General features: G+C 37.2%; 3 protein-coding genes and 1 pseudogene across 3 annotated transcripts in view; 2 read left to right on the top strand and 2 right to left on the bottom strand.

The window, feature by feature from the left end:
• Positions 1-11,771: 11,771 nt before the first annotated feature.
• LOC116108177 (protein MANNAN SYNTHESIS-RELATED 2-like) lies at positions 11,772-15,530 on the bottom strand. Its single transcript, XM_031394448.1, has 6 exons — positions 15,285-15,530; positions 14,842-14,977; positions 14,618-14,688; positions 13,811-13,896; positions 12,622-13,201; positions 11,772-12,427 (listed from the first exon to the last, which is right to left on the bottom strand). The coding sequence occupies exons 1-6, from the start codon at positions 15,384-15,386 to the stop codon at positions 12,149-12,151; spliced, it is 1,254 nt and encodes a 417-aa protein (XP_031250308.1). The 5' UTR covers positions 15,387-15,530; the 3' UTR covers positions 11,772-12,148.
• A 22,854-nt stretch (positions 15,531-38,384) lies between these two features.
• LOC116108169 lies at positions 38,385-40,050 on the top strand (annotated as a pseudogene).
• Positions 40,051-61,957: 21,907 nt separating this feature from the next.
• LOC116108170 (LOB domain-containing protein 23-like) lies at positions 61,958-62,435 on the top strand. The gene is made up of 2 exons (XM_031394439.1): positions 61,958-62,113; positions 62,205-62,435. The coding sequence occupies exons 1-2, from the start codon at positions 61,958-61,960 to the stop codon at positions 62,433-62,435; spliced, it is 387 nt and encodes a 128-aa protein (XP_031250299.1).
• A 4,089-nt stretch (positions 62,436-66,524) lies between these two features.
• The window catches only part of LOC116108171 (calcium-transporting ATPase 10, plasma membrane-type-like), a 17,669-nt gene continuing 12,104 nt past the window's right edge, over positions 66,525-72,089 (bottom strand). Inside the window, exons 26-33 of the mRNA XM_031394440.1 lie at positions 71,706-71,804; positions 70,895-71,032; positions 70,098-70,198; positions 68,086-68,131; positions 67,833-67,967; positions 67,483-67,590; positions 67,300-67,391; positions 66,525-67,106 (exon numbers count right to left, since the gene is read on the bottom strand). Of these exons, the coding sequence (XP_031250300.1) occupies positions 66,992-67,106; positions 67,300-67,391; positions 67,483-67,590; positions 67,833-67,967; positions 68,086-68,131; positions 70,098-70,198; positions 70,895-71,032; positions 71,706-71,804 (834 nt within the window). The 3' untranslated portion in view covers positions 66,525-66,991. The remainder of the gene's footprint in view (positions 67,107-67,299; positions 67,392-67,482; positions 67,591-67,832; positions 67,968-68,085; positions 68,132-70,097; positions 70,199-70,894; positions 71,033-71,705; positions 71,805-72,089) is intronic.

The raw sequence follows: 72,089 nt of genomic DNA on the forward strand, positions 1-72,089 counted from the left end.
TGAGGAGATGAACCTGGAAGAGACAGACCTAAAGCCTATAGCCACTCCTCTCTATGGTTTTACCAGGTACCATCTAACTCCTCGAGGAATGATAACTCTTTCAGTCACTTTGGGCAATCCCCATGAAGTGACCAAGATGATGAAATTCTTGGTAGTGGATTATCCTTCCGCATTCAACGACATCATTGGGCGACCACTACTGTGGAATTTCAAAGCTATCACTTCTATCTACCATCAAAAGATGAAGTTCCCTACTCTATTCGGATGTGGGAAAGTAAGGGGATCATAGCGTGAACCTCGCGACTACTACAATCAAGTAGTCTAGATTGCTTGCAAAGGGAAAGGAAAGCCCGAGCAATCAATGGCGATCAGCAAGATCAAGCCACAGCCTAGCCCAGTGTAGGATAACATTGATCCTCATGTTCAAGGAGAGAATTACCACAGTGGGCCCTTATAGACATCATCTAAGGTATCCATCAATGAGCATGAGCCAACTCGTGTGCTGAGAATCGGGAGTAATCTCAGCCTTCAGCTTGCAACAAATTTAACGAGCTTCCTCAAAAAAAATATCGATGTTTTTGCATGGACACATGCCAACATGATCGGGACCAGTCCCAAAGTCATATGCCATGCACTTAACATTGATTGTGAAATACGGCTAGTTTCCTAAAAAAAAAAAGAGCTATGAACCCAAAGTGCTATGCAGCTCTCAAAAATAAGATGGATAAGCTCCTCTCAATTGGGTTCATCTGAGAAGCTCATTACCCTAGTTGGGTCGCCAATCCTATTTTGGTGAAAAAAACCCAATAGTAAATGGCGAACTTGCACTGATTTCACGGATCTCAATAAGGCTTGTCCCAAGGATAGTTTCCCCTTGCCTAGAATCGATTAGCTTGTTGATTCCACTTTTTTGCATGAGCTATTAAGCTTTATGAATGCATACTCAGGATACAATCAGATCCCAATGGTCACGCTTGACCAGGAGTATATCTCATTCATCACAGATCGGGGGTTGTAGTGCTACAAAGTCATGCCCTTTGATTTGAAAAATGCTAGAGCAACTTACCAATGTTTGGTTAACTGAATGTTTTTCGAGTAGATTGAGAAAATAATAGAGGTCTATGTTGATGATATGCTAGTCAAGTCGCATGTCACTTCAGATCACATAGCTCTCCTCTTAGAAATGTTTAACATACTCTGAAAATACAAAATGAAACTTAACCCATTTAAGTGTTCATTCAGAGTAGCCTTAGGTAAATTCCTGGGGTACATGGTTAACCAGGAGTTGAAGTCAACCCTGAGAAAATCCAAGCTCTTTTAGATATGAGCAGTCCTACAAAACCCAAGCAAGTTTAGAGCTTGAATGAGAGAATAGCAGCTCTTAGTTGTTTCATATCAAGAGCTACAAATCATTGTTTGTTGTTTTTCAATGTACTCAGAGTCAACAAGAAATTTGAATGGACTCTAGAGTGTGAGCGAGCTTTCCAAAGTATCAAAGAAAATCTTAGAAAGCCACCTCTCCTATCCAAGCCACTTCCCAAGGAAGTCTTGTTTCTCTACCTCGGCTTCTCAACATGTGGTCAATGCAACTTTTATTCGGGAAGAAAACAAAATTCAATGGCTTGTATATTACACTAGCAAACAGCTACTGGATGCCAAAACAGGGTATCTAGAGATGGAGCGATTGGCCTTTGCTTTGGTAATCACCTCCAAGAAGCTGTGACTTTACTTCCATGCCCGTACCATCCATGTGTTAACCAATTACCCGTTCAGACAGGTCCTTCAGAAACCAGAGGCTTCGAGTAAATTGCTTAAATGGGCAATGAAATTAAGTCAATTTGATATGCATTTAAAGCCTAAAGCAGCTATCAAATGGCAAGTTGTCACTGACTTCATATCGGAGTTCTTCCATCAGCCTGATCGAGAACCCGATCAGCTAGCTAATGACACGATCCAAGAGATCGTCCAAAATCTGTCAACATGGAGCCTTTATGTTAATGGATCTTCCAATAGAAAAAGAGTATGTTGACGGATCTTCCAACAAAAAAAGAGTTGGAGTTGGTCTTTTACTTGTAAGCCCTGAGGGTGCTCACATATATGGGGCTCTCAGATTTGGATTTAAAGCCACCAACAATGAGGCTGAATATGAAACGCTATTTACTAGTCTACGATTAGCAAAAGTCGATATCAATAGCGATTCCCAACTGGTTTTCAATAAGATATTGGGAGAATATCAAGCCAAAAAAAAGAAAATGATTAGTTACTTGAAGAAAGCTAAAGCCACACTCAAGTCTTTCAACCAATATACGATCAGGAAAATCCCTAGAGATAGCAACTCTGTTGCGGATGCTTTGGTTAAGATAGCTTCATCATTGAATTCCAATGTTCTAGTCAGCATTCCGGTCAAATACATCAAAATTCTTAACATCAACTCACCCGACCAGACAGTGGCTGCTATAGAGTCAATAACTTGGATGACTCCTATTATTCAGTATCTCGAAGGAGTACTTCCTAACAACAAGACTGATGCAAGACTCCTACAAACTAGAGTTACTCGCTACACCCTGATTGAAGATCAATTGTATAAACGAGGATTTAGCACTCATCTTCTTTGATGTGTAATAGATGAAGAAGCGGACTACATCATGAGAGAGATAAATTAAAGGATATGTGGTAATCACACTATTACACGATCTCTCGCCAATAAAATTATCCAACAAGGATATTATTGGCCCTTACTTCATGAAGACATTTGTAACTTTGTGAAGAAGTGTGACAAATTCCAGAGATTCGCAAACATACCGCGAGCTCCTTTCCACCAATTAATAACGATGACCAGCCCTTGGCCATTTGCTATGTGGGGCATTGATCTCATCGGTCCTATGCCAACTGACAAAGGTGGTGTCAAGTATGCAGTGGTCATAGTGGATTATTTTACAAAATGAGTCGAAGCAGAACCTTTGGCCGCTATCACTACAAAGAAGCTCAAAGACTTCGTTTTCACGAATATAGTGTGCTGCTATGGGATTCCTCATATCCTTATCTCGGATAATGGAAAACAGTAAGACAATGAGGAATTCAAATAGTTTTGCAAAGATTTGGGGATTTAGAAGAAATTCACCTTAGTAGCAAGACTGTAAGCTAATGAGCAAGTTGAAGCTATTAACAAAACCATTAAGCACACTTTGAAGGCCAAACTTGGCGCAACTAAAGGCAATTGGGCTGACAATCTCCTAGAGGTTCTATGGGCATGTAAAACCACTCCGAGGACCTCTACTGTGGAAACACCATTCTCGCTAGCATATGGCTATAAAGTAATGATCCCAGTTGAGGTTAAGACCAATTCTCTTTGGAGGGAATTTTACAACGAAATAGACAATAAGGCACTCATACGTGCAAGTCTAGACTTAGTTGAAGAACATTGCAGCAAAGCTTAGTTTCAAATAGCTTCCTGTCAACAACGAGCTAAGAGGTTCTTTGACTCCAAAGTTAAAAGAAAAGACTTCCAGGTCGGCAATCTAGTGTTCAAACAAGTCTTTCTTGGTACTCGAGAACCAAGCGCAAGAGTAGTGGGATTTAACTAGAAAGGTCCTTATCGAGTCGCTAAGGTGATAAGACCTGGGACGTATCATCTAAAATGACTTAATGGTTCTGAAGTACCATGAGCTTGGAATGTTGAACATCTACGAACTTCTTATCAGTTAATTCTACGTTCTTTTTTTTTTTTTTTTTTTAACTTTTTCCGATCTCATGTACTTGTAAATTTTATCAATAAGATTCTTCTTCTTTAAGAATTACTTGTGTTATTACATCAAGTTATAATCTTGTTATTTTCAATATTGTACAAGTTATGCGATCAGAGAAATTGTATTCATTTATTGAAGTGCGATCGTAAGTGAGAAAAAGCTTGTATATATTAATTCAAAAGTATGTTCAAGAAGGAAATCCAAAGAAATACAAAATAAATAAGTAAAGCTTCTCCAAAGTGAGCAAAAGGGAGGACAATCACTTTTCCTTGTCTTTAGGTCCTTGGCTTCAATTGCTCTGACCTCAGTATCGTTAGCTCTGCTTTTAGGGTTCTCTTGTTCTTTGTGATCCCTCTCCTCGCAAGCATCTTGGTCTTCTCTTTCTTCCTCAGAATGAGCATGTGACAGCGATAATATTGCTTCTTGATATTCTCCAGGAATAGAAGAAAGGTTCATGTCTAGGTTATCTTCGTGCAGTTTATTGATAACGTGTAGCGACCACTCCACGGCCTTCTTCTTCACTGCAAGGTTGACTTACTGTAGCTACTTTGTCAATAAGGAGACTTGCTCGCGAGCGACCTTGAGCTCTCAGTCCTTTTCTCTAGTGGCTTTCTCCGTGGCAGCCCACATTTTGGCCCGAGAAGATTTTGTCTCCTTCTCGCGACTTCTACTATGTTGAAGTTCTTTGTTTCTCTCTTGAAGCTCTATTTCTTTCGAGCTCAGTTCTCTGGTAAGCCTTGTCACTATCAGCTGAAGCTCTTTGACCAAGTCCTCCTTCTTTTGAAGCTCTTGCTTATAAAACTCTACTATTTTTATAGCAACTTCTCTTTGCTCCAGGCGTTTGTCTGCCAAGAGTTGAGTCTCCCTTGCAGCTACGTTTGTCTCTGTGAGGGCCTTCCTCAACTTAACGACCTCCTCCTTCAATTCTTGAGTTTTCTCTCCAAAGGAGATTTTCGTTTTGTTGTGGGCAATGTTCAAGGCAAGACCAGCTTGCAAAGGAGAATGAATATTAGTCATTAAAAAGAGGATTTTGGTTAAGCTCAATAGAGATCGTAGAGAAAGAAATACTATACCTAATTCTGCAGCTGAAGTGTAGTAACCAAAAGTTTAGTAGGTTTGGCCTTTCGATACCTCTTGAAGGCCATGTCCAATCTATACTCTAAAATGGTGAAAAGTATTGATCGTAAGTGCCCCAAGAGCTTCTCGAGGAGGTCTAAGACAAACTCATCGTGACCCCTCAGCTCGGAAGTCTCCCTAGTCTTTTCTTGAGTGGCCTCACCATGTTTCTCTTGAGTAGCCACTACCATGTCCTTCGGTTGAGCCTTCGATGAAAAGGCGGTTGTGGCAGCCACCAGTTCTAGGTCGTTTGAAGAAGATTTAGACCTGATGCGTGCAAATGCAACACCTAATTTTACCTCACTAAATTCTAATGCAATGTCGTGTAGTAGCAAAGAGCGAGTAAGAGTCTTTCCCGCAGAGGATTTGTGAACTCAATTAATTATCTACTTCAAACAGGGTTTGTCACGAATTATAAAAACTCAACAAAAACTATCAAACTAAAATTAAACAAAATAAAACAAGCAGACAATCACGAAAGAGATAAATAAGAGAAATTGGATTGAAGGTTTATTCACCACCACTAGACATGAATTATATATAATAAAAGCACTTTTTAACTTTTTACCCTCTTAATCACATCAGCTTAGAAAATACCAAACGTTAATAAGTTATATCTCTCCTTACTGAGTCATTGGATTAGACATGGTCATAAGCCAATTACCTATTTATTAGATAACCTAGGATACGATCTCTAGATTCAAAGTAATAAAAGCATTAAGCTGCGAGAGACCTACTGAATCAAGCCTAAACTCATATGGTCAGTTTAGTTATCTTGAGTGATTATTCTTCCCCCCACCCATGTATGCAGGCATACACTTTACCACTAGTTATTTAGGTTATTAAAGCGATTCTGTACTAAACAACCTAAATTGGCATTAATAGATTAATCCTAACGATTTAATTGGCCACTTAAACAATTAGAAAAATCTAGTTAGACCCTATTTTCAGAGAAATAATCACATAACCAAGAGGGATCAAAAGATAAAAAGATACAGATTTTATTAAACACAAGACATGTCTAGGGTTTTGAAATCACCCTCAATCACAAAAGAATTAGTTCTTCATGAATAAATATGAGAACATCATTGTATTATTCATAACAAATAATAATAACAAAGAAGAAGAAAAACTTAGTGAAACTTGGTTGGCTTATTGAAGTTGATGATAATCTCCTCCAATTCTTCTTCTCCAAGCCTTCTTTAATCCCCTTTTTTCTTCAATTCTTGAATATATTTGTTCTCTCTTTTTTTATCTCTAAAAGAATTCCCCTAAAGTAATGCTAAAAGACTTCTATTTATATCCCACAAGGGTTAGGGTTTTGTTTTCCTTCATTCTAGTTAGTTTAGGACTCTTAAAACCCTATTTTCCTAGTCAAAAATGGAGGAAAACTTCCCAACTGTCGTGACTATGCCGTGGCATAGTAGCTACTGGAAAAAGTGTGCCGCGGCACAATAGCTACTAGTCTTCTTCCCGCATCATTCCACTGTTCTTCAGAGATGGTGATTTTTGAACTCGATAACGATGAAATTTGGAAAAGTAGTAAACATATGAAATGTAGACTTTGAATCAGATTTCCAACAGTACAAGAATCGTCTTAATCTGGGTTCTACAGCTCAAGATATTCTCAAAATACCGAGGCATGCTCAAGCTGGAACGTAATCTAAAATCTTCTCTTTACTTCAACTTCCATAACTTCTTCAATTCAACTCCGATTCTTGATCCGTTTGTTTCCAGTCGTCACAAATTATCTCGCCAACATCATCTCTCATCCGAATATTATTTTTGAGCCTTATTTCCTGAAAACACAACAAAAATACCCGTGATCCTGAAAAGTGCATTTATGAAACAATTAAGTTAATTCATGCGAATTAATCCTAATTTCCCACAAATGATGCCTATAAACCACTAAGTATAAGTGTAATTTCAAGCACTTATCAAGACCTCTCTGCCACTATCTTCCTCCTCTTCTTTGAAGCCGTAATCTTCTTCTTTGGGGGTTGTTCCATCCCAGGTTAAGGAGCTTCAACACGTTTCTCCTCTTTAAAGCACTTCGCAGCACTAGTCTGAGTCCATGCTACAAGGACGTTGCTCAAAGTCTCTTTAGCCCTAGACTGCCTAAGCAATCTGGGGTATGTGATCCCCGTTGTTCACTTAACTCTCTTCAGTTGCATTGCTGCATCATCAAAAGAGCAAATGCAATTAGTGAATAGCGTAAAGAAGAAAATAAAAGACTAAGTTTCTGGCAAAGAGAAAACTTACAAGCTTTAGAATCCAGGTATGCGTCGGCAAAAAAGAAATTGTGCTTCCTAAGGTTCTCAATCGTAACAAGCCGCTTCACATCACGAAAATTCTTCGAGAAGCAACCAAAAGCTTGGATGCGATTGTGATCCTCTAACAGTCACAACTTAGTCGCTTTGTTTTGTGCACAAACTTTGCAGTGGCTGAGGATGGTAAAGTTAGTCAGAAACTTTACGGCGAGAAAAAACAATGATTTTTTAGAGCAAGAATTTAGGAGCTAGAGCTATGGATGATTTTTGAATGCATAATGAGAGGCTTGACCTCTATTTATATAGGAGCTCAAGGGAGCTTGAGTCCTACTTGGTAGAGGCGTTCAAATTAGGAAGTCTTGTTACTTGCCTTTATTGGGTTAAGACTACCAATTCAAGTAAGATTCAGAATCTTGACTGAATTGGAACATAAATAGGATTTTGATTCCTATGTTGGGACGAACGTGGGGTAATGGGCTAGCGCCCGATTTAGATTAATCTATAGAAAGGCTTAACTCATGGAGTGGCTTAAGGAATAAGTTGGCCCAATTCATAGGGTGGCCTTGCTCATAAAGAGGTTTAACTTGTAAAGTAGCCCAGATCCTGGAGAGGGTTGACTCGTGGTGTGGTCCAGCTCATAGAATGGGTATGCCTATAGAATGTTCCTTCTTACAAATTAGGTCATCCTATAAGATGGTCAATCCACAAGATGGATTTAAGCGTAAGTCCAACCGGAATTGGGCTAAGGCACTGGACCATATTCAATGTGTATTTCGTTATTAGGTCTGAAGAGACCCAGTACAATTTTTGGCTCATACACATGGCAAATTGGATAAACCGGTTTTTATGGAGCACCTCCTAGATTTATTGACCAAGATAAACCACATCATGTTTGTAAACTAGATAAAGTTTTATATAGATGAACTTGGTTTGATAGATTCAACACGTTTCTTTTAGCTTTTGTAGCCCTGCTGACACTTTTTTGTTTATTTTGAAGGGAAAACATGACACTATTCTTTTAGTTGTCTGTGTAGATGATTTTATTCTTATTGGGAGTAATCCTAATCTTATTAATAAATTTATTTGTTCTCTTGGAAACGAATTTGCTATGAAAGACTTAGGATATCTCCATAGGTGTCGAAGTAGTCCTATTTTCCCATGGTCTTATTTTAAATCAAAGAAAATATGCAGCTGATTTGCTTCAAAGAGCTAAAATGCAAAATTGTAAACCTCTTTCTACTCCTATGGTCCCTCATAGTCATTCTACAGACTCAACTTTATATTCAGATCCAACCTTCTATCGAAGTATAGTTGGTGGATTAAGATATCTAACACTTACCAGGCCAGACCTTGCTTATAGTGTCAAATATGTTTGTCAATACATGCATAAACCTACAAATTTTCATTTTCATTACTGAAACGAATCCTCAGGTATGTTCAGGGAACTCTTGTCTATGGTATTCGATTGTTTTCCCTATCCTACTTCTCATTTTTATGCTTGTTCAAATTCAGATTGGGGAGGTTCTGCTTTCAAGAATATCAACTACTGAATTTTGCACCTTCTTTAGGACCAAATTGCGTCTATTGGTTTGCAGAGAAACAACCTACAATGGCTAGATCTAGTACAGAAGCAAAGTTTCGAGCTTTAGCTTCAACAACAGCCAGTTGAACTCACATGGATAACTTATTAAATGACATTAGATTCAGCGTCTCTCAAACCCCTACATTATTTAGGGACAATATTTCAGCTCTACATTTAACGATTAATCTTGTTTTTCATGCCCGTACAAAACACATCAAAATAGATTATCATTTTGTAAGAAAAAGTCGCTCAAGGACAATTAACTACTCGGTTCGTGAAATTCCAGGGATCAAATTACGGATATCCTTACAAAGCCTCTCTCAAAGACTATATTTCATGATTTGTGCCAAACTTGGCCTATGGATTCTTCCCTTGCCAAGTTTGAGGGGGGATGTTAGGGAAAATGATTCGAGGAAAAAGCAAGTTAACATAGCAAAGAAGGAAAGTCAAACCAAGACAACAAAAAGGAAATAAATCTGCTCAAATTAGAGCAGATTACAGTAGGAGATCAAGAGGAAAATATGCCCGAAACAGAGCATATTACAACAGCAGACAAAGATGAAAATCTGCCAAGATTGTAGCCATACAAGATCAGCCATGATTATTTATTTCCTTTGTTGATATTTACTAGTTAATACAAACCTTTGTATTATATAAAGCATGTAAATTCAATTTTTTTTAAATGGCACAATATAATCAATATTCAATAAAGAATACAGTTTTCTTTCACGAATATGATGAAAGGTTAACGCCCCTAAGATTTTTGGAATTTTCAGTACTCCCTAAAAATTACTAAAAGTCCTCAAAAAAGAAAAATAACAAAATGACCTATATATATATATAATATATATAATATTATATATATATAAATAAAATAAATAAAAAAAAGAACCCCTAATTAAGGCATATTGAATACTTTCTAAACTCCATTAGAGTGCTTGAGACTTAACTATCTTTTAAGAGACAATGAAATTATCCCTATAATGTAGCTAACAATGATGAGATTTGCCTTCTAATATTATTAGGGTACAATAATTATACAGTAATATTACACTGACAAACCATTTTTACTAACTTTTTCTTACAAACTTGAGGTGGCGGCTCACAATTGGTTAATTCCCAAACGGGTTCCGTCTGACAATTACAAGCTAACCAATAATGAACTATCACCTCGGGTTTGTGAGAGAAAATTAATGAAAATGATTTGTCAACCTATCTTTATTAGTAATTATGTTCAACTTTAAAGAGTGTCATTGATAAAATCCTCTAATTTAAAAAAGAAAAATTATAATTAATTGTGTTTATTTGTTTCCATGATTATTTAATCCAATTATTCTTTTGTGGCTTCAAAACAAGTCATATACTATAACAGTAGAGATGGCAATGGGTTCGATATTTCTGGGTACCCGGCTTGAAAAGGTCGGGCTTTACCCGATATTCGCGGGCTTGAGCTTGGGCTTAATTTTAAGGACCGACCTCAGGTACGGGCTAGGCCTGGGTATGTCTTTAGGCCCGGCCTGGCCCAACAATTTTAGTATTAATTATACTAAATTACCCTTATACTATATATTTAATTACAATATTATCATACATATATATACTCATTTTTCTCAAACCCTACATGGATGGATAAATGCACTTTGTGGAAAGTTATTATATATTTGGTGAGTATTCAAAAATAAATTAATATTTAAAAATTGTTTCTAGAATTAAAAATATAAAAAAAAATGAAATTTATTAATATTTAAAAATTCACATTATAAAATGGGCGGGCTGGGGTCGGGCCTAAGATTACAAAAAGCCCGACGGACCTGGCTTGGGCTTTACTTGTCATACCCGTGAAGGGCCCGAGTCGGGCTTGGGCCTTTTTCATGAGGTCGAGCTTGGTCCTGGGCCAAAAGGTATCCAATCCCGGCCTGACCCATTGTCATCACTATATAACAGCCACAATCACATTGAGATATATAATCAAGTCATATAATATTATAACAACATTCAAATATTTTAGGGAAGTGATTTTCCAACCCCACTAATTTGATTAGTAGCCCCATCTTCATAATCAAATGTGGGGAAAATTGTAATAAATAGAATTAATTTTTTTTTTTATGTATATTATGTTATTACAAACTTATCCTTCATTAGAAGCGATGATGGGAGCTAAAGATCATTTTTCAATACTTTATTTATCGAGTTTACCAAGTTCTTCTCAAATCTAATCAAGTTTTAATTAACGAAGTTTTAGTTCAAACATGTGGAAAACAAACCCACAATTTTATATTTTTTTGGGCTTTTTTTTTTTTGTTTTTTTTTGTTTTTTCCTATCTAGCATTTGTTATTATGTTAATTTTCTAGATAAAAAGTAAAAATATTAACATACTGGTTAATAAAACAATTATTTTTTTATTGAATTTTTAATTTACAAGTTATTGTTTATTATAATTATATTTTAAATAAAATACAAAGTATAAAATGAAAACAATTTTTTTAAATGTATGGAATATGAAATTAATATTTTTAATTATTAAATTAAATGGCAAATTATACTATGTTCAAACTTAATCAAACACTAAACCATATTCCAACTCAATTCATCCACAAAATAATTGAGTTAAATCAAAACTCTAATCAAGTTGAATTCATCTTGTATTATAAATTAAATCTGATAACATATTTGAAATATAGCTTTATATAAATAAACAAAAAAAAAAAAATTATAAAGGTTACATTGGAGTAAGAAACTTAACAAAGAATAAAATTAAAACTTGATTCTAACAGCTTCAATACACTTACAAATACATTTAGCTTTCATCCCTGAAAATGTGTGGCTTCTCAATTTCTGCTTTTCAAAAACACTCAAAATATTTTAGAATAATTATATAGCTTTACAAAATAAATTTCTGCTTCCCTACATGACTTCCATTTGGGAGCAATGACAGTTACATTACTCTGCAAACACCAATATTTCTCATCTAAGAATCAATCAATATTTTCTCTGTTTAGAAGCAATGTATTATAATTATTTTATAACATAAAACATCACACTACTAACATGTAAACTTGAAAAAAAGGTATCACGATACCATTACTTTACCGGTACCATAGTAAGAAACGAATACATTGCTGACCAATTTTTCACTAAACAATTTAGAGTACTAAATTGTCTGATACATATGTATGTTACAATGAAGAAATATAAGATAAAAGTTCTGCAACACATCAAACAATGCTTTGACCATAAGAACATGAAAACTTTTATGATTGAAGAAGATTTTGAAGAATCATCTTAACAACAAAACTTACGTTTGAGATACTTTCAGTTTCAGACCTAAATGAAATATGAACAATATAATGGCCAAGTCCATCAGCTTACTTGAAAAGCTTGACAGGTATGATCGAGTACAACCGTTGTGAAAACTAACTCTTTTTAGGTTGCTTTAACAAAAACATGAATGGGCGAGGTGGTTCTTCTTCATGACATAAGGGGAGATGAAATCAGTAGCAGGAGCAGAGGAACCAGAAATATCCGCTGGCACAAGGATTTGAGTCTTACCAGAGGCTATTCTTTTTCCAGCTACATTGGCATAAAACAGGCCAGAGATGGCTGGAACAAAAACATCACTTTCAGAGCATATGTAGAAGTCAATAACCTTTTCATATTCTGAATCTTCTGTTTCTAGGAACTTATCCTTCTTATCTGCAGGCATTATGCTTTCCTGTAATTGTATCCGGACGAAAAGAGGATTTCAAAATGATAGAAAATTTTTGAAGGATTCAAAGACAAAAGTCAGGGTAAAAAGAAAGTTGTAGGGACTCATTTTCACAGATAACATTGGACAGCTTTCCTAAATTGGAACAAGGAACAACTTAATTTGAAGTGTAATCTAGAGAATGAAGGAAAAAGCCTTACCTTTGTATACATTTTAGGGAAGATATCTTTCAACACCGTAAGGCTGCTATCCCATCTTGACTGAGTTAAGTAAATGGTAGTATCCTTGTCATATCCTATCTTCCTCAAAAATATAGCAATCTCGTGTGCACTGTAACAACTTTTTCTCCCAGCAGGGCTGCTTTCATGACAACCCTTGTTGTCCAGTAGATCAACCCTCAAGTCCACTGCTACGAACCGACCATCTGACTTTCGACTCAAAGCTCTTAGTCGTTCAACCATAGAGTCAACAACTTCATTAACCTCAGGTTGCAACTTTAAACTTCCAAACATTGCCAAGCATGCAATTGAATCAGTATTACTTTTCTCTGTCGCCTTTCTCATATTTACCGAAGGAAAGTAAGTTGCCAGCCTTATGTTGCCTTTTGCTTTAAAGATTGGGTGAATATTTTCTATGACATGGTCGTCTGTGACCCGATTAGGAACCTTCACAACCGCAAGATTCCGGATTGATATCTTATCAGGCAGTTTTTTTGCTACTCTGACCACTCCATCCAGGCTTCTTATGAACTTCTCAACATCGTAAATATCTTCAAATTTCCTGTAAAATTCAAATTCTATTAGTACCCACAAACTAATTTTGTTATGGTCAACGCACTACTTCTCAGCCAAGCATTACAATTCTGCATGAATAGAGATGAACTTAAAATTAATGCTTTACATGTGTTCCAGTTATTCATGATGCAACTATTTCCAAAGCTAGATAAAAAAATGTGATCTTGCCGACTAAATAAGAGGAGTTAGCTCAGTCAGCTACAAGTTGCCAGGGCAGAAACAAGTTAACATGCTTAGGTTAGTGAGATATATTTTTTATAAATAAGAAACTCAAGAAAACTTATATAAATTGAAGAAAGTAATACATAGAAGCGAACAAGTTGTGCACAGTATACCTATACATACAAGGGTCAAAAAAGCCCCAAAAACAAAAACCAAAAAATAAAGAATGAACGCATAAAAAATGAAACAATGAAGAAAACAGAGATTCCTTTCAGGTAGCAGAAAGTTCATTTTATTGCTCATTCAAAGCCAACCAATAAATTTTATTTGATGATGGTAACAGTGATAATAAATAATATGGCAGCAGAAGTAGCAGAAAATATACTTGTCAGGGAATATAGTGATGTCTAAAAGAGTCACCATGAGCACTAACCTCTCATCACCTGGTTTGCTTCCTCTAATGTCAGGGACAACAAGCGTTGCTTGCAGAACACTTGCTACAACCACAGCATCAGCAATCTGAAAAATGTAATCACCACAAATGGATATCAAAAATTGAGCAAAAACAAAAGAAATAATCTTTATTCGTTTCTCTAACCTTGATTAAAAAAATATATACATGTATAACATAAGAAAACAAACACATGTAACTAGTCAAAAGAAATTAATGTAGTTGACACAACAGAGACATGCTCAAAAGATGACAACAATGTCGAACCTGACAACAACTTTAAAAGCAAAATGTACCTTCATCTCTTCATGTATAATTATTGAGACATATCTAAAACTGGAGGTCAATAAACAGGAAAGTAGTAGAGAGGAAACTGCCTCACAATGACTATATTTTCATTACTACTTTCTACAGTCACCACGGAAGAAGGTGAGCGAAAACAGGTTATGACTGAATGAGAAGGAGCCAATACATTATTAGAACTGATAATAACAAGTATTCACAAGTATAATGCACCAAGTGTTCAAAGTACAATACGGAACAAAAGTTTTTCAGCTTTAGCCCTATACCAAAGTATGGTAGAATGTTCAGTTGTACAACCCTAAAGGATCCAAAATTATTATTACTATTCATATTCCCATCATTGGAAAACCAAGAAAAAAGACCAGTTAGCTTACTAATTCATTTGAAACCAGATATACTCCTGCTTTGAAGATACTCTCATTTCAGTTGTACGAACATAAATACAGAAGGAATAACAAGTAAAACTCAAACGGCTATTAAGGATACCTGTGAGACATGGTATTCAGGTCCATTAGTCAATGAGAATGTAACATATCCTTTCGACCGCGACAGCTCATCTATCAAACACAAAACAAATCAATCAAAGAGATGCATCTTCCAGAGAAATATGTATACAAGCATGTATGTCAGCATGTGTGTATAAATCTAAGCAGATATACAATAATCCTTAAAATTTTGTACAAGTTTTAAAGAGTTAAAAGTTAATTAACCATAATTTGACTTAGACCAACAAGGTTTTAGTTCTTGGCCATCCTCCAACCAAGGCCCTTTGCCCATATTAGCAATTGTATAAAGACCCTGCTCCGCAACCTTTGCAACATCCTGTATTTCACCTGGAAGCTTTTCCTTTTTTTCCCAAAAAAAAAAAAAAAAAAAAAAAAAAGGAAATAAGATATCTTCAAATTTTCACAATACTTATTCAGTGTCAAGTTTTAATATTTCGTTACAATTTCTCTCCATTTCCAACACAGCCCAACATAAAGTTAAGGCAACAAGTGAACAAATCCATGAAGAAGAAAAAAAATCCCACAAGCACAAAGCCATAAAACGGATCAAACAAGCAAAAAACTAAAAATTTAAACATAAACAAACAAAAGTTAGAAATGGGGAATTTTCAAATGCAAAGTAGATCAAAAAAAGAGGCAAAACTTACAGTGACGGAATCAAAGTGGTCTCTTTTAATCATGTTACCAAGCATAACAAACATGGTGAGAGTCAAGACAGCAGCCACCACTTGCCTCAAATCAACACCCATCTTGGAAAAAGCTTGGTGGTTCTAATTGTGGAGAGGATAATGAAAGAGTTATAAAGAGGAAGGAGTGATTTGAAGTGAAGTGGTTAAAGCTTGAAACTTTAAAGCATATAGGATAATAAAAGAAGGGGCAGAGAGAGAGAGAGAGAGAGAGAGACAAAGAGAGATCAACTTGTTTGAGTGTAAGGTCTCTCCTCACACCACCGACACTTGTGGTCTGCTAAGAAAATGATACACTGTCTTCTGTCTCCCCGACTCTGCTTTATTTATTACATCTTTTTTTGCCTTTTCTTTTTCCACTTAAAATGATTTATTTATTAATGTTATTTTCACAAGCTTTTTTTTTACATAAATTAGTAAGTGTATATATATTTAATTAATGGCTTTGGTGGTACCTATATATCGTATTAATTAAGGGTTGCTTAGACCATTAAAATAAATAATTTTTTTTGCATATTTTAATGTACTTTGTTTACAAGAAAAAATACATTAATATATTATAACTATGATCTCTTATGATACAAAACTTTAACTCTATTGAATTATTAAAAAGCTTCAGGTTTATTTAAGGTTAAACATTAATTAATCAATAAGTTTGAAGATAGAATAATATTTGTTTATAATTTTCACTTTTAAATAAGATATTTCAAATTTTGTTATTATTTGTTTTATTAAATAAGAATTTTGAATCCCCTCCTTATCTGGACCAGCTTACGTACACCTCGACTAATCCTTATAGGTGATTAGTACAACACCCCATCGCTATGTTCACTTACTTAAACTTTGAGAGCAAAACAAATAATAACAAATAAGAATTTTTTTTTTTTTTTTTTTTTTTTTGGACTTTCTAAAAATTTGATGTTATTAATTCTTTCGACTCAATCTATACACTTTTGTTTCCTTTGGTTTAAAGCAACTTCAACATTTACAAACACATAACATGCAAACTTTTCACCCTTTTTTTTTCTTAATATAAATTTCACATAAACTATTAACTTTTTGCTATTGACTTGCAAATGTAAAAATAAAAGTCAATGGTAAGTCTCTAACCTTTGATCCGTGTATTAAAAATTTTAAGGTTGTACTCGAAAATTATATATAAATAAACTTTTTATTTTGTGTATATATTTGGTACTTGAACTATACTTTTGTTGTACATTTTGTAATATGTTGAAATATGTACTTCTTATTTAATTTAATTTTTTTTTTTTTTTTTTTTTTTTTTTTTTGTACATTGAAAAAGCATGGATCATGATTTATTTATTTTAACTTCAAATTTGGATAGAATCATTATTTTCTCTTCAATTAGAAATATCATACTAAATACTTCCATTGTTGTAATTTTCAAAATCATGTTCTGAAAAAGAATAAAGGGCTATCAATATACTCCCAACTATACACACTAAATCTAATTATCTTTCCTTTTTAAATGATTTTTTAAAATTTTTTTTTTTTAAAAATATAAATGGCACCTAAGTTATTTTGTTCATGATAATTGATAAATAAAAATGACATAAAATCTTTTACATATAAGTTGTATTGTGGGTATATTTTACAAAATTGTTACTTCATTATATCTTAAATTCATAATATAATGTAATTAAGAGGTTAATTTATCCTTCCCATGAGAGATCATTGAATCTCAAGTACTTGTACTCAACGATTTTTTTAACTAATAACTAACTCTTGAAATTACTAAAGCCTAAAGGGAAAATGCTACACTCACAACCTCTTTTCACAATCTCGATGCGACGTAACAGTTCGTAATTAGTCAACTTGTAATGAGTTTCACTTAGGTCTCACTTGATAAATTGTGACTGATCAATTATAAGCTGTCACATCGTGATTATGAAAGAAAGTTTGTAAAAAAAGGTTATCAATGTAGCACTACTCAACATAAAATTACCTCATAATTAAGTGATGATTAGTAAGGTACTTCATAATTAATTAATAATGGTAGTTTGAAAGAAGAAAAAGTAGGTATTGAGTTTGATAAGAAAAGTTATCCAAGGTAAACATCTTACTCTACTTATATTTTAATATGATTTCTAAGCACTTCACTTTTTGACAATATATATCTAATCAAGAACTCCAATCAAGACCTTATATCAATGTGACCTCTAATTAAGTTTCTATAATATAATTTTGTTTTTTTTAACCGAAAGTGTCCAAACCAACTTATGTCATCTAAACTAATCGCCCAGAACCTTGAAACTACCAGTTGGATAAGAGTTTTAATGGTTATCCCTATTAACAATCGAGGAGAGACTCAAACTAAAGACTTCTTGAGTAATATATCCAAAAATTTCTATTGAACCACTCAGTCACCAGATAGTTCAAATATAAAGTTATTTCCTCTCCTTTGTTATTTCTTTTTTTTTTTAAAAAAAAAAAAAATCAAGTAATACCCTTTTAAGAACATTTAAAAGATGTAATTACTATATTAAATTTAATTAATTTAAAAGGGTATTCTCAGAATTTATTTATTTTTCATACAAAACAAAGAGTTATTCTCATATTTTATTATGTTATCAATTATTATATACCCATTTTTTTTTTTTATATGTTTACACTAAAAACATCAAACATCCTACTTGGAGAAAATGGTTATATTATTATAAAAATCTTATTAATGAAAGTTGTAGACTTGTAGTTAGTTACAATTAAAGTACAGCTATACTATTTCTTTTTTTTTTAATAACCGAGGCGTGTGAGCCAGTTTGCGTATACCTCAATTAATCCTTATTGAACACCCTAAAAATCAAATATTTCAAATAAGCCATAAATGTAATAGGTGACCCTAAGTTAGTTTGAACTCAGAAAATCAACAAATGAAGCAAACCTTCTTGATTACTTGGCCAACCTCTGGAGGTTTACTACTATACTCTATCAACATCCATATTATATGTATGATTAATAATAAGTTTTGAAATGTATATTTTGTATGTATTTTAACTCATAATTCTTTTTTATTAATTATCAATCATAAAATTTAGGTTTATATAAGTAAAAATTCATTCAAGAGCAAATTTTAATCTTAATTTGTGCACTTTTATATAAAGTGTCGAAAATTTTATGTTATTGTTCTTACAATTTATATTACCTATTGAATAATCTTTTTTAATGTCAAATATTTCTAGTTTAATATCATCTTTAGTATTAAATAAGACGAGGCTCCCTAATCATGGAATCATTTTATAAACGGGGTCTTTGGTGAAAGATAGGTATGTGATGACTGATTTGTGGTAATTATAGTTTTACCTCCAACGTTTCAAAAATAACAAAAATATCCTTTTTTTTTTTTTTTTTTTTTTTTTGACATTCTTAAAAATTCATTATGTCTATTGAGTAAAAATATCACTTTACCCCATAGTTAATACTTTGATATTCAAATAATTGTCACAAACTTGTTAATTTCATAAAAAGAGAATAGTAAATTGATATTTCCCTTTTAAAAAAAAATCAAAGAAAAAAAGAAAAAGGAAATCTGAGTAATGAAACTCCAGTTTCTCCTCTATATTTGTCTAAATGCAACAATTGTCGGCTTAATTATTGTGAATAAATTTCTAAAAAATGAGCGTGATTAAAGGGAAGTTAAAGTGACAAAATCTGATATTGACATGCCAATGCCCCTAATGAGTCAACCAGTTTATATAAAGGTGAGTTGAATTTGAATTGGGTGGCTTGGACGCATCACCATCATATTAATTAATTAAACTTTATTACCATATAACTAATATTCTTTGGTAACAAAATTAATTATATAAGAATAACAAGGTTGGTTTCTTAACTGGTGTTTTCCCACCTAATCTTTCTACCTTGAATCATGGATTTTTTTAAGTTTAAAAAAGAGATAATTATCTCAATTTTTTATTTATTTAAGAGGATTTATATGAACACCATCAATATCTTCAACATTGTAGAGATTTTGGTTCTTGATACTTCTAAATATTGCTTCAAAATTGTATAGAGAAAAAAAGACACTTATTTTATAACATTTTGTTGAAACGAATAAAAAAGTGTTTTTAGTAACAAAAAAGAAGTTAATTTCATATGTATTTAAGAGATCGATAACTCTCAAGAGTTTTAACTATTTTTGAAAACCTGTTAACGACAAAATTTCTTGTCAAATGGTTAATTTTGAAGATGGTGAAAGAAGGAATTTTCAACAAGTACTTAAATTTTTATTAGGAGAAGTTTCGTTAATCTAAAGAAAATAAATAATGGCTAGGTTATTTGTAATTATCTATAGAATTTTATTAATTAATTTATAAAAAGGCTTCGGTTTGAAGTAGATCTTGGGAGTTGGAAGAACAAGACTGCTCAACAACCTTTTCCTGCTAGTCAATGCTTCTAAAATCAGTACCTATTTAAATACTATACTCTGTTTATTTTTTTTAATATCAAAAGAAGGATACTGGTTTCTTTTTTAAGAGCATCCATTACCGAACCTCTGGTTACCAAGGACATAATATGCGAAGTCGGAGGAATATTTTCAAGCCAAACAAATCATAAAGTAAAAAATAAAAGACAATATAGTAATCTAATGAACCACTTGTAGATGTAAAAATCTACTTTTACGGAAAGAGAGACTGATCCCATGAGATTGAGACTACTAACGATCTGCTGCACCTGCACACGTAAAAAAACAAGCGTGAAGGGGTGGTGTTTACCGTAAGCACTCCGACGCTCAAGTCAGCAAGGCTGGGTAAGGCTAGTTTAGTGAGGGTTAGAGAGATGAAATGTTACCGGAAGTCTAGTTGAAAATTGTGACTACATCTGTAATGCGAAGTTCTCAAGAGTGGGAAATCCAGGGTCTGAAGGTGTAATGTCTCATTTCTGTGAGAGAGCTAACCTCTGCTTAAATAGTGACTGCAGGGTCTTCAAATCCTGGTGGGACTGGGAGTCCTTGCAACTGTGGTTTTTTGAAAGAGTAGAGCCTTTGGCTCCCTTATCTCAATAGGAAAGGGAGTCCCAGCGTGCCTAGGATACGGGCCTTAGATGAATCAAGATAGTGATTGACTTCTTTAGTAAAGTTTAAGTAGTACTATAGTTCGTACGCGATTGTGGGCTCCAAGTTGATCGTAAGTCCAGAAGGTGTCCTAGGATTAGAAGGTCTGGGTCCAGATGGTGAGAAACTGGGAAAGCATACTGAATGGGCCTCATCTGCAGAACTCTATTATGAGCCGTATTGGAATTGGGCCTGAGCTTCTAGCTTTGTTGAAGGTGTCTTCGTTCTTGGACCTATTTGAGTCGAGGACATTTTTTTGCCCTAACAGTTTGCCCCCCATTCTCTGAGTTAAGGAGTGCTTAGCTTAGAGAGTAGGCATTGCGTGGAGGTGTATCTAGTTGACCTTTGTGATCGACTAGCTGAACTTGTAAACGTGTTGCTTCTCTGTTCCTGAGAACGAGTAGCATAGCTTTTGTTGTCGGTGCATCGTTCAGTACGCCATACCGGGTGGATGAAGGTGAAGCATAGTCACAAACGCACTCGGTGCATCTGACTGAGTGGGGGAATGGAGCTGATCTTATTGGAATCGCGTGGTATGTCGGGTCAAAGGGGAGCATGAAGAATCTACTCGACATATCCTCACTCGGTATGTCTTCTCGAGTGGGAGAGTAAGTGAAACCTCCCTTGAATGTGTTTTCACTCAATGTATTGAGACAAATGGTCGGGCGTGTGGGTTGTCCCATGAAGGTGTCATTAGTCCATGTATCGAGCCGAGGAGTGGGTGTGCGACCAGTCTCATGAAGGTGTTTTCACTCGGTGTAACGGACAGAGCGAGTGGGTGCATGAGCTGTCTCATGAAGGTGTCTTCAGTCAGTGTAATGGACTGAGCAAGTGGATGCGTGGGATGTCTCATGAAGATGTCTTCAGTCGGTGTAACGAGTTGAGTAAGTGGATGCGCGAGCCATCCTTTGAAGGTGTGCTCGCCTTCTCGCTGAGCAAAATATGCCAGGCTCAACTTGGTGGTGGTGCCTTAGGCTAATTGGTTGAATCCAAGCGAATGGGTGTATGTGTGCTCACTTCCCAGTCATGACTGGTTCGTCCGTCCATGATGATCGAGTAGCTTGGTGCTCTAACTATTGGTGATGCTTGTCATGGGGCCCAAAGGCGGGGTTAACGGTTCCAGTCTCGCCGCTTGGTCAGGAGGGCATCCTGAATGGATGAATTGCTAGAATGCGTTGGCTCGATCGCGAACAATTGGTATGCTTGAACACGCCAGCTCGGTTGGGTCGGCCGCATGATTAAGCGTGGCACGTGCTTGGGATCACGATTTCTAAGCGTACGCGGATTCGCTCCATGTATGCGGTGGAGATTTTTCCTTCATTTGGGCTGGAAAATGAAGGGTCGCTCTGTCCCATAACCAATAAGAGGCTGCCACGTGTCTCTTTTTGTCAGGCTTCATCCATAAAACCGAGGGGACGACTGTACATCTTCATTTCACGTCCTATCTCTTCTTTCTTCACATTTTCTTCTTCTGTTCGAGTTTTTCTCAACGGCAGTGGTTTTTCTTTCGCAGATTCAGGCCATCTTCATGGTAAACACTAGCTTTTTGCACCGTTTTTTTTTTTTTTCTTTTCTTTTCTTTGTTTGTGTAGGGTTCCTGGAGGGTTTTGAGTGGGATTTGGTTAGTTTTTGAAAGGATTTGGAAAATTTTGGGGAGGTGTTGTGCTTTATTTTTGAAAGGGTTTGAATTTTGGGTCGAACAGAGAAGGTAAAAAAAATTTTGTCGGCGATCGTGGATTCTGGGTTTGGGGAGAGTAGAAGATGAAACCAACTTATACAGGTTTCTCACTCAGCTCGTCTCGGTCTGCCTGACAGAGTCGAGTGCGGTGTTCGGTTAGGGGAATTTTTGGTATTGCCTTTTTAGGTCGATCGGTCTTCTAGACCGAGTGGTCAGAAGTTTGAGCTAGGTTGGTATTCGGTCGTCCGGACCGAGCCAAAGGTCACATAGGAGTTGGAGTAGTTTGGTGTTTAAGGATCGGTCGGTTGGTGGCTCAAGACGACTAAGGCTTCAGAACAGAGTTGGGCTCTGAATTGGGAGAGGTCGGTTGCCCAGGGTGAGTGGATAGAGTGCTCGATGTTAAGGTCAGGGTCGAGCGGTTCGAATGGGGCTGAGGAAGTGGTCAGAGATGAGTATGAGAATGCTCCCACCATGGTGATGATGCCCGAAAGTGGGGGCGTTCCGATCGGTATACCGACTGGGGTAAACGTGACTTCCCCTAGACCGAGTGGCGCCACTCCGAGTGATGATGAGTCGGAGAGGCAAGGGAGGAGTGGGGAAGACTCCGATAGAGTTGGTGATTCTGAGAGTTCACCCTACACCAACAGTGGCTTTGAGGACGAGCCAAGCTGAGTCGGCCAGGTAGTGGGATATTGAGCTAGGATTACCCGCCCTTATTGAAAGACAATGATGTGTGGCGAATCCGGATAATGTATCACATTTTGGAGTCTGTCGAGATCAGGGCACCGCGGTCGTACAAGCTGGTCGATTGGGAGGCGAAAGACTGGGTAAGTGCCTATGAGAAATGGTTTAACGACGGGCTGAGGTTTCCCATCCCTCGCCTTGTCTGGGAGGTCTTGAACCATTTCATGATCGTGTCGACCCAGATTATGCTTATTGATGGCTCTAGAAGACCTTTGTGTGCGGAACCAAGTGATGTTTAGGCTGCACAAGTTGTTGTATTCGTATTTTCTAAAGGAAAATGACAAGGACAAAGGTCGATACCTGATCAACCTTAGGCATGATCGAGCTCACCTCGTGACCGACCTCTGGTCGAGTGACAAGAATTGGAAGGGATGGTACTTTTTATGAGGGGTGAGGCGGTCTTCAGGGAGAGAAGCCAAGGCGAGATTCCGTACACTTGGCGAGCGACTGGTGAGAAACTTTGTCTTTACCTTGGATTTTGATTACTAAAATCTTATTGTATTTCTTCTTTACAGATCTTGAATTCAACCGAGCCAAACAGAGTGGGGACGACTTGGACGTGCAGACACAGAAGATTCTCGCCATTCTAAAAGCTTAGAGAGATTGGCAGGTCGTGTTGGAGGAAGCTAACCTTAGGATGAGTCATCTTTGGGCTGGAATGGGTGCGATTTAACGAGGTATCCCTTCCCTTCACTGAAGTAAACCTGGAGTGTGCTGCTAACTCACTATTGTTATCATATTTTGTATGGTAAGTCGAGGCTGAACGCACTAACTGTTGAAGAGTTTGTGATTGCAGAGAAGATAATAAAGAAGCTGACCATCCCAAGCGCGAATGAGTCTATCGCGAGACGTTGTGAGAAGCGGAAGAGGGACTCCTCGGCCAGAGAGGAGATGAGGTGGAGGATGTGTGGCGACTCCACCTAGTCGTCAACCTGCAACTGGAGCTGGGTCATCCAAGACTGTGGTCTTGGATGAACTGAGATGCTTACTTTTAGCATCCCAGCTTCCGCATCGACCTATTCAGATGCGGCTTTCATGAGCCAGTTGGCCAACTCATTCCTTTTCCCGGCGGACGAGAGCTGTCTGAACCAGATGGGTGTGGTCGCGACCGCAGACTGAGGGGTTTCCCGCGCTTTCCAGGTATGAGCCGAATTTTTACCTTAGTGTTTTTATTGTGGTTATATACTGATCTAGTTGTTTTGTCATGCAAGCATTTACCAGCAGCCTACACTTGAGGAAGTCGATCGTGTCGTAGGAGAAGAGGATACGGGATGTATCCAAATCCAATGCCAATCTGCGATAGAGAGAGGCAACAACCTTAAAAGTCGAGCGAGAGGGCCAACAACGTTTGAGGGAGGTCGAGGCCGAGCTGGATCGACTGAAGAGAGAGCTGGCTGAGAAGAATGCAGAGGTCGAGTCCCTGAGGGAGTAGTGCCTCAATATCGGCGATGACACCATCATCAAGGCGCGGGGAGAGCTGATGCTGGAGTACAAACTCAGGAACACCTAATATTAGAACCTGGATGAGGACATCCAGCTTATGCGGGAGATAGAGGTAGATGAGGCTATTGGTCACGCGGAGGAGCGGGTTGATGATTAGATATTCGACCTTGCTAGCCAACCGGGACAATTGATCACAAAGGACGTAGGTGACTAGGCTGCGGGGGCAAGCGCTGGGGTTAGTGATAGGGTGATCGAGTCAAAGATGGGTGAGACAACTCGCACTGATGATGTGGGCCATGATGCCCCTTAGGTTTATTTTTACTCATGTATTTTGGGGCCTACGATGCCCTTCCATGGCATGTGTGCCTTCTTTTTGTACTTGATACTTAGCTGCTTAAGGCTCTTCTATCTTATACTTAGCTGTTAGTGGCTTTTGTGTTTCTACTTGTGTTTTTGTTTTGCTGCTCTCCTTGTGGATGGATGATTTGGTTGCTTGATTGTTTGTAGATGTACTAGGGGTTGAACCGACTACTTGTGCTGTGATTTTGATGAGGCCAAGTGGCTGAGTCGCCAGTGTTATGACGGTGTGTCTGTATGATCGGTCAAATGTGCAAGCCGTTGGGTTGCTAGGTCGGTCTGGACCGTCTAGTGAGTTAGGTCGATGACTCGTTGATTGGAGGTGTAAGTCCTTCAATCTGTCTGGGCCGACTGAAGGTGTAAATCTATAAATCGGTTTAGGCCGATTGAAAGTGCAAACTTATTAATCAGTCTGGACCAATTGAAGGTGTAAATCTATAAATCGGTCTGGGTCGATTGAAGGTGTGGATCTAAAAATCGGTCTGGGCCGATTGAAGGTGTAAATCAATGAATCAGTCTGAGCCGATTAAAGGTGTGGATCTAAAAATCGGTCTACGCCGATTGAAGATGTAAATCTATAAATCAGTTTGGACCGATTGAAGGTGTAAATCTAAAAATCGATCTGGGCCATTTGAAGGTGTAAATCAATAAATCGGTCTGGGCCAATTGATGGTGTAAACTGTTCTATTGTTGAATAGTACTTTTATTGAATTCGGGCCATGAGGCCGACTGCTGGTGAAGGAGGTGGATAGGCCCACTCATCCTTTTAAAAACAGAAACAAGAAAGCAGAAATGTCAGTGAAAGAGTTAGACTAAAAGTAGTGATGTTTGAGATGGACTGCATTCCAACTGTTGCTGATGTCTTTGCCTTCGGGGGTTTAGAGTCAGTAGGCACCCTTCCCTACTTCCTTGGCAATCTTGTAGGGACCTGTTAGTATATATTAGTGTATGCCCTAGAAATCATTTGTGTTGTCGGTTTCAAAGCATTTTGTCTTGTATCAATATATCATAAATAATAGAAGAAAGAGTTCTTCAATTCATATATATAAATTTCTTCCTTTATTCAGTCATGCATTTAAAATAAAGTATGTGTATGAATTGTCCAGATGATTCATTTAATCGATAAATGAATTATTAAAAGGGTTCCCTATGGAAACAATATAATTTGGGCAACTATATTGCATAGTAGGCATACTAGATACTTTCAAAAGATATCATGAGTTGATATAAGTACGGATGACGATGATAGTCATGTCACTGGGGCATTGGTATGGATTAGCGGTTGGTGAACTATTTTTTGAACGTAACCGAATAACGACAAATCACTTGGAAAAGCATGTAGTCAATGATTTATCGTTTGGTTATATTAGTGCACGATGTAGTCCTTTGACCTGAGACATTGTGGTCAGATCTGATACGGATGCGTATGGTTCATACGGTGTATAAGTACAAGACTAGTCATGTTTTGTATGATAAAGCCTATTTGGTCACGCAGAAGCGAACGATGGTCAGGAAGGGATCCATTGACTCGCAAATATAGGATCAGGAGTACCATTGACTCCGTCCGGATTCGAGTTCCTAGTCGAACGTCGATAAATGTCAAAAATCAGAATCTCTGGCCATAGTCTATTATTAGTCATACGAAAGCAAGTTCGTGATGACAAGTTCCGAATACATTGATCGACGATTCGGTAGAAGATCGAGTTTAGGATTTTGACGTTCCATGAATCCGTGCTCGATCAGGATATATCAATGGAGAGACTTTACCTGCATGGCACATATGATCTGAAATGGGTTCGATGAAGTATTTCTTCATCGTGGTTTAGGGAATATGGCACATTGCTAGATGTTTACCATAGTCATTGGGCCTTCAGACAGGTTTTCGAATTCATCCAGAACTGGCTCACGGCTAATCCACGGTGGACCTATATAGTCACACCAATAGCCTTGAGAAGTTAGGAAGGATAAGAGAGAGAAATGATTATCCGAAGAGGGCTAGCATCTTCCAAGGGTAATGACGGGATTTTTATGGTAATAGTTACATAGAAAATTTTGTAACATTTTAAGGGTTAAATTGGTCAAGCAATAATTAATTGTATTTAATTATTATATCTTAAAGCGTTAAGATAAATGAAATGAACAAAAATAACATTTTAATAGTTAAAGGGCAAAAGGGTAAACTTATGTGTTGTTAAAGTAAATTAGTTTAGTTTACATGGGCCTTTGAATAATATTGATTATTCAAAGGGTAAATTAATAAATACTTGGGCTCTTTTTAAAATAAGATTTTATTGGGGCATAGAAATGAAAAACAATTAATTGCAAAATGGCCCATGTATATATAAATGCAAATAGTTGCATTTTAGGGGATTCATTCACTTTGTTCACACAAAAGGAAATCAATATCTCTCTCTTAGGGTTAGGCCACTCTCTTACTCTCTCAAGGTGGTGTTAAAGTGTGGAGAACTCATCTCTTTGAGTCTTGGCTCGTAAGCAAAGGAGAAGGTGTAATGTTTCTCAAACTTTGTTTGAAATTTTTGAATCCTATTAATCCAATCTTTCATGCTTTCAATCTACATTTTCGCCACCTCTTCATGTTGAATCTTTCAAGACCCTCCCAGGTGGGGCTGAGCTTGCCAGAGTTGATCTCCCTATTGTTTGGAAAGACCTTGCGGAGTACCTAGTCACCTGTTTTAATTCAGATGTTGCAGTTGTAGTGTCGGGCGGCTTGCTGCTAAAATACTACGTTGCGAATGTTTGCCCACTCGCGTAGTTCGTCGATTGTGCCCAAGTTGTGGCAAAGGTTCTAGTTGTTGGTTTCCTCGTCTGCCCATTGGAGTCTGGTAGAAGGGACTAATACTTTGACTAGGATGACTACTTTAGATCCATATGTGAGGGAGAAAGGAGTTTCGCCCATGGATGAGCAGGCTGTGGTCTGGTAGGACTAGAGGACCCCAGGTAGTTCATCTGCCCATGCACCCTTGGCTTTCTATAGGCACTTCTTTAAAGTCTGCATGATGATTTTGTTTGATGATTTGACCTAGTCGTTGGACTGTGGGTTGCACGGTGTAGAGAAGCTAAGCTTTATCCCCCACATGTCACAAAAGTCTCTAAAGCCTAAACTGATAAATTGGGATCCATTGTCGGTGACGATTTCCTTTGGTATCCCATACCTACAGATGACGTGTTCTAGATGAAAGCTTTTACCTTTCGGTCTCTGACTTGTGTGATTGCTTCGGCTTCGATCCACTAAGTGAATTAGTTGATGACCGCCAACATGAAGACCCACTGCTCGGGCGCAATCGGGAGTTTTTCGACTATATCCATTCCCCACTTCATGAACAGCCAAGGTGTGAGAGTGGAGTTGAGTCGCTTGAGTGGGAGGTGTGAGACGTGGGTGAACCTCTGACAGCTGTCGCATTTCTTCACATAGGTTGCTGAGTCAGTGCATATGGTTGGCCAGTAGTAGCCAGGAGTGATCACCCGGTTGGCAAGACTGCGTCCTCTTGTATGGTTTCCACATTCGCCTTCATGGAGTTCGGCGAGAACCCGTTTAACCTCTTTCGGGCTTATACCCTTAAGGTAAGGGCCAGAGAATGACTTTCTAAGGAGTTGGCCTTCATATATGGTGAACCTTGCAGCTTTCGCTCTCAGGCGGTGTGCTTCACTCTTGTCGGGTGGGAGCTCATTATGTTCTAAGTATTTTACTATCGAGGTCATCTAAGAGTCGACTGGTTCGGTGTCTATTACTTCTTCAGGCGACTTGTTCGTTGGGTGTTCTTTTTAGTCGGCTAGCCATTGGAGGAACAGTAGGGGGATAGACAACTAGGAGGAACCTTGCAAGGTTGAGCCAAGATTAGCAAGGGCGTCAGCATGGGTGTTCTCTGCTCTTAGGACTTGGGTGATGGAGAATTCTTCGAAGGCGGCCTGCAATTCTTTGACCAGGTTCAAGTAGGCTGTCATTTTCAAGTCACGGGCTTGGTAAGTGCCTTTTAGCTGGTTGACCATGAGCTGGGACTCAGACTTTACCTCCAGCTTCCTTACTCCAATTTCTTTGGCTAGAGAGAGTCCAGCGATGAGAGCCTCGTATTCAGCTTCGTTGTTGGTGTACTTGAACTCACATCGTATGGCCCGTTGGATGACATCTTCTTCTGGTGTAGTAAGTACGACACCGAGCCTACTTTCATTCATGTTGCATGAGTCATCCACTAAGAGAGTCCACTTTGAAAGGGATTTGCTATTCTTGCACAATAACTTTTTTTTCTGCTTAGACGGTGGTGTTCATGGTGAAATCAGCAATAAAGTCTGCAAGTGCTTGGGATTTGACGGCGGTGCATGATTCGAAAGATATGTCAAACTCACTAAGCTCTACTGTCTACTGTGTGAGTCGGCCTGATAACTCTGGCTTATGTAATATCTTCTTGAGTGGGAAGGAGGTAAGTACGACTATAGAGTGGCATTGAAAGTATGGCCTGAGCTTCCTGGACGCATAGACGAAGGCGAGTGCCAATTTCTCTAACTGACTATATCGTGTCTCCGCATCGAGGAGTGATTTGCTTACATAGTAACCCGATAGTTGCTTCGTATTATCTTCCCAAACTAACACTGTTAGGATTACTATCTCTAAGACCGCCAGATAAGTGTAAAGTTTTTCTCCATCCACAGGCTTGGAAAGGAGAGGATGGGAAGTTAGGTATCTCTTTAGTTGTTGCAAGGCTTCGTCGTAGGTGGGGGTCCATTCAAACTTCTTAGATTTCTTGAGTGTGTGGAAGAAATGATGGCACTTGTCGACAGATCTGGAGATGAAGCGGCTCAAGGCGGCTACTCGTCCTGTGAGGCGCTGGATGTCTTTGATGCAAGTTGGTGATGGTATGTTGAGGATTGCTCGAATTTGGTCAAGGTTGGCTTTTATCCCACGCTGAGTTACCATGTACCCTAAGAATTTCCCTGACGAGACCCCAAACAAGCATTTGGCTGGATTTAGCTTCATGTTATACTTCCTTAGGACGGTGAATGCCTGGCTGAGGTGGTCGAGATGCTGCTCGACCATGAGGGACTGGACGAGCATGTCATCGATGTACACTTCCATGGTGTCCCTGAGGTGTTTGGCGAACATTCTGTTGACTAGCCGCTGATAGGTAACCCCGACATTCTTGAGACCAAATAGCATTACCTTGTATAAGTAGGTCCCCCTTTCTGTGATGAAGGTTGTTTTCTCCTAGTCGTCCGAGTGCATCAAAATCTGGTTGTACCCCGAGAAGGCATCCATGAAGATTAGGAGTTCGTGGCCTACTGTCGCATTATGTGGAAGCGGGAAGGAGTCCTTAGGGCATGCTTTGTTTAAATCTGTGAAGTCTATGCAGACCCTCCACTTTTCGTTCTTTTTCTTCACGACTATAACGTTTGCCAACCAGTCGGGATAGTGGACTTCTCTGATCAACCTATTATTCAGTAATTTCTTAATATCCTCATTGACGATTTGGTTGCTCTCTGGTGCAAATTCCCTACACCTCTGCTTCACTAGAGGGTGATCGGGATCTACTTGGAGGTGGTGGACGATTGCCTCTAGGCTGACTCCTGTCATGTTTGCATGGGACCAGGCGAAGCAGTCTTGGTTTTGTTTGAGGAATTCTATGAGTCACTCTTTTATTTCGGGCCCGAGGCGAGACTTATCTGGATCTTCCTTTCAGGGCGTCTGAGTGTATCTGCACTTCATCCAACTCTTCCATGGATGGTTGATCTGGCTCGGTCGGAGAGGTTGGATGAGACTGTAGTTGTTATAAACCATGACCTTTGCTTTTGAAGGGGTTTTTGTAGCAATCTCTGGAAGCCTTAGGATCACCCTTGATTTCTCTTATTCCCCATTTCGTTGGAAACCTTATAGTTCGGTGGAAGGTGGATGGAACAGCTCGCATTTCGTGGATCCAAGGTCGACCCAAGATGATGTTGTATGGTGAAGGACAATCGAGCACTAGAAAAATGGTTTGCTTGTTGACTCCATTGGTGTAAACAAGCAGAGCAATTTCTCCGATGGTGTACTTCTATTTGGAACTGAACCCAATTAGTATGGTTGGTCGTCTCCTGATGTTTGTTTGATCTAGTCTCATGGCCTTTACTACTTAAAGGAAGAGAATGTTTGCTGAGGATCCCTCGTCTATGAATACTCTCTTGACTAGGATATTGACGATCTGGAGGGAGATGACTAGAGCATCGTGATGAGGGACGGTCAGGGTGATTGGCTCGTTATCTTCAAACTGGATTACTTGGTTGGTGTGCGACCGAGAGGGCAAATGGATGGACTGGACTTCAAGGTGATGGTTGGCTCGGGCATAGCGCTTGGCTGAGGAATAGCTTACCCTACTGATCTGCGACCCTCATGAGATAATTGAACAAAACCCCTTTGGTGTAGGTTCTCGTGGAGGAGATGTTTCCTTTGAGCCTCTTTGACTGACTGTATTCTTCCTTTTATCCGTCAATAGATATTGGAGATGTCCCCTCTTCAATAGTGCTGCGACTTCCAACCGTAGGGCGATGCAGTCCGCGGTGTTATGATTATGGTCATTGTGGAATTCGCACCACTTAGTCATGTCCCTCCTCACTTTGGGACTAAGCTTGTTCGGCCACTTAACGGTAGGTCCCATCACTTTCATGATTGCCATGACCTGGGTTGGTTCGACGTTAAGGTTGTACTCTGAAACTTTGTACTGGTTCGATCTGGATGGTCTATTGTCGGCTCTAATTGGCTAGCAGTCATATGGTTTTTTGGCTTTGTTCATATTGTGTGGAGGGGGTTGGTAATGGGGTTCAATCGATTTGGACTCTGACCTTCTATCATTCCGCCTTTGATGACGATCATCGTACCTGGCTTGCCTTATCCGGTTCATCTCATCTTCCTCCCACCTTATTTGAATCACAACTCTAGCTAGGGTGTCTTCCATCGTGGTGCAGCCGGGCTTCATCAGGTCTTTGTATAGTTCTCCATCTGAGAGAAGACCCTTTCTGAAGGCGTCTACTGTCGTCTTTGGAATGCAGGAGGGGATAGAGATTTTTTCTTTGTTGAATCTACTGACATATTCTCTTAGTGGCTCCCCCTCTTTTGGTAAACTCTGTACAGGTCAATCGATAGCTTCTCAAGTTTCTTGTTGCTAGAGAATTGTTCAATGAAGGTGTCGGTGAGCTGGGCGAATAAATTGATTGAATTGTTTGGGAAGTTAGTGTACCAGTAAAGAGCTGGGTCGAAGAGGCTTGAACCTAAGCTCTTACACATGTAGGCTTCCCTTAGTGTTTGGGGTATCGAGACAGCAAACATCCGCTGCTTGTAGGAGGCTATGTGGTCATCTGGGTCAGTTGTGCCATCGTAGGGCTTCATGCTAGGGATGGTGAATTTGTGTAGCATCTTGACTAGCGTGATTGCATCCACGAAGGGTGAATCGGCATAACAATGAGGTTGGCTCTTTTTGGTTGGGATTGACATTCCTGGTATGTGCCTCATCACTGCTTCTATGTCGACCAGTCTCTTGGCCAATATCAACTCCATGGGAGAGGCGGATACCACTAGGTCGTCCTGCTTGACTCAGTTGGCCACATGATTCGCACTCGGAGTGTTTTATTGGGTCAATCCACGTGGTGTAGCCTGACGGATCATTCCGTCATGTGTTGCTTTGTTGCCTGGATCCCCATTCATTCCCTCTAGTTGGGTGACTCCTATTGTGACCGATCAGGTGTTTCACCTCGCATGGATTGTATGAGGGGTTAATTGGGATTCGCTCGGTCCGTTGGGATGGATGGACTCAAGCGGGATGGTTTGAAGGGGTGGGAGACCATTTGACCAGCGGGGATGAGCCGAGCCGAGTGGGGTTTGGGTAGGGATGATTAACTGAAGGTGAGACGGGATGGCGAGGATGGGTGGCTGTTGTTATAGCGGGCTTTCTATCACTTGGACGCATTGATCTCACGCCTAATGCGGATCGACCGAGAGTGGTTCTATTGGCAGCCCCCATTCACTATGAGTCAAGGCTGAATCATTAACTAATGACGCGACCTCGTATCCGAGATCATTTGTCTGTGCTCTAGAGTTTGGAGAGGTTGCATACACAAAACTGAGGCACGTAACCGATTGGGTTGTACCTGACAAGCCAGAAGCTCAAGATCATAAAATTGACTTACCTTCTCTTTTAGAGACTGGTTTTCAGCCTTGATAGAGGCGTTTTCGTCCGGATGGCAATGTTCTCAACTTCTAGTATGGCCACCTTGTCTGAGTGTTATTGCATGAGGGCAATTAGAGCCTCCAGTCTGGCCTCAAGGCCAGGATTAGTGTTATCAGAATTTTCAGCCATAAAGAGTTTCTTTACATAGTAGGGTTTGTGAGATGAATGATTGCCAGAGGCCCCACAGTGGACGCCAAACTGTAAATGCAAAAATCTACCTTTACGGAAAGAGGGACTGATCTCGTGAGGTTGAGGCCACTGGCGATCTGTTGCACCTACACACGTAAGAAAACAAGCATGAAGCAAATGGAAAACACCGGGGTGGTGTTTGTCGTAGGCACTCCGATGCTTAAGTCAGCAAGGCTGAGTGATGCTAGTTTAGTAAGGGTTAGGGAGAGGAAAGGTTACCGGAAGTCTAGTTGGAGACTATGACTATGGCTGTAATGCGAAGTTTTCAAGAGTAGGAACTCCAAGGTCTGAAGGTGTAATGTCTCCTTTTAGTGAGAGAGTTGACCTCTGTTTAAATAGTGATTGTAAGGTCTTTGAATCCTGGTGGGACTAGGAGTCTTTGCAGCGGTGGTTTTCTGAAAGAGTGGAGCCTTTGGCTCTTTTATCTCAGTAGGAAAGGGAGTCCCAGCGTGCCTACGATATGTACCTTAGATGAATCAGGATAGTGATTGACTTCTTTAGTAGAGTTCAAGTAGTATTATAGTTCGTAGGCAATTGTGGGCTCCAAGTTGATCGTAAGTCCAAAAGGTGTCCTAGGATCAGAAGGTCTGGGTCTAGATGGTGAGAAACTGGGAAAGCATATCGAACGGGTCTCATCTGCAGAACTCTGTTATGGGCCCAATCAGAATTAGGTCTAAGCTTCCAACTTTGTTGAAGGTGTCTTCGTTCTTGGACCTATTTGGGCCGATGACATTTTTTAGCCCTAACACCACTCTATTAGTCTTGTTAGATAGAAACATAAGAGAATGGGGATTCTTTGTGCCTAAAAAATCATATCATAATACGCATTATGAAATATGGAGAGGGTTCAAAGTGTATCATTTTTTTTTTTTATCACCGGCAGTATCCGGGTCAGTTTGCGTGCACCGGAACTAATCCCTTATATTATAAAAAACATATTATAATATGCATTATGAAATATGGAGTAGGTTCAAAGTGTGTGTGTATATATATATATATATTTTTTATCATCGGGGGTGTCCAGACTAGTTTAGTTACACCTCAACTAATCATCCGATACCTTGAAACTGTCGGTCAGATAACAATCCCAATGACCACCTCTATTAGTACCTGGAAGGACTTGAACTCAAAAACTCATGAAATCTCTTTTTACTCTTTTATCATCAGGAGTGTATCATTTTTAGAGTAAGATAATAAATTTTTTCATTGTTTTAAATTATATAAAATCTAAATCTCTCACACTCTGTTTTAAATATTCTAGCTAAAACGCATTTTTATTAAGATGTTCTTAGTTAATGAACTAATTTTAGAGAAAGCATGTGCTCCTATTTCTACATTTCCTATCTCAATGTTTATTTACATTTATCACATGCTTTTTCTTTTGTTCGATTTGGCATTATGTTGTTGGTCTGCTCTCTATCTTAATTCCCACATTTTATTTTATTATGTACCTCCATTTTTCTTTTCTAAGAATATTGAAATTAAATCTTTATACAAAGAGTTAATTGAAAGATAAATTTTTACCAACTCTTTATACTTGTTGAATTCGAGAGTCTAAAGAAATTTGTATTGAAAATATGTTTCTCTTGTATCTCAAATCTGTTTTATTACAATATTAGCTGATTTATTTGGTGGATCTCCTTTTTTTAAGTTTTTAAGATGCAAAACACATAACCTTAAGGGTTGGTTTAGTGGTCAAAGAGGTGTGTTCTCTTCCTTAATTTTCTGGGTTCAAATCTTGAGGCCACCTATCTCGATATATAATTATGTCTTCCCCAGTTCATTGGTCAGGCACCCCGATTATCAAAAATAAATTAAATAAATAAGATGCAAAACACATTTCACAAATGGCACCCAGAAGGCCAGAATCCAGCCTTTTAAATCAATTATCCAAATCTAAAATAAAAGTCCAATCCAACAAGACTATTGGCAAACTTTTAAGCCCAAACAATAAAGGAAGCCCAAACTTTATAATATACAAAACCCACATCATAAGAGGTGGGGAAACGCATTTTTAGATCCATATTTTTTTTTCCTTAACCCCATCATCTATATTTGAAATCTTTTAATATGTTCCGTTTCTAAAGTTGTCGACTCTAACATTCCGTAAACTACATAACACTTATTACTCAAGTTTAGTAAATTCTAGGTAGGTGATCAATGTGTATATATTTTTTAATTTAAATAACGATTCTCAATAGATTTCTAAATATAAAAACTTAGACAAGACAAAAAAAAAAAAAAAAAAACCGATAAAGAACTCTTCAAAGAAGAAATCAATTAGTCTTATGATCGGACAACAAACTTAACTATCTTGATGAATTGCCCAAAGGTCTTGTATTTGAATCCTATCATATTTATGATTAACCTAATCTATTATCCAAGATTAAACCCAAAATTATTTAAGTATGTATAAACTGACCTGAATACATCTATTATTCAGGATTAATCCTAAAATTAATTGAAATATGTATAAATTGACCCAAATACCCTATATATAATATAATAATATATATATATATATATATATAGTGTTTGTTTTTACAATTATATTCTCACCTAATGTAAAAGACGGGACAAAATAATGAAGGCTAAAAATCGTTCCTAAGAAGTGGTGTCAAATAAGAATAAACTTTCACCTAATTTTTTCATGAATTTTGTCTTGATTTGTTTGTTTGTTTTTATTCTTTTCTTTTATTTATTGACTTCCCAAATTCAAAATTGACAATTACAATTACAATTTCAAAGTCAAAACTCAAAAGGTGGCAGGTGCTTAATTAGACCTTAAACGCTGAAAATAACTTTCCTCTAAAATAGTTTTTCTTCAATAACAAATTTTTATTTTTCACAAATAATATTGCTTAATTGACCATTTTCTGGTGGATAAACACAAGAAAATGTTGCCTTAACAACTCATTTCTAATACTGTAGAAATAAAATAACAATTATAAGATGATTATAAATTTATAATCCGTACTAATTGAATTGTTACATAATAAATATATTTTTCTAAATATCCCAGGGAGCACCCTTTAAAGCCTAAAGCATGTTGAGTTTTATAAGATGTTTATACACAAAGTAAATAATTGAAAATGACATAAAAATGGCATCTGTCTGTATCTTGTATTTCGTATATTTAATGTTCAAATTAAATCAATTATATTGGTAAAATCAGAATAGATAATAACATATAAACCAACCCCTGGGTGATCGAGTGATTCTATAAAGACTCTTGGATGTATTACTCAAAGGTCATGAGTTCGAATCTCTCATCGGTTGTTAATAAGGTGGCCATTGGAGCTTTCACCCGACCGATAGTTATAGGATCTCAGAAGATTAATTGATATGCGCGTAAGCTAATCCGAACACCTTGATGATAATAAATAATAATAATAATAATAATAATAATAATAATAATAACCTTGCCCCTAAAATCAAGCCATTGCCTTTCCAAAATATAAATCATGAAAGATTTATTATTATAATATGTTATCTAAATATTTCAATGATGGGACTTTATAAATCAAGATTGAGGACATTGTATGTGATAATACCTTCAATTTTGACTGCGATATCATTTATAAAACTTTGATTATATAATTAACTGATGTATTAATTATAAAACCAAATAGAGCGATATATTAGGTAAAGTTTTCATAGTGAATAATGAAGGGTAATGCTCCGGTCCAGGTAGCTTATTGTAAATAAAAAGTTATTAATTGTATGATGAAGGTGAGGTGAGGTAGAGCACCTACCAAAAAGGGATTACCATTTTAATGTTTAACAAATTTTGGTGAGCTTAAAGTTATGGGCAATCTTAAAGCACCCTCCATTAATTAAATTTACGATGGTAGCTCCTTTTAATTAACTTCTACAAATTATAGGTAAACCTGTCTCTCTCTTTTGTGGTTTGGTTGGCGGGCGTATAAAAATTTATAGACTTTAAACATTCGCTATATCTCTTTTAATTCTTTTTTTCTTTCTTTTTTGGGTTGGTGGGGTGTTAATTTCAATTTTTCAACTGCATTTTACTTTTAAAAAGTATTAATATCCCCTATTAAGGATTTCTTATGAAATTTGTAAGGATTTTAGTATTTTCAAGAGTTTTTGGTAGTTTTAAGGTTTTTTCTTTTGAAATTTGCATGGTTTGTAGTATTTTTAAGAATTTTTTTTTTTTTTTTTTTTTTTTTTTTTTTTTTTTTTTAAAGCTTAAAGGGTTTTTGGTAGATTTAAGGAATTTAATAGTTTCCAAAAATCATGAAATGTTTTAGACTTAGGGGACTCTCAAAGTTGGAAAAATTAAGCCTTTTTCTTTTAATGGGATTAACCTTATATTTTTTTTCCTATAATGTTATAATTGTACAGATATAAGAAAAATTAATATTAGTTTGTGATATAAAAATAGGTGGAAAACACACTAATATATGTATTTTTTATTTATTTTAATCTACATTCCACACATCATCTGTATTTGTTTCGTAAACCTGAGTTCGAATGGGTCCTCTGTAAACCCTACAATTTTTGAAAAATAGAAAATAATGGCATTTGGCCATATAGATATCCACGAGAAAACTAAATAGTGTATGAATATTAACTGGTAATATTAATGAAAACATTGAACATTAAATGCAGTTTTATTTTTTAAGTTTCCTATTGTCTTCTTGTAATTGAAACCGCTACCAAGCAAATTCAACTATACCAAGAAAATGGTTTTTTTATTTACTGAATAAATTGTTAATATTGTCAATGATATAAGATTTAAGTTCTAATGACTAATCTATATCAAAATGATATTCTCGAAAACTACTTGAAAAGGACAATAATGTCTTTGAAACAGAGGGTGCATTTCATTGACTGGACTTGTACTTTGTCATAACTTTCTATTATTTACCATCTTTTACTGGTACCACAGTAACTATTTCTCAAGAAATTCTTGACATATGTGGAATAACTGAGAAGTGCAAAGTTTTTGGAGATTAATTAATGGATGCTTCAACAACTCTATTTGTGTAGATGGAGACTGGATTAGTACTGCATGATCGGACAATCTAGAAATCTTTTCGTCTTTTACAACAACGGCCGCTATACTTATCCCAATTGGTTTTCAAGAAACTTATTGATGGTGGTTGTGTGTGTATTCTGGTGTTTGTTTTGCAAGTGAGGTTTGGTTTGAATACGGGTAGTCTAGTTTAACCTGATTTGGTAGTTTGGTGAAGAAAAGTAATGAGTGGTACTAAGAAACCCACCAAAAAAAAAACAAAAAATTGCAGTAATTATAACAATGGTATGGATTCTGAATTCTATATAAACCCCAGAAGGTAGTTGAATCGGTTAGGAGAAGTCCTAAGATAGGACCGTTCTAGCCTTTGGCAATGGCTGAGTTTGACAGTATTGACAATCTTTTGGCTGCTAGAATTTCTTAAATGCTAGTTTGGAAAAATCAAGAGTTCTTGCGGTGGCACTGGATAAAACTGGGCCAAGATTGGAAGAGATTAAGGAAGGTTGTCTTCTTTGGAAGCTGCATTTAGGTCCACATCTATGAGAAAATGTTCGCTTGGCGTGGTCAGAGATCAGATTGACTGTGCCATTGGCCCTGCTGCTGCAGTTCTGAAGGTGTTTGATAGTGTCCGGGAGCTAGAGAAGTCACCTTGTCTGAGCCATGTTCAGACCTTTCTAAGTATCTTTCAATCATGAAACAGCTTGAAGAAGCGATAGATTCCTCGCGGGTAATTGCAGGCTTTCAATTGAGTGGTTGGAGGGTATTGCTGAGCTTTCGTGGAAGTTCATTGTGATGATCAGTACATCTCCAGGGTGAAGAAGTGTCTGAAATTTTGCAGAGTTGCAGGCTACGGATGTAGGCGCCCGCCTGAATGGAGGGCTACTATTTGAGGCATTGAACAAACTTGAAACTGAATCAAGGACCTTGTAACACAACACACCATTCCTTATGTTTTTGGTGTCCTCATCATTCTTCACTGAAAAGCAAACTAGCATTGGTCAATCAATTATTCCAGCATCCGCGATACAGAAGTTGCAGGCCATAATGGACCGGTTAAATGCTAATGGTCGGCTTGAGAATTGCATATCTATATACGCAGAAATTCGAAGTTCGAATGTCAGAAGAAGCTTGGAAGTTCTTATTTGAATATCTTGAGAAATCAATGTCAGAGTCTGATGTGTGCAAGACATAGAGAGATTTATAGATAATTGGTGTGAACATTTTGAGTTGGTGGTGAAGCATGTCTTTGACCTGAGTACAAGCTCTGCAATGATGTTTTTGACAAGACTGGATCGGATCTTGCATGCGTTGCTTCGCAAAATTCCAGCCCCATCTGAATTCTTCCTTCCTACAATTCGGAATGAATTTTACTGATTCAAGAAAATCCTCTCAAGCTCCTGAAGCTGTTGGAAATTTTTTCTGTTTTAGACAGTCTAAGAGTAGATATCAACCTGCTTTTTTGGGGGGACGCTTGTCTTGAAATCAAGAACCTGACAAGGGATCTCGTCAAGAGAGTTGTTGATGGCGTTTGCGAGGTTTTCTGGGAACTCCCTCTCCAAGTGGAGCTGCAAAGGCAAATTTCTCCTCCTATAAATGGGACTGTTCCGAGGCTAGTAAGCTTTGTGACCGACTACTCGAATCAGCTGCTCGGCGAAGATTACAGGCCAATCTTAACTCAGGTCCTGGTAATCCATCAGAGCTGGAAACAAGAAAATTAGAAGGGACTTCTTACCAGCCAGATTTATAACATAATAAAGGAAATTGCACTGAACTTGATGCATGGTCAAGTTCTTATGAGATAACACACTGTCCTACCTGTTCATGAATGAATAATCACTGCCATTTCTGCAATCTGAAAGGCACAGAGCTTGGAGAAATGTTGGAGATTCTTGGTTAAAAGCTCATGAGCAGTATGGGACTATTATGTAGGGCTCTATGTGAGAGAGAGCTGGGGCAACATTTTTGCTCTTCTACGACAAGTACTTATTCGTCCCCTGGTAGGAAATCAAACGCTCGTGACTCCGCAAAGAAGAGACTAAAGCTTTCATAGGGCTTTTGATTACATGTATAAGAGCAATCCTTTTGGGTTGTGGCTGATAAGAGCTCAAGGGGAAAAAATATGCAATCTTGTAGTGCAGGCTTTTGTGCCTGTTTACAGGGTTACTTGCAGAGCTATGGAGTTTGGTTGAACAGGATGTAGTGCAAGTAAGAATGTAAATATTCTGTGTATAATTTGGAGAAGATGCTGAGCTCTATGTTTCAGCCAAAGTTAAGAAAGTATGGAAGCTCAAGACACTTAGAATTTATGGTAAAATAAAAAATGTAGTGACCAATCATTTCTTTGATGCTCACAGCTACCTGACCATGTAAAAGATTCTTCTCTCGTTTTACATTAATGCAGTTCATTGTTCATCAATTGTACATACATTTTAAAACTATTTAAATTATTACATTGCATTCCTAAAACATTAGAATACTATTCTTCTTGTTTTCAGCCAACTCCAGCCGTCACTGCCGCCTTGCTCTATTTCAAATGGGGCCTTCATTCTATCCCTGCTTGCATTCAGTTATAATTGATATTAGTTGCATAGTAATAGTTCACTAGTAAAATATATCTGGCAATTTTTTTTCTTTCTTTCTTTTTGAGAAATTAATGGCTTAAGCGTACCTGAATATGAGGCAATATCTCAGCTTACTGCACTTCCAACCGCCACTGTTTTTCAATAAATGACGCGTCATTTTCCCCAGGTAGATCAAACAATATCAGTTTCTGTAGCCTTGGCAAGGCGCGCCGCAGACGGGATATGGGGCATGTTCTCTCGCTCAAATACCTCTTCAATTTCGACACTGTCGATCACCATCTCTTCAAGGTTTTGGAGAGCCAAAAAAGCTATATCGGTGAAGACCTCCACAATTTTCAAATGGTATGACCAAGTATGTTATTTAACAACAATGCATTACCAGGAGCGAAACTGGAAACTCCTCCATGAATGCAAAGCTGTGACTCCTCAATTTCCTAGTGTATAATGCGCCCACAGTGAATTTGAAACTCTTTGAGTGGAAGCCAGTGTTGGGAGCTAATGTAATCATGGAAGACGTGGCGAATGTGATTTCGATAGCACTCAAATGCCCAAGTCCTTGGATATTTTCTACAAAGGCTGCCTTATGATTAGCTTGCATTACATAGCCAGGGCAAGTCACATCCCATCATCAGTAGTTGTTGTAACTTGTGGAGTTTGGTTAACAGGTGAGGTGGGAAACTCCTCACTTCGAGTTCGAGACAGGTCTAAGCGTAAGAGTTAAGTAAAACATCCCATCTGGTAATTGCTCTATTGGGCTACCAGAAACATCCGGAACTAGCAAATCCACGAGCTCCACTAGTCAAGTCCAGACAATTGCGTAAAAAGCAAAGCATTTAGCTTCTTTAATCCCCTGGCAAGATGTTTACACGGGTATTTGACAGGTCTAGTAGTTTAAGGTTTGGGAAGCTGGTGAAAAAATCATTATGAAAATGAATGCCAAAGGGGTTGAAGTATTGTTGATAGGTTAAGAAATTTGGGTCCAGAGTGAAGCTCTTTCATGAGATCTTCAGGCCAATCTTTATAAAGGTTTTCTCTAATTCGCACAATCTTGGTGAAAAACTGAGGACGGAAATTGTTTAACTGGACCTTCATATCCCATATGTCGTCATCTATAGCTTGCAAACATGTTTGAGCTCATCAAGTATCTCCTCTGCTTCTCTCATCTATCTGTTTAACTTCACCCAATAAGCCCTCCCATTACCTCCTTTGCAACAAAAGCATGGTTCCTCGGATACAATGTGCAAAGACGAAAACATGGTTGGATGCAGCTATTTTTACTACACTTCAATTGCTGATATCCAAGCATCAAATTTGCAAGTTGGTAGTATATTCCTTGAATTCAGTCAATTCCTTCTTCAACTGTGACATGTTTATTCCAATTCAATTTTCTCAGGTATCTTGCAAAAATTTTGATTGCCAGTGGCAGGCCGCCGCATTCCTCTACAAAATACATTCGCCTATACCACTGCCTCCACAAACACCTATTACAATTTGTTTTCTGCCTACATTTCCACTGTGTACAAATCTCTCTGGAGTCCCACTAATTTTCTTATGACGCCGCCATACTTTTTATGTCTTCATGCCATCAGCCATCAGGTGTAGCTCCCTTTGCATCCATTACCGAACTACTAGACCGATGTAGACGGGCATTCCTCAAGAGGTAGACGTACACATGACAACAGATGTTATACAGTTGATTATACCAGTAATCAGAGCAACTAATTCTGTGACTGATGGACACAAATTAGGATCATGAGAGAGAAGTTATATACGCATTTTGATAGCATCTATTCAAAGAATTTGCATAATCTTCCACATAACAGTGGATCAGTTGATACAATAATCAATGAAAAAAACTTTAATTTGAAAAGATCCAACCTATATTATCATTATATTTTTATAATTTCATATCTATTGGAAGTTTTCTCTCTCTTTTTTTTTTTTTTTTTTTTTTTTAAACCTAACTATATGAAAAACTAAGGCTCCCTTTGGTTGGTTTTTGGGAATACTATTATTAGTATTCCAAAAAAAGTTAAACAGTTAAATGTCCAAAAACTCACGATCTTATCCAATATTGTTCAACTTCTTTTAAACCCCCTAAATTTGTTAATTTAATTAAATACCCCTAAATATTTTTTTTCGAAATTGCAAAAACAATCCTAAACCCACATTATACCAGATTCCGACCACCACTATCGGAAGTTGACCGGAATCTGATATAATAGCGCACTACCGACTGAATCTGGCCGGTAGTGCGCCGATCTAGCCTTTTCTGGCCAGATCTAAAGCTAAAGATCTAATCATTGACGGCAAGATCTTTGGCCGTAACCAGACGTCAACGACGGCCAACATATGGTCGTCGTTGACCATCAATGACGGCGGTATCTTTGGTCATCGTTGACGAGCAAATGCGGCCAGATCTGGCCGTCAATGGCCAGATCTAGTTGTAGATCTGACCTTTGCCGGCCAGATCCACATATCGACGCACGACTGGCAAGATCCAGCTTGTCATGCGACGATACGATGACTCTGGCTACCCTCCAGTGGTGGTGGCCGACTGTGATTATTCAATGGGTGGGTTAGAGGTGTTTTTGTTAACTTTCAAAGTTTTATTATAAGGGTGTTTAGTAAATAAACAAACATAGGGGCTATTTTTATTAATTTCTAAATCATACATCGTAATACCCGTCCAATTTAACTTTTTTAACTTTTTTCAAAAAACTTTTCTAAAAACTGCAAAAAAGTGAACCAAACAGAGCCTAAGACAAGCTGAGAAAGCATTTTGAGATGTGAGATTTTGAAAATTCATTAATTTGAATATAAAATCTAACAAACATTTGTTATTTGGGTGAGGCTATGTCTGTTAGTGTTAAGTTGTCATCCACGTGAAAGGTTAAAGTATATATCATGTGCAACTTGGATTTTTTTTTTTTTTTTTTTTTTTTTGGGGGGGGGGGTGGTGGTCGGCATTTAGTATCATTTAAAACCATGGTAAGATGAAGTCCAATGAAGCAAGGGTAATATCGTAATTTTGTGCATATAAATATTTGCAACCCTAATCAATGGACAAAATAGGCTTTTAGTTTTACAACACTGTAAAATTTAAAAAATAATAATAATAATTGACAACCTTAGAGTATCTTCAAATGACTCTTTATATAATCTAAACTTTTTATTATAAAGAGTTCATCCATAAAAACAAGAATTTAACAAACTTTTTATCCTTTAAATATAAATTAAAAATTGGGTTTTGTTTTTCACATATAGAGAGTCAAATTTTACTCTCTATCCTAATTTTAATTAATAAATTATAAATTTCTATATATTTTATAAATTAATTCTCTGTGTTATTAAGTTTCTTTCTTGAAAACAAAAAACTTCTTCATTAAATCTAAAGAGTCTATTGGATTTGAATAGAAATTTTATTCTTTATATTTACAAATTAATAAAAATATTCTTTATTTATATGAAAGATACTCTTCAAATTAAAGAGTTTCGTTGAAGATACTCCTATAAAATTTAAAAAAAAAAAAAATTGTTTCTCCTTTCCTTTCTCTCTTCTCCCTTTTCTTTCATTCATCCACAAACAAAAAAATTGGACTTCCTTCTCTTTATTGAGTGGTTCTATTTACCCCATCAGTGGACTAAGGAAGCCCAATTTTTTTAATAATTTTTATAATTACACATTTATCCTTATATTAAACTAACTTTTTATTTCCTTATTCTTTTAAAATACCATCATAAACCCTAATTTTATATGATTATTTAAATATCATATTGAGGTAAACTTGAAATAATTTTCAAACTAAATGAAAGTTCATTAGGGTAAGAAATTTCCAATGGAACATATTACGTTAAAATTTTGCGATGGAACATCTAAAATTACAATCAATATAAATTGAAATTTTTTAATTGTTTCTCAAATTTTTGTTAGTGCAAGTTATTTTTATTGTTTTTTAATCACATATAAATTTATTGTTTTTGTCCTTCGAATTATTGGTAATTATTCTAATATGAATAGTTACTTGTATTATTCAGCTATATTTACGTCAACGTGTTAATTATTTGTAATGCTTTCTTTTTTTTAATTTGTAGTTTTAATTTTTTTGAACTTTCAATCTGAATTTCTAAAATTGTGTTTTAAGAGTAATGATAGTGGGAGACAAATAGTATGAGTAAAAGCAATTAAATGTTTACTCTTTTAAATAATAAAAGATGGAATAAAGGGTATTTATATGGTGCCATAAGAAAAAAAATTAAGTGAAGAGTTTTTAGACGGAGTGTTTTAAGAAGTAGGGTGTGTTTAGTTTCAAAATGTGGGGCAAATAGAATTATAGAACCAGTCTTTCAGTATATGATCATTCATTTGAGACCATCATTAACTTATCTTAGGCCCATTTATCAAGGACTGTCGTATTAGTTTGGACTAGATTATTTTTGTCTAAGTGGATCTATTGGCACTAGACCTGGCAATCCATGACCCGTACCCACGGTAAACGGGTATCCGTATCCAACAGACGGATACAGATATCTCATAAAACGACCCATGAAAAATTGACCCGCCTGTGACATTTGTGGGTGGACCGGGTAATGCCCATGGGTACCCGTGTACCCGCAATTGAATTTAAAAAAAATAATTCAAATAAAAGAATAAAGAAAAGAAACCTAAGTTATCACTTATCATTGAAAAAAGTAAAAAAAAAAAAAAAAAAAAAAAAAAAAAGGCAACTCTCACTCTCTCAGTCTCAGACTCACAGACAAAGTACTCATCACTTAACAACTCTCTTCTCTCACGCGGCAGTTCAGTGGCAACACACGCCAGCAACTGAACTCTCCTCTCTCAGACTCACAGGGCAATAGAGCACACTCATTAGTCAACTCTCTTCTCTCACGCAGGCGACGCAGCACAGCAGCAGCACTCTCTCTACCAAACAAACAAACAAACAAGTATTTGTATTCTCTTTTATCGAGATTTAATTCAAAGTTTGGAATGACGATTTCAGTTTCAACTTCAACAATTCCTTCCTTGAGCACTAAAACTTCTTCCAGAAACCTCTCCAAACTCTCATCACTATCTTCTCTGCAGTTCCCTATACAGTTTCCTCATATTCAAATTATTAACAATAGTCAGATTTGTATTGATTTGATTTGTGTTTTGTTCAGCTAAAGAAGAAGGGGTTTGTCTAAAGAAAAAGGAAGAGAAATTGGGTTTGTATGAAGAAGAAGGAAGAAAAAGGTTGTTGGGATTCTAAATAAATAAAATCTGCTAGCGATGGAAGAGAAAGAGAAGGTGGATTTGTATGAAGAAGAAGGAAAAGAAAGGCTGTTGGGATTCTAAATAAAGAAGATATGTGATTGTGAGGCTGTGAGCTAAGGAAGAGAAAGGTTGTTGGGATTGTTGAACTTTCTCAGTCTTTTTACTAGTTTTTGCAGGTGGTAGAATTCAGGCTTTAACAAAGAGAGGCGGTGGACTAAGCCTAGTCTCCAATGGGAAATAACAAAAAATGCACAAAAGTCCATTTTATGCGGGTGACCTGCGGGCGACCTGTACCTAGGCGGGCAGGTACGGATCATGTATTTTTTGACCCATGAGAATTTTTTACCCATTTCACCCGTGCCCATTTCACCCGTTACCCGTGGTTACTTGGTCCATACCCGTCCGACCCACCCGTTTGCCAGGTCTAATTGGCACCTCCCTAATGAACTAAAGAAGCCATATTTTTTAATAAATTTTATAACATCAAATTTATCATATATTAAATAATAAAAATTAACTTTATTTTCATATTCTTTAAACATACTTTTGACACCCCATTATTATCTTATAAACACCTTTTTTTTTTTTTTTTTTTTTTTTAAATGTTCTTCAAATCATTCTTAGAATCAAAACATGGTTTAATTAATAGATGAAGAAGATTTGAAATGGAATACACTAGGTTAGAAGAAATACAACATTATAAGTTTTTAATTGCTTTAATATAAATTTATTGTTTCTTGTTTCTTTAAAGTATTGGTAACTATGTTACTCTATATTATTTTTGTGTTGCTTAATTGTATTATGTTTTTTGGATTATTTGTAAATATTTTTTTTAGCTTTTATTTTTTCTGAACTTTCAATTTAATTATCTAAAATTTTATTTTAGAAATAGCAATGGTGGGGGTATATAGCATAAGTGAAGTGAATGAAATTTTAAGTCTGTTGATGCTTGATTTTGACACCAACTATTCGCACATATAAAATGCTAAGTGGACTTAGAAATCACACGTGATACGGAAGTGCAAAGTGAGAAATGGAGCGAGTAACAATTTTTAAAATGGTCGAATGCTCTAAGGCGAATCCTACATCCACTGTGATTATATTAATGGTTGATTACAATCAGGTCGTACTTGACGAGTAGAATTACAATAGAGAGAATAAATGTGAAGAGAGGGAAAGAGAGTGTATGTGTTTAAGTGGTGGATGAGCCTATCCTATAAAATGGAGGAGAGCCTCCTATTTATAGTTGGAGGATTTAAGCTGGTAATCATGATTCTGCGTGCGAACAGGTGTGGTAAAATTCCTAACCTGCTTCCCATTGGTTGTCTGCACGAGAGATATCCTTAAATTGCGTATGGCTTCAACAGGTGGACAATTCTCAGCCACCCATAGGCCCGGTGTTCACCTGCCTCACTAACAATGGCCTTACCCCCCCCCTTGTCCTAGTGGTGCATCCTGACAGTAGAAAACCTTCCTGAATTCGAATTGGTTTTTGCTAACGTATGCTTACGCCAGCCCTGGTTCTTGGGCATAACAGAAGCCCCCCGGTTTTTTAAGGTTTAAGGATTAAGCCTTGAGAACTTCATGATTATGCCACGACTCGGTTTGTCCCAAGTGATGCTTGATCAAGCCAATCGAGCTGCATGGATTCCTAAGAACTGTACTTAGCGACCTGATGTGGTTTCTTATGGCAGGTTCAGCGACCTGATTCAAATCACGATCGGTGTCATATCAACATGCCCTAAGCCGCAACCTTGACTCACGACCTTTTCAGCTGTTATCTATTGCGCGTGATGGTTCACCTAACTAATAAAATATTCTTTACTTTGACTGACTTGTCTATTACGCAATAAGTGCCAACCATGCGCATTTAATGCGAGCCATCTGAAACAACATTCTCTTTTAGGGCATTCAATGCGGATAGGGGATCATTTAATGTGGAGGAGGGTAACTGTGCCGTCGTTTGGTTAATCCAATTGAGGGAAACATTGATTGGTGTTTCCGAAGCGTGGGAGTTACTCTTTTTGTTGATTAACGACACGTGGTCGTAATCAATGGCAAGAAACGTGTCCCGCCCAAACATCGATTGCTTAGAAAACCAACCATCGCGTTTCCCCTATAAAACCCGAATTTGCTTCAGATTGTTGCCACAGATTTCACATTCTCAAAAAGAAGAACAAAACTCTTGCAAAAATTAGCCCGCCTTCTTCCATTGATGCGCATCGTCCATTACGACAGAAGACTTTTCCCACGCCGCCAAGAGGTAAGAAGAGTTTCTCTCTTGCTTTCTTCCATTATTTGACAGTTCTGTCTGACTTGCTTGGTAATGGCGGGCATGGGCTATCTGGTGGGTTTTTGCAGTGCGCATCCCCTGATAGTGGTGAGGAGAGGGGTTTAGTTTTTCTTAGACATGAGAAGTTTAGGGCACAAATCCTTGGGGGTTCACCCCCAAAAGGTTTTTGAGGGTTTTACTAGGCTTTTAGAAGGATGCATTACGGTTTCCTTTGTCCTTCTACGTCACCGTACGGAACATCGTACGTGGACCGGGTCTTTTTTCTTTCTTTTATTATATATAATTATATATATATATATATATATATAAAGTAAATATATTATATATATATTTATATTTATATTTATATTACCCCTTTTTCAGACCTTAGAAACAATGGACTCCTCAGTGACCAGGGGAGCCAAAGGCACAAGCTCGCAGGCGCCAGCCGCCCAAGTGGGTTCCGTGCCAAAGACCTTGTCAGTGATCACCCGAGAGGAGATACAAAAGACAGTGGACTAATACACGCTTAGCATGAATGTCTATCAGCACAGAACCCGTATGGCTCGGAATCCCCCAGAAGGAAAGGTCTCGATCTTAGCAACGATCTTTAAGTGTGGGGTGTTGATACCTTTTCATCCTTTTGTGAGGTCGATCCTTAATCACTTCGAGGTCGCACCATTGCAGTTAACACCCAATGCATATATGATAGCTATTGCTATGTATATCGCTTGTGGTGAAAACGACCTTGGCGAGCTGATGGCATTGGAGCTCACGTGCTCTTATTGTCTAAAGTAGAGCAAAGACAAAGACTCTTTCACCTCTCGAAGCGATCTACGATCGAGGGAGGAATATTCAATTACCCCAGCAACGTCGGGGCTTATGAAACTAAGTTTTTCTTTTTTGAATACGATGGCATCTGCCAGTTTAGGGAGCCAAGTATGTCTTTCCTTTCTATTAACGAACTGTTCCACCTTCGGTTTTTGTATCTAACGAAACTTTTTGTCTCTTTGTAGGAAATAAGACGACCAGGTTAGGGAATTTAACATATTACAATCGAATTGCTGTGTTCGGCCGTCTTCCCGACCATTGTCGCGACGTGAAACTGCTTGTGACAATTGCTTGTGACAACTGCCAACTTGAGGAAGTATGACTTTTTTAACCTAGAAGCGTCCTTAAAGTCAGACTGTGAGTATCCCCATACTTAGAATGTTTTTTGGTTGCCTGCGGCGACCTGTCTTACTAACATATTTATTTGGTGCACAACGATCATGCCGCCCAAGGTGCCGAGAAAGTTCATGTTTACTCTAGTCACTCCATTGAGCTAGTCGAGACGGTCCCTAGTGATATCCCCATAGGAGGGATACAAATTAGCGCCGAAGGGCGAGCACCTCTAGAGCGACATGAGGAAGCTCCTCGACCTGCGGCTACTCGCGCCCCCAAGCAGAAAACCACAGGCCAAAAGACTAAGAAGAGAAAACAGTTGTAGGCCGAGGAATTGGAGTCTGATTTAGAGGGTGTTGGAATGCAACCCGAGAGTTTGCATTCTTACCAGGCTTTCCATTCGAGACGTGCATCGAGCGTCTCAACTATCCCCAAGAGCTCGGGCCAAAGAGATGAGGAAACCGTGATTACCCATAGGAGAGTGGGCAAGCAGCGAGTCGATGAGTTGCTAGTGTTAGACTCCATGGGGTAACTTCCAGAGCACTTGTAGCCGGTAGTGTATACCCCGCTGGAATGCCAACTGGCTTCGGCCTTTGAGGAGTTTGTGGCTTCCCGGCCCATGGACCTGCTGACCACTACCTTTCAGCTGCAAAGCTAGGTAAGGCGGTCCATCCTCATCGAAGACATCAAACTTAGTTGATTTTCTGGCCTTAATAATTTTTGAAAAAATGGGAGTTAACTCTTGCTTCCTTTCTTTTGCGGATCCTGCTTGCTTTGCACATGGCCCAATAGAAGGTCAACCTAGACTATGCCGGAGAGGTCCGCGACCTGAAAGAGGAGAATTGTTGGACCGGTCGTCACGGTTACAAAATTAAACCTAAATACCATAGTTACCAGTAAGCAAGGTCGAATCCACAGAGAGCAAGACTAACGACCTAATGTATATTTGAGTTAACGAAAGAGAAATTGGCAGAATGATTGATTAAAATTAAGGAAACTAATTACTTGCAGGAAATTAAAAAGCATTAAATAAATTGCTAACTAAAACACAATATTAAAAGTGTTGCCGCTACGGGTTCGGTTTGACTCAAGACCAACTCTCACAATTCCTCTCCTCGCTCTTCAATTTCCTAAACCTACAAGGCTAGGCAAATCAATAAAAATATCTCTCGGCAATCTAGGTATAATCTATCCTGTCTCCCCGTCGTCTTAGTTACAGATCGATTGGTTAAAGACTATCATCGACTAACCGAAAAACGCTAAACCCTTAAACACCACTAGTTGGTACAACGTTAACAAGTACAACCTATCAACCTGTATCATCCAATCAACTAATTACACAATAAATGCATTCCTAGTAGAAATGATATTAAACGCTACTACAACTTGATTGCAATCAGTACCGAAGCAATTTAAAGTCATAATCAACATTCAATAATCTCAAACCGACATTCAATTATGCGAAAAGTTATATATCAATAAACGTTCTCAATGGACATTATCAATTCAACACGTCGAGCATCAGAATAATATTAAAGCATCGCAAACAAACTGAAACGAAAACAAATATAATCTGAATACAAGAAACTTAACCAAATATCCAACATTCGGGCTCATCCAACTAGTCGAGAGCTGATGAGGAGATCAATGGAGTCAATCTCGATCTCGCCTACATCGTAACGGATAAAGGGGAACTTAGCCGCTCATGGTGGTGATGACGAAGACTAAAACAGTGGAAACGGAGCTGATCATGGCGGAGAGGAGGTAACTGACAGTGATATGATGCGAAGAAGGGGCGAAAACTACCTACTGACAGCCCGAAATACGAACAGCCGCACTTCGCCGGAAAATGTTAATTTTTCGGCGGGCCTTCCGGAAAATGGTGGCAAAAATGGGATCCGAAGGTACCGATGGAAAGCTCTGGTGATGGAGAGTTCAGATCAGGTCCTGGGGAGGTGAGAAGTCACCGAAAATGAGCAGGATCTGGCCTAGAAGATGAAGAGGCGCGGCAGCAAAATCGCTGATTCCGACGGTTTTCGCGGTGGCTGAAGCTAGGAAAGTGTAGATCCGACCGTGGGAAAGGGAGATCGACCCTTAGGGAGCTGAGACGTCACCGAAAAATGGCCAAATCTGGCTGCGAAGACTAAACGTCACGGTGGTTGGAAGACAAAACATCGCGGCAGCCCTTGGTTCGCGGTGGAGGCTCGCCAGCGGAAGGTGAAGGGTCGCCGGCCTGGAAGATGAAACGTCACCGGCTGGCGACCAAATTCCGGTGGGAGGCTAGGGTTTTTTGGTTTGGGTTTGCGCGCCTCTTTTCACGATGGTCACCTAGAAATTTATACCCATTGCGGCAAATATCCATTTGGTCCCTGCATATTAAAACATGACAAAATCAGCCCCTTGAAACATGACATTTTACCCCCTAAATAGCATAAATGAGACAAAATCACCCTTAATCCATACACCACAACCTAATATCAACTCATATACTTTCCAAAATCATTTCAAACACGTTAAATTCATAAGAAAAATATTAGGAAGTGATTTTTGTGAATAAATTCATAAATTCTTTAATTGTCTTAATATACTTCAATTTAATCACACATGGGGTATTTTTATCACCAAAATAGAGTCACTTTCATGACTCTAACAAGAATGCCAAACTAAAGAAGGACTTCGAGGATCGGGCCGCAAAGGCGAGGTTGTTCAACCTCTAGGCAAATCAATACCTGGCAGAGAAAAACTCTACCCTTAGCACCATGGATTTCTAGAAGGCCGAGCTCGAAAGGAGAGGCGAAGAGGTAAAACAACTCTAGAGAATAGTAGCCAGACCCACCAAAGAGGATGGCGAGAAAGAGAAGGAGCTGAAGGCGAACTCAAAGCGTCTCGCTAAGGTGAATGAAGAGAGAGCTCGATTGTGGGAAAACTCCAAGAAGTAGAGGAGAGCGCTAGAAATAGACCTTGAGCTCTCCCGAGGGCGGGTCGCTTCATTGACTGACCAGATGAAGCGGTAGAACCTTGAGCTTGAAAAGAAAGCCGCTGATTGGGCAATTCAGGCCATTTATACCTTGCGACCAAGGAACCCAAGAATGGATCTCTCCGACCTCCCACCTGATTATCAAGATATTCTTGCTTCCATGGCCCATGCTAATGACAAGGCCGAGGAACAAGAGCCCTCTCTAGATGATGATCAGCCAAAGGAATATGTTCTTGAGGATCCAGCGGTTGACTTGACAACTGGCGATCAATTGGGGGACGACGAGGTCACACCCGTAGATCTTGGAGGTGGAGGCCAATTATCACTTTTTCTGCTTTTTTGACTCTTTTCTTTTTGGCTGTCCACTGTATCTTTGTAAATTATAAATGAAAAGAGTTTTCTTTAGACTTTTACAATTTCGAGTGCTTTACAAAACTAACATTACATCTTATCAAGAAACTCGTAAAAGCATTACAATAATCAAGATCATGTAAGACATTTATACAAGGTGAAGAAGAACGATCTTATTCATAAAGGTTACAAGGAAAATTTTACAAGTAAAAGAGATGGAAAACTGAGAGCGAGCTTGGAATTACTGATAATAGGGGTGAAGATGTTTGGCATTCCAAGTCCGTGGTACTTCGGAATTGTTAAGCCTCTTGAGGTGATACATTCCTAGTCGTATCACTTTGGTGATGCGGTATGAACTTTCCCAGTTGGGTCCTAATACCCCCACGCTTGGTTCCCTTGTTCTGAGAAAGACTTCGTTCATAACTAGGTCGTTGACCTGGAAGTCTCTTCTCTGACCTTGGAGTCAAAGAACATTTTTTTACATTGTTGGTAAGATACTATTCTTAACCAAGCCTTGTCACAATGTTCTTCGACTAGGTCTAGGTTTACATGTAGAAGCGCTTCATTGTCTATCTCGTTGAACAAGTCTCTCTGAAGTGAACCGGTCCCCACTTCTACTGGGATCATTGCCTCACAACTATATGCTAGTGAGAAGGGTGTTTTTGAAGTAGAGGTTCTTTTCAAAGTAGAGGTTCTCGGAGTCGTTCTGTATGCCCACAGAACTTCAAGGAGGTCATCGATCCAATTACCTTTGGTAGTGCCAAGCTTGGCCTTCAAGGTATGCTTGATGGTTTTGTTGACAGCTTCAACTTAACCATTGGCTTGTAGTCTGGCGACTAAGGCGAACTTTTTGTGGATCCCCAACTCTTTGCAAAACTGCTTGTATTCCTCGTTGCTGAATTGCTTATCGTTATCAGAGATGAGAGTATGAGGAATTCCATATCAGCACATTATGCTCTTGAAGACAAAGTCCTTGAGCTTCTTGGTAGTGATCGCAGCCAAAGGCTCGACTTCGGCTCATTTTGTGAAATAATCTACCGCGACTACGACATACTTGACGCCCCCCTTCCCTGTGGGCATAGGCCCAATAAGGTCAATTCCCCACGTAAAGAATGGTCAGGGGCTGGTCATTATAGTCAATTGGTGAGAAAGAGCTCGCGGGATGTTCACGAACCGCTGGCATTTGTCGCACTTTTTTACAAAGTTGAAAATGTCTTCCTGAAGCAAGGGTCAATAGTATACTTGGCGGACAATTTTATTGGTGAAGGATCGAGCAGCAGTGTGATTACCACATATCCTTTCATGTATTTCCTTCATAAGATAATCTGATTCCTCGTCGGTTACACATCGGAGGAAAGGGGCACTAAACTCTCGCTTGTACAACTGATTCTCAACAAGTGTGTAACGAGCAGCTCTGGTGCGCAGGATTTTTGCCTCAGTCTTGTCGTTGGATAGAGTCTTATCTCGGAGGTACAGAATGATTAGGGTCATCCAAGAGACTAATTCTGTCGTGGCTACTATTGGTTCAGGTGAGCTAATACTCGGGACTTCTATATACCGAACTGGAATATTGTCCGGCACATCTGAGTCTAGCGATAAGGCTATCTTTGCCAAGGCGTCCGCGATAGAGTTACTATCTCTCGAGATTTGCACGATCGTGAAGTGCTTGAAAGGCTCGAAAGCGGTCTTTGCTTTCTTTAGGTATCTGATCATATTCTCTTCTTTGGCTTCGTATTCTCCCGAGATCTGAGTTATGACCAACTGGGAGTCGTTGTGAATGCTAATCACATCGGATCCCATTTCTCTCGTTAGTCGTAGCCCAACGAGTAACGCTTCATACTCAGCCTCATTGTTAGTAGCCTAGAACCTAAATCAGAGGATTCCATGAGTGCACGTCCTTCGAGACTAAGGAGGAGAAGATCGGCCTCAACCCTTCTCTTGTTTGAGGAACCATCAACATAGAGGCTCCAGGTTGATAGATTCAGAGCGGTCTCTTGGATGACCTCGCTGGTCGGTTGCTCGGGTCTTCGATTAGGCTGGTATGAGAATTCCAAAATGAAATCGGCAACAGCCTACCCTTTGATGGTTGTTTTTGGTATGTGATGTAGATTGAATTGATTCAACTCTATTACCCATTTAAGCAACTTACTCGAAGCCTCTGGCTTCTGAAGAACTTGCCTAAGCAGGTGGTTAGTCAGAACATGGATTATGTAGGCATGGAAGTAGGGTCGCAGATTTCTAGAGGCGATCAGTAGGGCATAAGCTAATCTCTCCATTTCTGGGTACTACATCTCAGCGTCTAGTAGTCACTTGCTCGCATAATACACTGGCCACTAAACTCTGCCTTTTTCCCAGATGAGAGTAGCACTGACCGTATGCTAAGAGACGGACAAGTACAGAAGTAATATTTCCTAAGAAAGAGGCTTGGACAGGAGAGGTGGTCTTCCGAGGTGTTCTTTTATGCTCTAAAAGGCCTATTCGCACTATAGAGTCCATTCTAACTTCTTGTTGGCCCTAAGCACATTAAAAAATGGCAAGCAACGATCTGTTGCTCTCGATATGAAGCAACTTAGAGCCCCTATCTACCATTCAGGCTCAAAACCTGCTTTTTGTTGGTAGGGCTTTTCATATCGATGAGAGCTTGAATCTTTTCGAGGTTGATTTCGACTCCCGCCTGGTTAACCATGTACCCCAGAAACTTTTTCGAGGATACCTCGAATGAGCACTTGAGAGGGTTGAGTTTGATTCTGTACTTTCGAAGCACGTCGAACATTTCGACGAGATGCACTATGTTATCTGAAACGACATGCAACTTAACTAGCATGTCATCAACATAGACTTCCATTGTTTTGCTGATCTGTTTGGAAAACATACGGTTAACCAACCACTGGTAAGTTGCCCCAACATTCTTCAAGCCGAAGGGCATGACCTTTTAACAATACAGTCCCCGATCTGTGACGAATGAGGTATGTTCTTTGTTTGATGCATACATCGGGATTTGATTATATCCCGAGTAGGCATCCATAAAGCTCAGTAGCTCATGCCCAAACGTGACATCAACGAGCTGGTCGATCCTTGGCAAGGAAAGCTATCCTTCGGATATGCTTTATTGAGGTTGGTGAAGTCGACGTAGGTCCACCATTTTTTGTTGGGTTTCTTTACCAAGACTAGGTTGGCAACCTAGCTCGGGTAAAATGCCTCTCAAATAGACCCGTTCAAGAGGAGCTTATCCACCTTACTTTTTAGGGCAGCATAGCGTTCAAGGTCCATTGCTCTTCTCTTCTGGCGGATTAGCTTGACTGCACTGTCAATATTTAGAGCATGACATATTACATTCAGGCTAATCCCGACCATATCGGCGTGAATCCATGCAAAAACATTGACATTTTCTCTGAGGAAGCTCGTCAAGCTTTCAGCAAGCTGGGGGTTAAGATTACTCCCAATTCTTAATACTCTGGTTGGCTTGCTTTCATCGACTGATACCTTAGATAGGTCCTCAACTAGCCTGCTGTGAAGGTACTCCTAGACTCAAGGATCCATGTTGTCCTCTACTGGTCTAGGTCGTGGCTTAATCCTGTTGATTGTCATGGCGTGCTCGGGGGCGCCCGTTGGCTTTCCCTTTCCCTTGCACGCCATCTGGACTGCCTTTATGTAGCAGTTGTGAGATTCACGTTGGGATCCTTGCACTTCCCCGATCCCCATCGAGGTGGGAAACTTTATCTTTAGATGGTAGATAGAGGTGACAACCTTGAAATTCCGTAATAGAGGTTGTCCTAAGATGCCATTGAAGGCGGATGAATAGTCTACAACCAAGAACTCTGTCACCTTGGTTACTTCTTGGTTTCACCCAACATGACGGAGAGTGCAATCGTTCCCTTGGGAATCAGGTGATCCTTGGTAAAATCGGAGAGTGGGAAGAAGGCAGGCTTCAGGTCTGCCTCGTCCAGTTGCATTCTTTCGAAGGCTTGCTAAAACAGGATATTCACGGCTATTCCATTGTCGACCAATATTTTGTGGACTTCACACCGGTCTATTTCAGGCGCGATGACGAGTGCATCATTATGGGGGTGATGCAATCGTATTGCGTCTTTTTCAGAAAAGGTAATTTCTTCTTCCCTGTGGATCTTAGTAGGTCACAACGCCGTGCTTATTACACTAAAAGGGTGATGGCGAGCTTCCCAGGCATACCTTTCCTAGGCACCTAGAGAGATTCCCGTGAGGTGTGGTCCCCCGAAAATGATCCCTACACAGTAGAGCCCCTTGCGACCACGTCGTTTCTTCCCTTGTTCCTCTTGGTCTTTTTCTTGAACGAGAGTCGGACCGTCAACATACTCCTTGAAGTTCCCCTATTTGATGAGGTCTTTAATTGCTTGCTTGAGAGCTCAACATTCATCAGTGTAATGCCCATTGTCCCGATGATAACGACAGTACTTTTTGTTGTTCCTAGTTGAAGGGGGATTTTTCATGGGCTCTGACTCTCCGAGAAGGCTGGCCTCCTTTGATTTATCTAGAATTGTCGATATTGAGGCATTCAAAAGGGTGTACTGATTCTTGTCGCAATTGCGACGAGGAACTAGGACGTAAGACTTTTTGGGCTCGAATCACTGCTTCTTCCCTTTTTGTTGATCCTCATTAGCCCAAACTGCGATCAACTCTTCTACTGTTCTCCCTCTGGCCTGGAACACTGGTTGACGGATCGGGGTTGTGGTGATTGAGGGCAGCCACAGAATTTTCTATTCGGAGATACTTCTCGGTGAGGTCGTAGAAATCGGTGAGGGAAACATCGTCGTTTGTCTGTAGCTCTTTCCATAAGTCAGTCTATAGGCAAACTCTTGCGATAATGAGGGTCGGAACAGACTCTTCAAGAGTGTGAGTTACTTTATGGAGTTCGCGGTGAAACTTGTCTATATAAGATTGGAGGGACTCTTCCCTCTCCTGTCTTATATTGCTCAGATAGCTCAACGACATTGAGAAATTCCTATTTGCCTCGAAATGCCTTAAGAATAATGAGCTCATTTGTTGCCATGAGCTTATTGATCCCACGGGGAGCGACCTGAACCAACGCTTGGCATGGACAGTTAATGTCACTACTAAGCAATGGCATTTGGCCAAGTCGGAGACTTGGTGGAGTTCCATAAGGTCATTGAACTTGTAGAGGTGGTCCTGCGGATCAGAATTTTCGTCGAATGCCCGCATGTCAGGCATCCTAAATCTCGATGGGAGAGGAGCAACTAGTACTGCTGGAGAGAATGGGGACACCTCAACGACCTTACCCTGTTCGTTCTGTTAAGCCTTGAGCTGATCCAATTGTCGTTGCAACTCCTCAATCTGAGATAGCGGAGCTATCAAGGGGTTACTTTCTGCAACGTGGGTTTAACCCTCACGATTGCGATTGAGGAAGGACCGAAGGTCGGGCCTTTCCGCTGCTCGGTCGGAATCTCTGGTGCACCTTGACACATGCTGGCTAGAGCCGTGTGAGGGTAACGAATGGCTTGAGGAATTTTCTTGACCCCCATGGTGGTCAGAACTGACCCGCAAACGGTGGGGGTTACCCTAGCAACGATGGTTAGGACCATTATTTTGATAGGGCTGGGAATCCCCCCGGCCTGCACTTTTACCAGTGTGCCCATACGACGTGGTGTGGGACGGCTCAGGATGCGACATGTCACCAAGTCGCAAAGCCACAGGTATTACACCCGCTGCGTGACTGGTGTTCGCTAGCCCCTTGGAGTCTCTTGGTCCACTGCTCGCCACTTGTTTCCCCTTACTTTTACGTGCTGCAGTGCGCGTGGTTCGAGCAATTGCCCTTTTCTGCGCTTTCACGCGACCTATAGATGTTTTTGGCATTGGTACCACCTCATTAGACTCTGGTGGCACGACCTGGTCCAAGCGGTCTAACCTCTGACTAAACGTTTGGAGAGTATTGTTGAACCTCTCCAGGTAATTCATCACGGTCGGGTCGAGTTGTGAGCTCAAAGGAATATCTGTCATGGTACTCTACTGGACTGGCGGCACTTCAGGAGAAGTGTCATTCCGTACCTGGGGGATTTCCTCATTGTCGATGTTGGTTCGCTCAGTTTTGAAACCGCGAGCCATTAGCTGGTGGATAGGATCGTCAGAGGTTTCTGATGAAGAGCAGATACTAAATCAGGCCCTCCTTCTAACGCCAAACGGTTGATGCTTGATTTTGACACCAACTATTCGCACGTGTGAAGTGCTAAGCAGACTTAGAAATCACACGTGATATGAAGGTGCAAAGTGAGAAATGAAGCGAGTAACAATTTTTATAATGGTTCAGATGCTCTAAGGCGAATCTTACATCCACTGTGATTATATTAATGGTTGATTACAATCAAGTCGTACTCGAGTAGCAGAATTACAATAGAGAGAATAAATGTGAAGAGAGGGAAAGAGAGTGTATGTGTTTAAGTGGTGGGTGAGTCAATCCTGTAAAATGGAGGAGAGCCTCCTATTTATAGTTGGAGGATTCAAGCTGGTAATCATGATTCTGCATGCGGATAGGTGTGATACAATTCCTAACCCACTTCCCATTGGTTGTCTGCACGAGATATATCCCTAAATCGTGTATGATTTCAGTAGGTGGACAATTTTCGGCCACTCATAGGCCCGGTGTTCACCTGCCTCACTAACAATGGCCTTACACCCCTTATCCTAGCGGGATGTGGTTGCATCCAGACAGCAAAAAACATTCCTGAATTCGGATTGGTTTCTGGTGACGTATGCTTACGCCAGCCCTGGTACTTGGGCATAACAAACTCTTTTAATATATATATATAAGAACGACGGACATTTATGAAATTTTTGGGGTGTGATAACTCATAAGAAGAAAAATTAATTTTAAAACTAAATGTATTTTTTAGAGTTTATTACCAAAAATGACATTTTAAGTAATAATAGTTGATAAAAATTACAACTTTCTTCTTTGAATTTAATCCCTATCTATCTCTATCAATGATGAAATTCCTTTTAACTTATGAAACATGAAATCACGTTCCTCTTAAAATTGTATAACCTATAACTCAAAAAAAATTGTGATTTTGGAAGGATATAATTCTCACATCGAATGCTTTTCAATACTATATTTTCCCATCTCGCACGGCATTTTCCTTCACTTGTCTGTTCTCTGCATCATCCACCACGGCTCTGATAGCCTGGAGATTGCTGGTGAGCCTTTATTACTTCTTTATCAACGCCCACCACGAGTCCCACTTTATCTGATTCCATTTTGTTGCAGAAGAATGGAGGTTGTTAATTTGCTCCAATATGGTGGAAAGAACAGCTTCGGCCATAATCAAAGACGTAAACTAATAAAACAAAGACTCAGAAATATTTGGTTTGCTTTTGTCGTGGTGATAATGCATGTTTTATCTTCCATTTAGCCGCAGTCTGACCTTGTCGATACTGTTCATCCCGTGGGGCCCCTGCATCAATGAATGTCAAAATCCAAATGTTTTTCATCATCATGACGAAGAGAGTACAACATTGTTTAGTTACTTTTCATGCTGTATAGTTATTCCCAAACGGAAAACTCGCAAAGAACGAGTTTTGTCATTCTTTTTTTAGCCTTCGGAATCGTTTAGATGAGTTTTTGGACATTTTCGTATTTTTAGGAGTGTTTTTGCAAGTTTCTGAAGTTTTTGCACATTTTATAATTTTTCCGATAATTGTTTAATTTTCATTTTTCTTTTGCTTTTTCCAATTAAGTTTTTTCTTTTAGGGGTGGGAAAACTATAAAAAGGTTGGTTCAACCGTAACTGGAGCAGTTTTTTATTATTATATTGAATGAAATATTAACAACCTTATGTGATTTTTTTTATCTAATCCAGTATCGAACCTTGATATAACTTCGTGGTCATTTTTTTGTATCACTTGTGGTTTTCGGTTTCAATCATCTCTCTTTATTGTTTCAGCATTATGCATAGTGATTTCACTAATTTTAATTTTTACTATGTCAAATTTTTATTTAGAAGAAATATATAACAGTAAGTTATACCCATTACTAACTATTTATATCATTAACAAAAAAAATATAAAGAATGAAAAAAAAACATATTCTCTAACATATAAGTCTAAATTAAGCTTAATTTTACAAACATAGTTAGTGTAGATCTTAATGAAAACACTAATTAAAATATGCTAGATCATAATAGATAAAAGCGAGATTAAGCTAGCTTTTTGAAAGGCAAAAACATATTCAGGCTATTTATATTAAGGACAATAAATTCAATTTACTTGATTTTATACCTATTTATATTCTTTAAATGAAATCTTAATATTTTTGTCTTGTGAAATATTGAAAAGTTTATATTGAGAAATTTGTCAAAAACACTTGATGTATCAATTAAAAGATTATTTAAATGATTTTTTTTTTTTCCTGGGTTAAATCTAATAGTAAATTAAATCATTCTCCAATTGTCATTAATTAATTATATTTTTCGGAGTATTCTTCATGCAGTTGACCCGTGTCAATTAACTGATTAGTAGTACCACAATCAAATAAAAGATTATTTAATCTAATTTTGTTTTGTATCCTTCTTACTATCGCCACTTTCTGTAATCTTTATCTGTGTCTTTTACCTATGAAATTTCATCGAAATGTGAAAATACTTAATTCGCGTATTTGATTTTGATACCTAGGACTCACAAATTAAAAGTTTATAGTATTGTTTATTCGTCCAATGTAACATAATTATGATCAAAATTTATTTTGTTTGGCTTTTTTTTTTATTTTTTTATTTTTAATCATGATTGACTACAGCTTTAGAGCTGCACACCACAGTATATTATTCATGTTCAGCAGCTAACCAACAATACTCTATATTTCAGTAACTGTAAAATACAAAAATGAGGTTTCATAAGTTTCTGAGATCAAGTCCTTATAAACCTTAATATGAGTAGTCATTGAAGGGTTTAACTGGTCGACAACTTTAGGTCATGAGGAATAGGTTGAGGTGCATACAAGCTAATAATTTAAAATCTTTCATATGTAAATCGTACCGCACTCATATAAACTTAGCCGGCTGCCACCTTTGTATCCCATTTGAAAATTTAAAATCTTGACTTTCAGGAAATCTTGCCAGCTTGGCTTAAGAAAAAATTCCTATTTTTTCTTTTTTCTTTTTTTTTTTTTAAGAAAAAGAAAAAAAACACACTAGCCGTTGCTCTCTTTCCAATATTAGATCAATTCTAATCAAGTCAAGTATATATCCCTTATATATATTATGAATCAAATGTTTGAGAAGATACCATTCAAAGATATTTGAATAATTGTGGTGAAAGATTTAGAGAGAATTATTGGGGAAAACATATCAAAGAATCTAAAATGTCAAATTCTAGTAGATGTGCAGCATGCAAATCTTTGAGAAGAAAATGCCCTCAAGATTGTGTTTTAGCACCATATTTTCCTTCAAATAATCCTCAGAGATTTTCGTGGGTTCATAAGATCTTCGGTGCCAGCAACATTACAAAAATGCTACAGGTAACATTACTTTTAAGTTATATCTATGTAGGTTTGTTTGATAAAATATAGTTTTGCTAATTCGATGCTTTGATTTGATTTAAAAATGAAGCAGCAACTTCCAGTGGAATTAAGAGGGGAGACAGCAGATTGCATGGCAATGGAAGCATATTTAAGAGTTGAAAATCCAGTTTATGGAAGTGTTGGAATAATATATCAATATCAACAACAAATAATGGAAGTTCAGAATGAGATAATAAAGATAAATGGTGAAATTGCAGTTTACAATGCCCTTCTTCAACACCAGCAGTTGCAGCAACACCAAGATGACTTCAACTTATGAAGTTGTAACTTCACTGTGAAGCATGTGTTCATATATATTTTATTTCAAAGTAAATAAAAGCCAAATCCAATTGCAAAATCTTGTGGTTGAATCTAATCAATACATGATGAGAGAATATATTGTTTATGCTTTAAGCAAAGAACTAAATTTTTGTCTTTTAAAATGTATTTAAGATAACCATCTATGTTAATACCTTTTTATGAAAACAGTGTTGCAGTTTACTCCTCACTTTTCATCTTATATAGAGTTAGATACAAATAAAAATCCAAAAAGAAAGTTACAGTTTCTCTAAACTTTTAACTATTTATAAAGATCCTTTTTGGTAATTTCAGCTTAAAATCTATATTTAATTTTAAAAAGTAATAATAATAGGGCTCAAATAGAGTTTCACTGGTGCTTAAATAACACTACTCATAAATTAAATCTCCTTACTACGATATAGAAGCATTTTAGGTAATTAAATTTATGTATGTATAAAAAGTATTCCGATTTCAAAATTAGGTTAGGAAATTTCACTTTTTTTATTTAGTGAAAAGTTCTAAAAATAAGTGACAATTTGAAAAATAAAAAATAAATAAAAAGTAATCAAATCTCTAATTCTAATTAAATTTTAAGATATAAGGTTGCGTTTGGCACACTATTTTTAATCTATCCTATTCTACTATCATATCCAAAAAAATGAAAAGTGTGTTTGTTTTAATATTTTTCAAAATTCAATCATTCTATTTAACTCAAAATATTAACAATTACTTTTCTCAATAAAAGTATTAAAATTAACAAAAACACCCCCACCCACACAAGCCATTATCACCTATTAGCAGCTACCACCGCCGTCGTCGGAACAGCGCACGACTGGCTGGATTTGGCCGGTTGTGCACCGATCTATCCGTTTTCAGTCAGATCCATCATGGATCTAACCGGAAATGGCTAGATCTACGGCCAATGATCTAGTCGTTGATAACTATATTTGGCCAAATATAGTCGCCGTCAATGGCCAGATCCAGCTGGTTACATGCCATTCTGGTGAATTCCAACCACCGTCCAATGGTCGTGGCCGACTACCGGCAATTATTAAGTAGGTGAGGGTGTTTTTGTTAATTTATAAATTTTTATTGTATAAGGTGTTTAGCTAAATTAACAAATGTAATGGGTTAAAAATAATCTAAATATTTTTAGAAATTGTATCAAATACATTCTCAAAATCATATCACATTTTATTAAACCCTATTCAGAATAGAATACTACTCTAAAGAACTAAACAAACAGAAAGTGTTTTGCCGCCCTTTAGTTTTTGTGAGTTTGTCTATAACTGGTAGTTTCTTATAGAATTGTAAAATGTTCATCCTTATCGTTAAACGAATTTTTCTAAAAGAAAATGTTTCCTTCATATCATGCATATAATATAATAACAATGTATTGTATTGCATATAACACTTAAAAAGAAAAAACTATTGGCTATTTAAAATTATGTAATTTATTTATTTATTTATTTTTATTATATTGACACTAAAAAGTCACAATATAATTAAGGGTAAGCATGGGTAGCCGGTAGAACCGGAACCAGAACCGACATTATGCGGGCAGGTTCCAGTTTCAATTTTTTGGAACTGTTACTATACGGATCCAGTTTTGATTCCTATATGTGTAAAAATCGGAATCGGAATCGAAACCTGTGATGGGAACCTAAAACAGGTACCATGAATAGAACCTATCTTAGAACCGAGTCCGAGTACTCGAGTAGGAACTTGTATTAGAACTTGGATTCAAATGAAATATTAGTAAAGAATTGGGGGTCTTTATAATTTTACATATAAAAAATTTAAAATTGTCAAATGGGATGAAATGTTATATAAAAAATTATAGTGTAACAATAATAATAACCTAATCAAATATATATACAATTAATTATACATATATATTTCGCCATATACAAAACTTTAATATATTATAATAACCTAATCAAATTAATATATTAAAATTTTTACATATAAAAAACTTTAATATATTATAATATTAAAGTTTATAATATATTAAAGTTTTAATTAATTAAGTATATAAATTATAATTGGAATCAGGATCCAGTTAAAAGTGTTTAATGTTATTAAAAGAATTATTTTTAAATAAAATAATATATTTGATTTAATAATATTTAGTTATTTACTTCAATTATCAAGTTCTAATTATATCTACAATAAATTAGTAATTAATTAATTATATATAATAAATTGAAAAACATTAGTACATTACTGGTTAAATGATTATTTAATTATTAATTAATTATAACATTACATTATAAACAATAGAAATTACATTATGATTAGAAATTTAATTAATTATAAAATCACATTATAGTACTTAATTAATCATAACATTACATTGTAAACATTAGAAATTTACTATATTAATACATTACCTAATTAAATGATTAAAAATTTAATTAATTATAACATTATATTATGGATTTATAGTATGATTACTTAATTCATTATAACATTACATTATAGTTAAATAATTAGCTAATTAATTATAACATTACATTATAAATACTAGTAATTTACTACATTAATACATTATTTAATTAAATTATTAGAAATTTAATTATTTATAACATTAGCTAATTAATTATAATATTACATTATAAATTCATAGCATGATTATTTAATTAATTATAACATTGTTTTATAAACATTAATAATTTACTAAATTATTGTATTACTTAATTAAATGATTAATACATTATAGTTTAACAACTCATGCCTTATGTGTCACGGATTAAACAAACTTAAAGTTAGAGTCATATTAATTATTTAATTAAAGATTCATAAATCATATTAATATTAATATTAATATTAAATTTTATTCTTTTGTCATAAATTCACAATTAATGTTAATTTAACTTTATTCACTCTAGAAATTATAATATTATATAATATTTGTATTTTTGGATAATGAAGTTTACTAAAATTTAGTACCCAAAATTAATTCCATAAGTATACTTTGTAAAATATATATATATTTACAATTTTAAGGTTTTTTAATTTGTCAGGTATGTATTTATAAAATTTTAAGGTGTGTCTGTCATTTTTTAAACTAATACAAGTGTAACTGATTTTTTTACAGGGTACCTAGGTAAAAACATCTCCAATTGTGCTCTTTATTTTAAAAAATATATTTCGTATAAATAAAAAGCATCTTTATTGATTTTTAAATATAAAGAACAAAATTTTTATTCAAATTCAATAGACTTTTTAAATTTTAGGAGAGAGAATATATTTTTTCAAGAAAGAAACTTAATAGAAGAGATAAATCATAAATAAAATGCATAAAAACTTGCAATTTATTATTTAAAATTAGGATAGAGAGTAAAATTTAACTCTCTAAATGTGGAGAGTCAAACTCACTCTTTAATTTATACTTAAAGAATAAAAAGTCTGTTGGACTCTTGTTTCTATAGATAAACTCTTTATAATAAATAGTTTAGGTCATATAAAGAATCTTTTGAAGATACTCTAATAAACTAAAACCTGCATTTCAGGTTCCGATTCCAAGAATCAAAAAACCGAAACTTGCATGTTCTGGTTCCCCCAAAAGACACAGGGCACTCAAAACCCTCTCACTCCTAAATATAATTATTACATCTAATCAATGTTTTAAAAATCGATCCAAGGTAAAACCAGACAAAGTAGTCAAGCTTCAATATTTGCCTATTAAACAAACTAAATCATGTAATAAAATCAACAGAAAAAGAAAGTCTATCCTCATTTTTTACTAGAGTAATGCTACAGCCACCAACGGTAGTACACCGAATTTATGTACTGAATAACGTAACAAAATCCTGACTATTGATTAATATTAAGTCAAAATTAATCAATAATCAAGATTTTACAACGTCATTCGATGCACTACTATCGATGGCTATATTATTTTTCTTTTTACTGTCCTTGTCTATCCTTACATCGATCCTTAATATGTTAAAACTTAAAATTATAAAAAATGCACAAGATACATGTACATTTATTCAATCATAACATGAAATTTTACGTGATATAAATAACTGGCGTTTAAGAATGAACAATTATAGATAAAAATCATAAAATCACTTTATCCACAAACATAAAAAATATAAAAGCTGCATCCGTCTTACAAATTTCACAATTTTCTTTCTTTTCAAGAGAGAAGAATCACTTTTTTTTTTTTTTTTTACATAGTTAATCATCTTATTTTCAATTGAAAGTACAACCAAAAAAATGACAATAATGAATCACAATTAATATATACTGATATTAGTTTTTCTAGGAATAATGGTTAGTGCTCTAATCTTTACCAAATCAACACAATTATTCGTAGATTTCCCACAAACTTACTTCACCGCCATAATATTCTCTGGTTCATAACGCTTCAGGAAGATTGAAATCATGCACTAGTACAATTTTGTCACCATCATTACCCCACATTGCTACTTCTGCGTTTAAGATTTAGGGTTTAAGAGTGATCATCATTATCCTTTGTTGTTTGGCAGAAGCTACCATAACGAGATAATACGATCACAAACAGCTTCATGATCGTCTCCTAGGAAAACAACTTCGCAATTGCTGAATTGGCCCCATGAAGTACGTGGAAAGAGGAGTCTTGGGAACTGGAATCTTTTTTCCAATAATAGCAAGCGGCCAGCTGAAATGGATAGACAGATAAATGTGAGAAAATAAATAAATATGGTCCATATGGAAAAATTAGTGACCAAAAATCAACCTAATATTTTAGCTTGTAAAAACATTGTCATTTACAACCATAAAACTAATATGCCTCAAACATATATTTCAAACGGGGCACTTATGCGGTACCATATACCGGTAATTGAGCTCACCTGAAAACGCCAATAGCAACAGACGCTAGCCACAGCTTCCAGCTGAGCCTCACAGTTGAGGTAAACTTTCCAAGAAACTCGATGATGATTATCTGTTTTTAACATTTTATGAGTGGCAATCTTAAAGAACACATTTATAGGTTACATAAAAGCCCAAACAAAAAATATATAATCACTGCTCACTTGAAGAACGCAGGTTATTCCAATTATTCCCATGAAGAGATAGTTCTTAGTCACTCCACGGAAGACATTGATTTCATCAGGCTTCCGAGCATTGAACTCATTGAATATCTGTAGTTTCAGTGGCGGCGAATCAAGGCTTCAAATGATAATTAGAACGAATATAAATAGATTTACACAACCTACAATTGTCTTGTTAAAGGCATTGGTTTACTCTTCCTTCCATAATTTATTGTATAAGTAAAACGGAACAATCAGCCCAAAAATAAATAAAGAAGCGTTAATCCAAAACATCTAAACGATTTACAAATTGATTTCCTTAAATTATAACAATTATTAAGTAGTGTACTTACTTGACAGAAGACAAACGTGTTGAATATCATAGTATTCTTCACATCATTAGCGTGTTCCCTGGTCTTACTCTTTAACTGAAGAATACTAGTGCCCCGGAAGTTGAGCACGAGGAGCACAGTAACTTGATAAAAGGCCTGCAACGACAAGAAAAAAGATAAGGGGTCATCCAGAAATATATAAAACCCATATTATAATGTAATTTAACAAAATCAACCAACAACATAACCATAAAGGAGAGAAGAAATCACTTACCTGTAAAAATAAATTCCTCCACATGATGTTTGTTATAAGAGGTTCCCTGTGAAAACACAAAAGAGATTCAATCAGACAATATATCATGCATTTATATCAAGACTTGCAAAAGTAAAAAGATCACTGTGGTAGCATCGCCTCTCTTGATAAAAATGGCTGCAAGAGACCCACAGTCCTTATTGCTTATCACAAAGGAAAAAACTCCAATTTTCCTAAACATGCTTTAGAGATAATGAAGAAACAGGAGAGGTAATGACAAAATAACAACGTAACATAGCACCTCCTTCTCATCCTCTCCTCCAAACCCCTTTAGCGTCCCAAAAACCCCTCAGTTCTTCAAAAATATATGTGAGAACCTCCCATTCTCTTATTTCATTTAACACATTAAAGCTTAAAGTGCGTAATGGCAAGACTACCTGGGAGGACAAATGAATGAAAGATGATCCATTTTGTGAACTTCTTCCCCAGTTATATAGATTGTGTGAAAGGAAGAATGTTTCAAATAAAGAATTTATTGATTCATCCTCCTCTAATTTCAGTTGGGATTGGAGTTTAAACTTTAATAGAATCCTTAATGACACAGAAACTAGAAAACTTTCTAAACTGAACCAAAGATAGAAGAGTATGGAACCTAGAGAGTTTTGGAAATACTCATTTAAATCTTATGCTAGAATTTTATGTGAAGAAAGTCATTATGAAACTTTAAAGCAGTTTATTATGATTTAGAAAACTAAAGTTCCGCCTAAAATTCATTTTTTGGCTCGGACTTTCACTCATTATAGAGTAAATAGAGCTGATGTTGTGCATAGAGAGATGTCTAACTTTCACCTACTCCATGTTGGTTGTGTGGTGTAGAAAAAGCTCCAAGACAATTGTTCATTTATCTTTGCACTGTGAAGTGGCAGCAAGTTTACGGGCTAATATATGTAGGAAAGCCAAAATTATCTGGGTTAAATCCCGAGAGGCTGTGGTGACTTGCTTATGGAGAAGGCCTTTGCCTTCCGAAGAGGAGAGAGCCAAGACCCTTAGGGTTGTATTGTTTCTGCGATCTTTTGGGTAATCAGGAAAGAAAGAAAAAGCTCACTTTTTTGAAGAAAAAAATAGGTGAAGTTAGAGATTTATGGGATAGGATTCGATTCTAAGCTTCTCTTTGGGCCTCGGTCTATAAGGATTTTCAAGATTCCCCACTTTTCTTAATTCATCTCATTTGGGATGCGGTTATCAATTTATATCGCCTTGGGATTTTTTGTATAGATTGATTCAAATCTGTATTGTACAGCTTCTATATTATTGGAGTTACTTTGCTTTTATTATTGTGAACACCTGGTCCACTATTGTAACTCTTTTTATCACCAATACATATCATTTTGTTTCCTATCCAAAAAGGCTTCCCTTTCTCTGAATCTCTGGTCAAATTGCTTGTGTCTTATGTTGCACAAAAAAAGCACATTTGATCCATGCCATTGTGTTCAAGTCCTATGTTACAAATTACTTTGGTGGTAGAACTAAACTCGCCCGAATCTATCACATGCAGTCAAAAACAGGTGGTCCAATTTTCTATTAATATACTAAGTTTAGTGACATCGACAAAGAAAAATACATTTGATATAGAAGTTAAGAAGCACAAACGAATATTATGCAAACATAAGAGGGAAAAAACAGCCAGTGTTGGTAAATAAAGATTAATGAATACGACTAAACACAGTCTGCCATCACTCCAGATAAATTTCAGTAAGCAATTAACAATCACTAATATATATCCCTGGAATTCAGAGGCATAAAGGTATTCAAGTTTTGCCTAAAAACGCCAAACATATATTGACATGTAAAATCAAGTGAATTGATGTATATGAGGCCATAGTGAGATATATCAACAATAACCAAAAATCATGCTAATTGTAGAAAACAATATCTTTGAAGGTACAAAGTCACATGAGATACAAACCGAAGAGTATATGATATACTAATGTAAGTATAATAATGCACATTCAGCAACAATCAATAGTTCAAACCTTCGGCCAACCGGCAATCTATGCATAAGGTGGTCTGTTGGTGGTTCGGTAGCCAATGCAAGAGCTCCAAGCGTATCCATTATAAGGTTAACCCATAATAACTGTACCAAGAAATGCAAAAAAATTTGGTCATAAGAAATGGATATTTAAATGCAATATTTTACCTGAATCTACACATATATAAACACGATAAACTGGAGCTTTCCATATCCAGATTCTAAACTGTCCTGTAATTGATTTCATTATATATCTAAAAATCCTAAGAAACCTATAATTTACCTTTGCTAAGCAAGAGACATAAAAAGCAGAATCAGAAAACAATTTTGTGGCTTGAAACAAGGCACACATAAGATAGATTAATCTACAAAAATCAAAGATAAGTACAAAATTCAAGACTCATTTTCTTCCTGCTTCTAGAAGTTCAATGCACTAAGAGCATGTTACAGTAAAAGAAATAGAAGAACCATTCACTGCTTGTTCTAATCTTATAAATTAATACCGCGGTTGTATAATAAATATCATTCTGCTGACAATTTGGAGGATAAGTCATAAAAGAACTGTGGAAAAATAAAGTAGGGATGTTTTAATTATCAGCAAGTGCAGGTACAGATACAACCAAAAACCAATTTGCCAATGCCTAAAAGTCTCAAATTTTTAAAAAATTTAATCATTTTTTCCAATTCACCATGTTCTTCAAAGCAAAATCTTACACACAAATTTAGCTTTCAAGAATTGGCATATCAAAAAAATAAAATGAAAAAGAGCCTAGATAGGAAGAGGAAAGACAGAGTAATCACCTGTACTGCATTTAAAGGAACACTACCAGACGATACTGCTGCAACAACATTAATGATGAGAGCTGCAACATTAACAGTAAGCTGAAATTGTATAAATTTCTGAATATTGGCAAACACAGAACGCCCCCAGCGAACAACCTACAAAGAAAAAGTCCTCAGATACAAATTTGTAAATAAATATGTGAAATTTTTATAAAAGCTGCTTACCCAGATCCAACAGGAAAAATAAAGAAAATGAAACACGTGAAAAGTAAGCCATATTAACACCATAAACCCATTTGTCTTTCTACTTGTCCAACATATCACAAACATATAGGACAAAATGCCTTTGAACCCGCAAGCAATGCTTAAACATTAAATATGAGAAGCCTTTCAAGACAGAATTTATAGCAAGCCATTTCAAAATGCACAAATGTATAAAACCAAAAAACTAATACACCCACATCGGTTAAAGACCATTACATATTTGCTTAAAGCATAAAATACCTTTTCATGGTATAAGGAAGGATTATAATTCGACGAGTGAGCCTTAACACTCTGCCCCTCACTTATCCAGTACACTTGCATAGAGGCTAGAGTTGAGGTCTCAGAAATAACAACATTTAAAGACCACAGACTATATTCCACACATTCTATTGCTAAGAAACCAAACCAAATAAATGCAACATAATGACTTCACACTGAACTGGCAAACATGGAATTTATGCTATTAAAAAGTTGCCAAAGAAAATTCATATTTCCATTCAACAGTAGATAAGAAAAAGTATAACATACAATCCCCAGTCACATAGGCTTTCAAATGCACACTAACCTTTACAACTGAAGCAAAGTTATCATCCAAGATAATTATATCAGAACTTTCTTTCGCAACTTCAGTTCCTTGAATGCCCATAGCAAGACCAATATCTGCCTAAAAGACAGAACGGTAAAAATGCAATCAACTTTGAAAGGGAAACATTATATAATATATGATATAAAAAATTGAGCACACTAAAGGTATAAAAGACAACACCAGAGGGAAAAGTCTTAATATCTAAGTTGCACTGTCACAAAAAATAATAATCCTGACTTAATTCTCTGTATGATTTCAACTCTTTTCTTTCTGTTATCTCTCTCCTTTTTGATCTTGTCTAGCATCAATTTATCTTTCTCTTTTTTGTCCTATATCACTTGTCAACTCTACTTGACGCATGCT

Source organism: Pistacia vera, unplaced genomic scaffold (assembly GCF_008641045.1).
Source record: "Pistacia vera cultivar Batoury unplaced genomic scaffold, PisVer_v2 Contig556, whole genome shotgun sequence".
Lineage (NCBI taxonomy): Eukaryota > Viridiplantae > Streptophyta > Magnoliopsida > Sapindales > Anacardiaceae > Pistacia > Pistacia vera.

Coding starts and splice junctions, on each gene's coding strand:
- LOC116108177 (XM_031394448.1), bottom strand. CDS start 15,386: ATGGGTGTTGATTTGAGGCAAGTGGTGGCTGCTGTCTTGACTCTCACC. Junction 14,689..14,841: donor TTGGTCTAAGTCAAATTATG/GTTAATTAACTT, acceptor TGTGTTTGATAG/ATGAGCTGTCGCGGTCGAAA. Junction 13,897..14,617: donor CTGAATACCATGTCTCACAG/GTATCCTTAATA, acceptor TACATTTTTCAG/ATTGCTGATGCTGTGGTTGT.
- LOC116108170 (XM_031394439.1), top strand. CDS start 61,958: ATGTCAAATTCTAGTAGATGTGCAGCATGCAAATCTTTGAGAAGAAAA. Junction 62,114..62,204: donor ACATTACAAAAATGCTACAG/GTAACATTACTT, acceptor TTAAAAATGAAG/CAGCAACTTCCAGTGGAATT.